The following is a 72,089-nucleotide window of genomic DNA, read 5'->3' on the forward strand; positions in this document are numbered from 1 at the left end:
CGGCGGAGGCTCATCTGGGGATGGCCTCCCAACGTGGGAGGGGTGCCCGTCGTACCATGACCCCCCTGATGTTCCGGATCCTGGCGGTGGCCTACCCGGAGTTGGATGGGCGCTTAAGGACCTCACAGCAGACACACGGGGGTGAGTACAACCTCATTCTGCGGACTTTGCGTGCAGTGGAGGTGTCTGGGTGGGGGAGGTGGGCTGGGGGTGTCCCTAGGCCAGGGCGAGTTAGGTAGGCAAGGCCCCTCCGTAATGTAGGCCATGTGGCACTCTACCCCACCTCAAAAAAGTAGAAAGTTGAGGTATAGTTGCCCCTGTGACATCCATGTGCGCAGATTTCCACCATTGCCATGTAGGCCATATCCATGAAATTGCATGTGCAGAGGGCAGGAGCGCGGTGTTGTGCATGGGGATGCTGCGTCTGTCTTGTCCGCCAACGGTAGCGGTATGGCATGCACTAAAACTCTCTTTCTTCTGTCTCTCTCCCTTTTCCTGCTCTCCCTGTCCTTTTGTACATCAGCATCAACAGGCGGAGGTACAGTGGCACCGGAGCACAAGGGAGCTGCATCCCACATGGCCATGAAGGGCCACACCACAGACTCTGAATGCACCAGTGGGACGGAGGGCGAGGGGAGCTTCACGTCGGCCACCGGATCACCAACCAGCGACACGGACTCGTCCGCCGATGTGAGCTCCCCTGTGGTGACGGCACCATCTGTGTGCCCCACTTCTACAGGTACAGCCTCCACCCCCCCTACCAGCACCGCCCTCCCAGCAGCCCCTCAGCGTTCGCCCTGTGCCCGCTCTCCCAGGAGGGTGGGCATCACCTTCGCCCCAGGCACCTCAGGCCCTGCCCCAGTCACCCCTGCTGCCCTCAGTGAGGAGGCCATTGACCTCCTCAGGTCCCTCACTATTGGGCAGTCTACCATTTGGAATGCCATCCAGGGTGTAGAAAGGCAAATGCATTCCTGGAGGGCATTCATTCCGGCCAGGCGGCCTTTCAGCGAGCTTTTCAGACTCTGGCCTCAGCACCGATGGCAGCTATTATCCCTGTGTCTAGCCTCCCCCCTCCAACTACCTCCACCCAGACCCAATCCCCTCTACCTCAGCCTATCCCAAGCACACCTTCAGACCAGCATGCACACACGTCAACACACAAGGGAAGCTCAGGCAAACATAAGCACCACACATCCCACAGGCACTCACACAAGCATCACACCCATACAGGCACAGCAACATCCACTGTCTCCATTGTGTCCCCCTCCTCCTCTTCTCCCTCCTCCCTCCCAGTCTCGTCTACACACACACCTGCATGCACCACATCTACAGGCACTAGGACTCGCACCAGGACACCCAGCACCACACGCCACTCACCTACACTCATCACCTCCACTGCCATTTACACGTCCCCTGTGTCCTCTCCCAGTGTGTCTGTGACGCCCCCTCCCAAGGTACCCAAAACGCCGGCAATCACTCACCCAATATCCATCCACCTCACGACAGCCTCCAGTACCTGCACCTGCACCCAAAACAGCTAAAGTGACACCTCCTACAACCACCTCCTCTTCCTCCACTCCCAGACCCCCTCCAGCTACCCATCCCAGTGTCCGTCAGAAACTCTCCCTATGTCAAATTGACCTTTTTGCCCCCACCCCCCCTCCAATTCATCAGTCCCGTCGTAGCGCCTCAGCCAAAAAGCCTCCAGTACCAGTGGTGCGTGTTCCAGGTTTTTGGAGTGCACCGTCCACCAGGGCAGGCAGTAGGACCCGGAGCCAAGGCACTGGCAGCCCACCCCCTGTAAAGGCTCTGAAATTGGAGAGTGGACGACGGGACCGTGTCAAGACTCATGGTGGGTCAACAAGTGAAATGGGATCGAAGACGATTGGTGAGTCAGCTGTAACTCCAAAAAAGGTGGGGAAGGTCCAGAGGAAGTCTGCCCAGCCTGTTGTGAGTGTCACGGCGGAGAAGTGCGCCATCATTTCCGGCAGTCCAGACACAACCGCCAGCACCGTCGTCACTGGTCCAGAGACCACCGCCAGAGTCACAGCCCAGGAGGGCCCAAGTATCATCACTGGTCCAGAGACCACCGCCAGAGTCACAGCCCAGGAGGGCCCAAGTATTGTCACAGGTCAGGAGACCACCGCCGGAGTCGAAGCCCAGGAGGGCCCAAGTATCATCACTGGTCAGGAGACCACCGCCGGAGTCACAGCCCAGGAGGGCCCAAGTATCGTCACTGGTCAGGAGACCACCGCCGGAGTCACAGCCCAGGAGGGCCCAAGTATCGTCACTGGTCCGGAGACCACCGCCGGAGTCAAAGCCCAGGAAGGCCCAAGTATCGTCACTGGTCCGGAGACCACCGCCAGAGTCACAGCCCAGGAGGGCCCAAGTATCGTCACTGGTCCAGAGACCACCGCCGGAGTCACAGCCCAGGAGGGCCCAAGTATCGTCACTGGTCAGGAGACCACCGCTGGAGTCACAGCCCAGGAGGGCCCAAGTATCGTCACTGGTCCAGAGACCACCGTCGGAGTCACAGCCCAGGCGGGGCCAGGATGCCACAGCCCCGCTGGGCAATGATGGAACGTCATGCCACACACCAATGTCCAGTATGGAGATCGTCATGCCACACACCAATATCCTGTGTGGAAATCGTCATGCCACACACCAATGTCCAGTATGGAGATCATCATGCCACACACCAATGTCCAGTATGGAGATCGTCATGCCACACACCAATGTCCAGTGTGGAAATCGTCATGCCACACACCAATGTCCAGTATGGAGATCGTCATGCCACACACCAATGTCCAGTATGGAGATCGTCATGCCACACACCAATGTACGTATCAGAACCACCATGCCAAAGCACCGCTGAACAGTCCTGAACCACCATGGCAAAGCACCGCTGAACAGGGCAAAGACTGCCATGGCAAAGCACCGCTGAACAGGGCAAAGACCGCCATGGCAAAGCACTGCTGAACAGGGCAATGCACCGGGTAGGAATGAATGGCCCGCCACTTCAGGCATCCTTATCCCATGTGCAGCTGGGACAGTGACAGGACACTACCTTTCACAGGGAGACTCATCCAGTCTGGGCACCAGTCACCCCCCAATACCAGTAGGGACCTGCATCAACTTGAGAGACTGTGGCTTTGCACTCCCCAGGATTGAACAGTGGGCAAGCCACCCACTGTAGAGACTTGAGAGACTGTGGCTTTGCACTCCCCAGGATTGAACAGTGGGCAAGCCACCCACTGTAGAGACTTGGGAGACTGTGGCTTTGCACTCCCCAGGACTGAACAGTGGGCAAGCCACCCACTGTAGAGACTTGAGAGACTGTGGCTTTGCACTCCCCAGGATTGAACAGTGGGCAACCCACCCACTGTAGAGACTTGAGAGACTGTGGCTTTGCACTCCCCGGGATACATCAATGGGCATGGAGCCCCGTCGTGGATCTGGCTTTGCATTCATCTGGCTGAGGTGCCCCCACTTCCCTTCCCCCTGAGGTGCCTGTAGTGTTTCTATCTGATGCCCCAGCAGTGTTCTCTCCGATTTTGGTCAGGTATCTTTTGTGGGCCTCGCCCATGCATTTTTGGACTGTTTGTGCATTGACATTGTTGTGTACATATCTGCACTACTTCTTGTATTGTATATATAATTCTGAGTGATATAGAGATATATATCTGTAAATTTTTGTATGACATGTATATTGGCACATTACAATGTTTGACCAAAATTCGCATTGTCTTTGCATTCTTCCGGGGGGATTGTGGGTTGTTAATGTGATATTGTTGACAGCATTGGTGTGTATGTTGTATAATGCAAGGGTGGGGGTGTTTGGTGGGTGTCCCCCTAACTTTTGCCTCCTCCCTCCCCTGTGTCGTAGATGCAGTACTCACTGGTATCTTCTGCGCCTACGTCGCTGTTGGTCGTGAAGGAGCAGAAAGACAAGGGCAGGTAGTATTTGGAGTTCCGGGTCCATGGAGTCGTCGTTCCTCGTGGGATGTGTAGAAGGTGTGCGTTTTCCCATAGCTAAAGCTGTTTCCGCCGTGTTTTTATCCACGGTGAATCCACCCCGGAAAAGGTGGCGGATTGGCGGGTTGTAATGGTGTGGGCGGTACATTGTCTTCCGCCTGTCTGTTGGCGTTGACCGCCGCGCTGCTTGTCTGTACCGCCGTGGCGGGTGGTGTGTTAAAGTGGCTGTCTTTGTTGGCGGTTTCCGCCAGGGTCATAATTCCCTTTTTTTGTCCGTCGGACTGTTTGCGGTATTACCGCAGCTTTAACACCGTCCGCCAGGGTTGTAATGACCACCTTAATGTGAAAAAGTACTTAGAAGTAACTAGAGGTCAAAAGGCCGACCGCAATGGACAGTAGGCCAGCTACAGGACCCAGACAGGTCCCAGGAACAAAGTACCTCAGATGAAGCTTTGGTCAATGCCGAAAATCCACTGCATTGCTGTCAAGCCTCGTGAAGGGGGCCTTGCGTCGTTTTCGAACTCCACTGAAGTCAACGCAATGCAGTGTTTTCAAGCCACGCCAAGCTTCGACTCGAGCCACCAAGAGTGTGGATCGGATGTCATTGAGCAGCCTTTCAGTCGGCGTCAAAGGGCAAAGCAGCAACATTTTAGATGTACTCTAGCCGATGCTTCATTTTTTGCAGGAAGCAGCCGCAGAACCCACGTCTGAGGTCCAGGCAGGACACATCAGGCAAGGGTGAAACTCACAGATGAAAAAGTCCAGCAGCACTAGGAGAGTTGCAGGCAGTCTTTGATGTCCTTGAGGCTGCATTAGAACAGGGGGCAAGCCAGCAAACCCTTGGAGTCACTCTAGATCAGCAGGATGGGTCAAGTACTTGTCCTCAGCAAGGCAGAGATCAGCAGGCAGCAGGGCAGCACAGCAAAGCAGAGAAGCAGTTACCTGAAATGGTCAATCCAAGCAAACTGGCAATTCTTACAGCACAGTGGTCATTACTCAAGCAGAGTTGTCCCCAAATACAGAAATGATCTGATTTCAGGTGTCAGAACCCCAGTACTTATACCCAAAAGTGTCTTTGAAGTGGGGGTGATTCCAAAGCAGCTGCTTGAAGTGAACAGGTCCCCCTTCTATCCCAGCCTTGGCTCCAGATTATCTGTTGGGGGTAATCAGCCCTTTGTGAGGGGCTCAGGCCACTACTATTTGAAGAGTAAGTGTGAGCCCTTCCCATCCTCCCTGCTCAGGAAGACCCATCAGTGTGCATGTGAATGCAGTTGCAGTTAAGTGTCTTGTGTTGAGCCTACCTGGAGGGAATGCACAAATGTAGCTGTCACCCAGCCCACTCCAGACATGTATTGGAGACAGGCTGTCAGACACTCAGAGCAGTGAGAGCGGAAAATGCCCACTTTCTAAAATTGGCATTTCTAAAATAGTAACAATAAATTACATTTCACCATTAGTGAGGGTTTAATCATTAACTTTTCAATGATATGAAACATGATGTAGCTACTCCTTTCTGATTGGTAATCACAGCTTAAAATGTATTCCCAATGATGGCCTATGAGAGGAGTAGGCCTCACAGCAATGTAAAATGACTTTGGGAGTTGGCAGTGAAACTGAACACACAGGCTCTGCAATGACAGGCCTGAGACATGTTTAAAGACCTACTTGAGTGGGTGGTACAATCAGTGCTGCAGGACCTCTAGTAGCATTTTATTTGTAGGCCCTGGGTATATGTTATGTCATTTTACAAGGAACTTACAAGTAACTGAATATACCAGTTGTGGATACACCAATGTTATCATGTTTAGGGGAGAAGAACATGCACTCTAGCACTGGTTAGCAGTGATAACGTCCTCAGTGTCATAAGGCCAACAAAATGATACAGCCAAAACAGGAGGTGCAAGGTAAAACATCTAGGATAAGATCCCCTAAGGATACCAGGTCTAACAACTCCCTAAAAGGATACATTTAGAAAGACAATATAGAAAGTGACCACTGATGGACAGGCTGAGGGAATATTTAAACGTTCATAAGAAAGTTCATCATTTGTGGGACTTTCTTTCAAAGGATATTTTTTTAGTAAAGTTGTTACAAAACCTAAAAGCAAAATCAATAATAGAGGGATAGGTATAGTGTTCACCACAATCAATGCCTGCACTTTGAGCGAGGATGTTCAGGCGCTATTATCATCAAGGGACAGTGGGTGCAAAGCAAGAGGTTCATCATAGCTGATAAAAACAAATGTTTCTGTATTTTAGCCCTGTTTCTTGACTGTTCTCTACTGTTTCTTTTCATATCTCCTCAACTAATTGCAGATCAAATAAATTGCATCTCAAGGCATGAGCTAGAAAAAGAATAGCAATCATAGCATAGCTGGATCCACAGGGCCTTCATGAGGTTCTCTAGCAGGTAACTGGTGATGGGTACCAGTGGTATTCAGTTCATCATCAGTGCTAACTCTATCTAGAAAACTCCTAGCCTTCTTTGCTGGAACATCACAGGCATGCAAGATACTAAGAAAATTCCTCCTTGAAATTGTTGACAAATCTGGACAAATTGGTATTGCAAGAAACTCACTTCCTATAGCAGTTTTCTTGCCTGATGTTTTAGTATTTCTGGCTCCTGCCACCAAAGCCATTATGGAAGTCATTATGACCTCGGCGGTAGGTGGCAATGTGACAGTAGTACCGCCAACAGGCTGGCGGTACATACCGCCACATTATGACATTGGCTGCAGCCAACTTGCCAATTTACCATTCCTACCACCATGGCAGTAGCAGGCATGTCCCCTGTGCTGGCCATTGGGGTGGTGGGCATGACTCCTGTCTTTCCTAAGACAGGAGTCATGTTTTTTGTGTGTGTGTGCCAGGAAATGGCACTAGTCTGGTTAGAGGCATTTTTTTGGCCTCTAACCAGGCTAGCATTATTTTTTGACACACAACCCCCTCCTTCCCTACCGCCATCCCCACCCCGCTCATGTCTTCTTTTAAGACGCTAGCCCAAGTTTAGAGATGGCTTGCACCATTCCTTTAATATGGTGCCTGGCTAGCGCTGTGGAATGGCGCAAGCCTGTGCTATACTTTTTGCCACGAAACTGCATTTGAGCAGTTTTGCGGGAAAAAGTATAAATCTGGTCCTGAGAGAGTTGTTATACTTGTTAGTATTTTGCATTTTTTTTCGTTATGATTTACATTTTTCTCTGTGTTTTGTCATTATTATATTGATTGCAATCAAGCAGAAATTGCAATCAGTGTTTTGGGGAATGTTATGGAGACTTGTGAATCAAAATATCACTTTAGTTGCTAACAGAAGCACATCTTTTGCAAACATTTGGTGTGGACTGTATAAATTGTGTGCAACATGGAGCCCCAACATTTCATCTATATTTATGGTGTGATGCCTTTTTGCTTTATGATTTGTGTGACTTCAAAATGTTTGTTAGGATTAGCCGTGACCATATCTGATGAGACCGGTTATTCTTTGAATGTTTCGTTGATGGTAATGGAAATAATCGAAAACTAGCTACCATACATTTTAAGCATAAGTGTTATTGAAGCATTTGACTTTTTATACAAAATAATGTTTATGACGATTCCATGTATATTGCAAACTGTGATATCTATGCTATTATATGGCTTAGCCCAGCCTTACATCACCTGCTTTCAGCTTTGTATTGACAGTATGACCGAGCTTTCTAATTTGAGTCGGTGGCTGCAGCTGAGTCCCCCAGCAATCATTTTTGACGACCAGCACGTATTTTTTCCTGAACAAACTTCGATCCAGATCAGGAAAGAAGTAGAAAGAGACAGGGAGAGACAGCAGAGCTGAACAAGTATTGGCAATGTCAACAGGTCTGGCTTATAAACTAAAGTGACTCCCAGTAACTGATGGGAAAAGAGACACAATAAGTCACGATACAAGCACCCCAACTCATCATTGAACTCATAAATCTATTGATTTTCCCACTGACTCGTTTTTTGCTTTCACCCATTTACACAAATAAAAGAAAACTCAACATCCCGCAGGATAACTTAAAACTATAAATGTTCACAAAAGAAAAAACCCCACTGCCTAAACATGGTGGACATAAACTTGCCGCAACAAATAAAAGTAAGTATAGCGTTGGGATGGTTCCCAGTAATGGTATTGTACATAGTGTTTCGTTGCTTTCATAGGCTAGCATGACTGCCATGTTTAAAGCCAAGGTGTTCATTTTCTCTCTACATTTTAGGACATGTAGACCTTACTTAAAAAGTGACAACATCAAGCAAAACTAGAGGAACTAAAATGCAAAGAATAAAACCATAAAGGATAAGCTACGTATTGCTGACATGGGTCGACACAAGTGCTCTGAAAACCCAGAGCACACCTTGAAAGAATAAGGCCCTAAAGCCACTGATGTCAGCTTTACCTTATGTTATACATAGTATGATACATTCAAACTACAAAAAATCAAACAAAGATTTCCCGTTGTAAATGTTCAAGTCTTACTGTCTTTTGTGGACTGTTAATCCCAGCAATCCAGGATTTGTGGTTTTTATGTCATAAGTGTGAGACTTCAAGTACCTGATCGCGACTATTTTATTAAAACACGCACTGTGCAAATTAGTCATGTCTCTCACTGAACTACTCTAGAATTCTTGCACTGCACTGTCTCATTTGGAACTGTTCGAGGGCCAAATGTGGTATTAACCTTTCCAAGAAAAAGGGGAAAACGCAGTTTTTTACGATATGCTAACTCCAGGAATGGAAACAGGATAGTTTCATGAACAAAGCCGATTACCCGTACTGCCAGAAAACTGCCAATTTACTTTTTGTGGCATTTATTTAAAAGTAACTGCTTCCCTGGTGCATGGTGATATCATGAAGAAGTTTGATGTATCAGTGCCCATCACTGACGAACGAGCCTGTTAAGTAAGACCCCTTAAACCGGTCGACTTTCACTTTATTAACACTTTTCATCCTGCAATTTTTGGGCCACTACATTGAATGTTAGAATAAAATCATGTACTGGAATGCAAAACAAGTAGTTATCACTCATGAGGGGCGGAATCGGGATGTATGGAACCCATGATATCAATCTTCACCCTCTCCAATACCTTACTTTGTGTTGAACGTCTAAAGTGTATCCATTTTTGAAAGATCGAAAGTGGGAGCTTTGTAAGGGAAGAAAGAATGCAAGCATGTACAATGAAGTAATGATGTTTCGGGGCTAAAGTGTTTCCTGCTGCAAATGGAGGTGGCAAATCAGGAGAAACTCTATGGGAAGATGACACTGGCAAACTGTGTGGACACTAAAAACAGGGTTATGTCCTTACCCCCTTAGCCGCTGCCCCCCCCCACCCAAAAGTGCTGAGCCCTTTTTTGGCTAGTTGGGGTAGTTTGCGCTTAGGCTTTCATAACGTTTTGTCCACATAAGCTGTCCATGCCAAATTTGCATCCTTTTTTTCCAACATCCTTGGGATTCTAAAGCCACTTAGAGTTTCTGGGTTCCCCTGGAGGAGACCAAGAAATTATCCAATATACAGCTAAAGTGTTGTTTTTTCTGAAAAATAGGTAAAAAAGGGCTGCAGAAGAAAGCATGTTGTTGTTTCCCTGAAAACAGCATCAACAAAGGGTTTGGGGTGCTAAAATCACCATCTTCCTAGCTTTCAGGAACAGGCAGACTTGAATCAGAAAAAAATTTCCACATAATTTTGGCATTTTACTGGGGCATACCCCATTTTTACTATTTTCGGTTCTTTTAGCCTCCTTCCAGTTAGTGACAGAAATGAGTGTGAAACCAATGCTGGATCCAGGACAGCTAGACATTTCTCAAAGGTAGACAAAATTCTGACTTCAGGAAGGGGTCAGTTGTGTAGATCCTACAAGGTTTTCCTACAGAAAATAACAGCTGAAATAAAAGAAATATTGAAATTGAGGTAAAAAACAGACATTTTTTTCCATGTTTTACTCTGTATCTTTTTCCTGCAATGTCATATTTTCAAAAGTAATATACTGTTACGTCTGCTGGTCTCTTCTGGTTGTGGAGATATATAGGGCTTGCAGGTTCATCAAGAACCCTAGGTACCCAGAGCCAATAAAGGAGCTGCACCTTGCTATGAGTTTTCATTGTATACCGGGTGTACAGCAATTTTTTGGTGAAATATAAAGAGTGAAAAATAGGTATCAAGGAAACCTTTGTATTTCTAAAATGGGCACAAGATAAGATGTCGAGAAGCAGTGGTTATTTTCACATCTCTGAATTCTGGGGTGCCCATACTAGCATGTGAATTATAGGGCATTTTTCAAATAGACGTCTTTTTTACACACTGGATTACATTTGGAAGGAAAAAGTGTAGAGAAAGACAAGGGATAATAACACTTGTTCTGCTATTCTGTGTTCCCCCAAGTCTTCCGATAAAAATTGTACCTCAGTTGCGTGGGTTAGCCTCATGGCTGTGACAGGCAACGCAACATGGACACAACCCATTTTTACATTGAAATCTAAAAAAAATTGGGGAAAGTGCCTCACTGTGGATTTTGGCCTCTAGCTCAGCCGGCACCTAGGGAAACCTACCAAACTTGTGCATGTTTGAAAACTGCAGGATGGGGTGACTTGGGGAGCTCTCGCCAGGTTCTGTTACCCAGAACCCTTAGCAAACCTCAAAATTTGGCAAAAAAACACTTTTCCCTCAGATTTTGGTGCTGCAGAGTTCACAAACTTCCTTCTACCCAGCATTCCTCTAAGTCTCCCAATAAAAATGGTACCTCACTTGTGTCGGTAGGCCTAGTACCCGAGACGGGATAGGCCCTAAAACGCAACATGGACACATCAAATTTTTACATTGAAAACTGATGTGTTTTTTGGAAAGTGCCTAGCTGTAGATTTTGGTCTCTAGCTCAGCCGCTACCTCGGAAAAACTGTGCACAAATTTCCTTCAACCCAGCATTCCCCCAAGTCTCCCGATAAAAATGGTACCTCACTTGTGTGGGTAGGCCTAGTGCCAGCGAAACAGGAATAGATCACACAGCAGTCAATGTTGGTCCTTACAGGAGGGCAATGGTTGACCCTAGGATGATACATTCCTGATGCAGGCCCTAGGTACAGGCACCCAAGTAGGTTAGCATTTTTATCAAGGGTGGTGGGGAAACACTGGGTGGTAGGAATTTTGTGGATCCCAGCATATACCTCTAGTTTGTGTGACAGAAATGCAACAAAAATGAGGTTTTTTTCAACATTTCATCTTGCAGGGTATTCTGGGTCAGAAAACTTTGAGGAATCCACACAAGTCACACCTCTGTGGACTCCCCCGGCTGTCTACTTTCCAGAAATGTCTGGGTTTGGTAGGTTTCCCTATATGGCCACCGAGCCCAGGCCAAAAATGCAGGTGCCTGCCTTACAAAACCAGTTTGTTTTCTGATAGATCATTTTGATGTCTCTACAATAAGATTTGGGCGGTGGAATTTGGAGCTGAACTGGAGAACACTCTCTCTGTACTTGCTGCCACATGCACCTGCGCTCTGGGTTGGGCTAGCCCGCTATTGTCCTGCTGCACACATTGTGCTTGTGAAGGGACAGCAGGACTGTCCTCATCACCTCCCTCATATTAAATGGAAGAGGAGTTATTGGATGGGACTCCTCTGACTGAAAAATCACTCCCAGACTCTGTGCCATTGTCCTATCCCTCAGATGTTGTTTCAATATCTGCTGTTTCAGTCTCTGATCCTACGTCAGAACTGTCCTCTATAACCTGAGTGAGGGCTTGAGCAGCAGTCATCCAATGAGATGCCATGAGATGCCATCTTTGCTACTGGCTAAACTTTTGCTCTAAAACACTAGCCTATGTAGACAGTCACAAAATTGCTGGTGGCTGTGTGTGTGTAATACGTGCAACAGTAGAGGTCACCTAACCTTCGCTTCTTCCCTCAATCAGCACGTTCTTTCAAGAAACTCAAAAAAAGACACACTATTACTTCACCTTGTCACATACCAATCGTCACAGTCTTTTAGCACCTCTAGTGCCCAGTCCAACAATCATTATTGGTGCTCCCACTCCCATGACCTCCTCCTCGGATCTCCTTACTACCACCCAGCAAAAGTGCCCTTCATCTCTCCATAGCCCCCCCGCACATAGATTTCATTTGTATTATAGGGGACGTAATGGCTGACTTTACTAATCTGCTCAGCTATTTACATAAAAATATAGATTTGATCTTTGCAGTAGCCATATAAATCTTCTGCGCTACTTTATGGCATCAAAACTGCCACTAGACAAAAGTCAGATCATTTTGTAGCAGAAACATAATCACAAGACTAACTTGACTTTTTTATTGCTGCCTAAAAGCTACAATTGAAACATGTCAGTTGAAGCATGTGCATTGAAGATGCAAGCTGCAACTGCAAGAGAACTGGTGGCAAATATATATATATATATATATATATATTTATATATATATAGAGAGAGAGAGATAGAAATCACTTTTATATGTGGGTGTGGTTTTCCTGGGGGCCGATCGCAGCCCCGGGAGAAACCACAAACGCGTTGACAAAAATGATCTATATATATATATATATATATATATTATATATATATATATATATATATATATATATATATATATATATATATATATATAATTCATATATATACATATCTATATATAGATATATCTATCTATATAGATAGATATATCTACATAGATAAGTCTATATATAGATCTATATATAAAGGTATGGTTTCCTTAGGGGCCATAGTTAAAAAAACATTATTGCCCCTACAGGGGGTCGCCCTGCTCATAGGCGTCCCCCTGTCAATTTATTTTGTTTTTTTTATATATATATTTTTAAAAGTTTTTTAAACCCCCTGGGGGGCACAATGGCCCCCCCCCCCAGGGGTAAACCTACCTTTAAAATAATATATATGTACCCGGAGGGGGTGCCCATTTTCAAAGGGGGCCGATCCCCAGGGGGGCACAATTGCCCCCCAAAGGGTAAACCTACCTTTTAAAAAAAAGGTATGTACACGGCCGACCCCCCAAAGTAAAATCCATGGTGTCTAGTGGGGGTTTTCTGGGGAAACCTTTCAGGGAGGCTTTGTTTAAAAGGGGAGAGTCGGGAAGGCCGTTTGGGCCTTTTTCCTCACTGGAGCAGGAAGCGGCTGCAAGGTGGAGAAAACAGATAGTGACATCAGCATGTCACAAAGGGGTGGGTGGGGTGCGGGTAGACACAGAAGATCTTCTGTGTCTCCTGAGGTATTTAAAAAAAAAAAAATCTTGAGGTGTGATGCACTCAAGGATTTTTTAACCCCGTTCCTTGTGTCGGCCACTGGTCATGACCCGCACCAGGGAGGTAGAGTGGGCGTTGGCTGCACTGAAGCAGTTAAGGGGAGGAAATCTGGTGGTGTAAAAGAAGTACCCCAGATTTACCTATCAAGTCCACGAGTTTAGACTACTTTTACATGTACACAACAAAGACAACACTGTGCTGGAGATCTTGACACAATACAACAAACCCCCTGAAAAAGATTATACCATAAATGTCTTGCTCTGAGATACATTGCAGTCGTGTCAAACATCTCAGAAATTCAAATGTTCATGAATGTCCTCTTTAGAAGAAAAAAAAAACTGCACACAAATCCCCAGGAAGAGTAGACACAAAAATAATGACTTTCAAGTATCTTCTGAAATGAAATACTGTAACCCCCTGTAATAGGGACGGCATGTACAGAGTACCCTGGTTATACCAGACACCAAGCAGAACTTCAGCTGCAGCAATGAGTACAGGCACAACTACTTGAGAAAGGAAGGTGTGCAGATGTCTGTTTTACCAAGAGCTAGGCACAGCTCCTTCTGCTGAAGCTCGAAAGGCTTGCACACAAGGAGCACAGAATAGCTGGAGCAGGGAAGGTGTGCACAACCCAGTTTTTTTAATTGAGTTTTTATAACATTTATTACATTTAAACATTACAACACTATTGCCGTAAATGCTTTCACAAGGCTTAGTTGTCTTGCCATGTCATATGCGTTGAGACACATTTATACAGAGAGTTCATCGTATTCCAATGTGTCGACCCTCATCACCCACGAGGGTTCCTCAGGAACTGACAATAAATAGGTAGTGATAGAGCTCCAAATGTCTTTTGTCGCAATGACCTGGGACATCCTTCAGCATACTATGGGGGTCATTCCAACCCTGGCGGTCCGAGACCGCCAGGGTTGGGGACCGCGGGAGCACCGCCAACAGGCTGGCGGTGCTCCCTTGGGCATTCTGACCGCGGCGGTACAGCCGCGGTCAGAAACGGAAAACCGGCGGTGTCCCGCCGGTTTTCCGCTGCCCTTGGGAATCCTCCATGGCGGCGCAGCTTGCTGCGCCGCCATGGGGATTCCGACCCCCATACCGCCATCCTGTTCCTGGCGGTCTTGGCCGCCAGGAACAGGATGGCGGTATGGGGTGTCGTGGGGACCCTGGGGGCCCCTGCAGTGCCCATGCCAATGGCATGGGCACTGCAGGGGCCCCCGTAAGAGGGCACCACCATGATTTTCAGTGTCTGCCATGCAGACACTGAAAATCACGACGGGTGCTACTGCACCCGTCGCACCCCTTCCACTCCGCCGGCTCCATTCGGAGCCCGCATTCCCGTGGAAGGGTGTTTCCCGCTGGGCTGGCGGGCGGCCTTCTGGCGGTCGCCCGCCAGCCCAGCGGGAAATCCAGAATACCCGCGGCGGTCTTTTGACCGCGCAGCGGTATTCTGGCGGTTCCCGCAAGGCCGGCGGCATCCGCCGCCGGCCGGGGTCAGAATGACCCCCTATGTCTCCAATTGGTCTCTGGAGTATGTAAAATCACGTAGCAACTGCCTGGTCTTGCGGATTGACTTTATTCCCCAGTTTATGGCCACCCTCCTCTATGCCAACATTAGGGCGACCACCACCAGTTTGTGATTGTCTTACTGCAAAGGTTTTACAAGCCCGAGGAGGCACATCTGGGGAGTGCACAATACCAGCTCCAGTACTGCGTTGTCGGTGTGTTTGTTACGTGTTGCCATTATTTTCTGATCGGGCCACATTTCTATGCTAGGTGGATAAAGTCTGCCTCGCATCATGCCCATCTTGCGGCGTCTCAAAGCCTATCTATAAATATGCTGGCGGGTGTGTCATACATTTTTTGCAAGTATTTAAAGTGTAAAGTGCATAGGTTACAATTTTTCATGAGCATTCCCGTAGTGCACAGCAGAAGTCCCAATCCGCCATGCTCATCGGTGGTTCTAATACAGTGTTCCATCTAGCTTAGTGCATTTTGGGCTACTGATTTGTCTCACTGAGATGTGCTGTAGAGTTTAATAAAGAGGCTCTAGCGATTAGTGCTAGTGAGTATGGCCTGAAGTGATCCTAGCTTTATCACAAAGACCTATATATTCAAAAACAATACTACTCACATGCCAAAGACAGCTGCACTCACCAACACAGTCTTCACAGACACAGCAAGCACCAATGATATCCCACTAGAAAGGGAAAAAAACAAAAATACACAACACAATGCACATTGAGCACAAATCTAATGATAATTTCACACACAATCAAACTGAAGCTAAATATGCTGCTATTATTGCTGCATTTACAATAGCACATTCATGCAGGGCAATGGCGTGCATTTGGAGTAAATAGTATAAAAAACCTTTTATTTCCAAACACATGCAATGCAGATCAACCAGTATTGAAACCACAAGTAGGAGTTGCAGCAAAGGAAAACAAAAACTTTGCACTGCACTAGAAAAAAAGGGAAATAAAACATTACAATCAAAAATGATGACAAGAAATAAAACAGTTAACAGTATAAAATAATATGAAGTCTGCCCATCACCATTCAAATGCCAGCCACAGACATCGTCAGTCAAATGTCAGCCCACCCACTGCCAGTCCATCCACACCTGCCAGTCAAGTGCTAGCACACACATGCAGAGCATTAGCCACACTCCAGATAACATACACATTAGTGGCTTTCTGCCCTCCTAACAAAATGGCCCATCTGCCACCAAGGAGGGCAGAACCAGTCAAAATACTTGCCCCAAACAAGAGGAGCAACCCTTGCCAAAGGGGTGCTCCCCAACATATAAATAAATAAAACCCCTAGTGTCTACTGGATTTCTGTCCCCCGCCCCACTTTCCCCCAATGGGGGCAGATGGGCCTAAAAATATTGCCAATCTGCCCCTGGGGGGATAGAAAAGAGCCAAAACAATTCCTCAATATAGGTATGAAGCACCAATCCCTTTCATCTCGTTGTATTTAACCAGTGCCTAAGCGCGATTGAAAGCTGACTACATTGAAGGGCGGGTTGGATGCAGAAACAAGGTTTGACCCAGTTGGAAGTTGTACCTTCCTACAGATAGCCTGATTTAGAGTTTGGCAGATGGGCTACTCTATCACAAACATCACAGATATATTATCCACTTATGACAAGTGATTTAGAATAGAATACACTTGTAATACATCTCCAAATCAGGCCCCTAATCTCTGAAATGGAAGTCAAAAATTCTCAATGGAGCAAACACAGCAGGCTGTGGCAGAAATGTGCTCCATGAGGCTGGACTATCGTTGGATAAGGCCTCAGTGAAGACACTGACTTTTGGCGGGAATGCTTTGAGTAGGAGAAATTCGAAATATGGGCACAAAGAAGGTCCCTCTGCGTTATCTACTTTTGGCACCTTTGCCCATTGAAGATTTCTAATATTGGACATAGTCATGTTCTTTTAGCTCAGATTACTCTATCAAGGAAAGGCTGTGAGCTGTAGCCAAATGGGGCTCAACAAGACCGCACAACCTCTCCGCTATGTCCTGCTGAAATGGATTTGCTGCAGAAGAAAAACTCAGAGCGGGTACAACCTGAATGTTTGGCCCAGCAGCAATGCGCCTTCGTTGGATTGACTTGGCAGGTTTGTACCGGTCTTCCAGAGGTCATTTGAACCCAAAAATGTCTAAGGCACAGGTTTTTCAGGATGGTAAGAGGAATACATTTCGATGAAGCTAAGCGTCCCAGTAGCTCAGTAACAGCAACTGGAGGCCTAGACTCACTCCAGCAGAAGCCACCAGTTGGTTTCAGGGCAGGTCCAGTTGGAACTCATCAGCAGTACTCTTCAGGAAAAGGACTTGTAGCAGCCTAACATGAGAAGAGCCAATTGACTCTTGGAATCCACTTCTCTGTCCTGTATACAAGTGGAAGCAGGTCAGCTTTTCACGTCTTCTCAGACGTCTCCACAGCAGGTACAGTCCTTCTTTCTTCTACAGGCCCATGACTGTTCTGAAGAGGCTACTCAGGGGCTCCGCATTTTTTTCTGGCACTGGCCTGTGGGTGGGGGTGACTCCTGGTCCCTGCCTAACCAATAGTGAAATTGTTCTTAGGGTTAAGCGTAACCACTTTTGCAATAATTCCTGTGTGCCTCACTGCAAATAATTCCACAATGCCCCTTTGTACCTAAATCTAATATAGCAGAAACAATATTCACCTGTGCAGAGCTCCTGTTCTCACCTTAGAGGTTGGGCCAGCAAAATGAACAACCCCTCCTCCCTAACCACTTAAACGTGGTTTGGGGGGCGGCTCCTCTCCTACTGAGATTGATTCCTGACTGAATAGAAAGACAAAGGAAGGGGAGGGCCCACGTATTAACTACATATGCCTGAGATGAGGTAGGCCTCTTTGGAGTTAATTAAATTTCTGGGCACAGCCCAGATGGTCATCTTACCACAGGAACAGAACACCTCCCTACACCTCAGCTCCTGGACCAAGTTCACACTGTAGTAATGTGCTATTCAGTCCTGGTTGCAGTTGGAAGTTCATTCAAATAGACTTCTACAGCTTTAGACAGCGAAGAGGTGATTTTCTAAACATCCCTTTTCTAAAAGATTTATTACAAATCCACTTTACCAGTGAATTGGGTTAATAATAAATAGTTTCAGAAGACCAAGAATGAATGTATGTGTTTCCTAAACTGAGATAACAATGTTAAATTTAATATTGTATCCCAATTCTTTTCTATGGAACAGCTAACCCTGCAAAAGCGAAAAAAAGCTTTAGGGGTCATGCCTCTGTAAGGACATGTTTAACATTAAAATTTAATGTGCCTTACTTTTAAACAACATGTAGCCTGCATCATGGGCACTGTAACCTACTTAGGGGTGACTTATTATTACTAAAAAGGAGGTTTTAGGCATATCAAACTGGTTATTTTGACAGGATGAATTGAAAGTTTTCAAAGCTGCATAGAGAGGACAGGCTATAGAGGTTGGCCTGCTGTCATATTTGCACTGTCACTGTAGGGGGTGGCACAATGGGTGCTGCGGTCGACTAGTGACATTTACCTTATAGGCCCTGAGTACACTATGCACCATATACTAGGAAGATATAGGTGAGTAAATCATGCAAATTACAAGTGTAGTCTATTTCAGCATGTTTTAGGGGTCAGTGCACATGAACTGGGGTTTGGTTAGCAGAGTGCTAATGTGCAGCATCAAAATGCCAGCAGCATTAGTCCCAAAACATGGGGAGGATCATGCAAAATGGACATTTTCCCACAGTTGTACAGTCTTGAAATCTGGAGACGTATCACATAAAGTGAACACTGGCAGGTGCCATGATTTTGGGCTTATTGGTGTTTTCAGTGGTAGAGTTGCTGGAGGACTGTGATTTTACCACCTTAGAAAGTGGCAAATGATTGCTCATCATAGGGACTAAGGCATATGTTGCATTTGGCTGAAAATGTAATAGGCCTGGGGATAATTCCCATTATGCTGGCATAATCTCAAGTAATTTTGGTTATTTCATGTTACATTTGCTCCGCAAAATTCTTGAAATCATACAGTTACGACATGTCTCCTAATTAAGTGCTTTCCATGGCAACAGTTTAGTGCACGTGTACAGCAACAATGCCAATGACCAGAAAGACAGCAGCTGCTGTTTGCAGAGCTCGGGTTTTTTGGTGCACTTTTAATTTTAACCAATTTTTATTAGCTTTTCACATCAACTTGCATACCCGCATCATATAAAGTTACAGCATATATGAATAGTAGCAATAAACCTGTCATGCCTGCTGTGAATAGGTTGGCAGCTGCAGCTCGGGAAGAGCACAACATGAATAAAAACACTTCCGTCTGACAGGAAATTGCTAGACGTTCAAGTGTTTTGTGCCTGCAGTTTCCTGTCAACGGCTTTACTCACCTTTCCTGCCTACAGGTCACACGCCACTCTCTGCATCTCCTTCATCTCTCTTCGTTGGCTTCACTTTCTGCCTCCTGGTTACTTAGAAGCTGCTCGTGCTATTCTCCTGATTCTGAACCTGAGGAAAGCAATGGATAAGCAAGAACTTTAAAGTATCACTATTGTTGGACTTTTTTGCTTATGCAGGGTCATCCCCAATCTTTTTGTCTCCTGCTTCCTATTTATTCTGACCTGTTGCTGTTGGCTTTTGAACTCTGAACACTTTACCACTGCTAACCATTGCTAAAGTGCATGTGCTCTGTGTGTAAATTGTAATGTTGATTGGTTTATTCATGATTGGCATATTTGATTTACTAGTAAGTCCCTAGTAAGGTGCACTAGATCAAATCAAATCAAATCAAATCATTAACATTTATAAAGCGCGCTACTCACCCGTGCGGGTCTCAAGGCGCTAGGGGGGAAAGGGGGGGTTATCGCTGCTCGAACAGCCAAGTCTTTAGGAGTCTCCGGAAAGCGGAGTGGTCCTGGGTGGTCCTGAGGCTGGTGGGGAGGGAGTTCCAGGTCTTGGCCGCCAGGAAGGAGAAAGATCTCCCACCCGCCGTGGAGCGGCGGGTGCGAGGGACGGCAGCAAGTGCGAGGCCAGCGGAGCGGAGGGGGCGGGTGGGGACGTAGAAGCTGAGGCGTCTGTTGAGGTATTCCGGTCCCTTGTTGTGGAGGGCTTTGTGTGCGTGGGTGAGAAGACGGAAGGTGATCCTTTTGCTGACTGGGAGCCAATGCAGGTGTCTCAGGTGTGCGGAGATGTGGCTGTTGCGGGGTACGTCGAGGATGAGGCGGGCCGAGGCGTTTTGGATGCGTTGCAGGCGGTTTTGGAGTTTGGCGGTGGTCCCGGCGTAGAGGGTGTTGCCGTAGTCCAGGCGACTCGTGACAAGGGCGTGGGTCACGGTTTTTCTGGTGTCGGCGGGGATCCAGCGGAAGATCTTGCGGAGCATGCGGAGAGTGAGGAAGCAGGCGGAGGACACGGCGTTGACTTGCTTGGTCATGGTGAGAAGAGGGTCCAAGATGAAGCCGAGGTTGCGGGCGTGGTCTGCGGGGGTCGGTGCGGTGCCGAGGGCCGTGGGCCACCAGGAGTCATCCCAGGCGGACGGGGTGTTGCCGAGGATGAGGACTTCCGTTTTTTCAGAGTTCAGCTTTAGGCGGCTGAGCCTCATCCAATCTGCGACGTCCTTCATACCCTCTTGTAGGTTGGTCTTGGCGCTGGCGGGGTCCTTGGTGAGGGAGAGTACAAGTTGGGTGTCGTCGGCGTAGGAGGTGATGATGATGTCGTGCTTGCGTACGATGTCGGCGAGGGGGCTCATGTAGACATTGAAGAGTGTCGGGCTGAGCGATGAGCCTTGAGGTAAGCCGCAGATGATCTTGGTGGGTTCTGAGCGAAACGGAGGGAGGTAAACTCTTTGGGAGCGGTTAGCGAGGAAGGAGGCGATCCAGTCCAGGGCCTGGCCTTGGATCCCGGTGGAGCGTAGGCGGGTGATTAGGGTGCGGTGACAGACGGTGTCAAAGGCAGCCGAGAGGTCGAGGAGAATGAGGGCGACTGTTTCACCGTTGTCCATCAGGGTTCTGATGTCGTCTGTGACTGAGATGAGGGCGGTTTCCGTGCTGTGGTTGGTTCGGAATCCGGTTTGTGAAGGGTCGAGCAGGTTGTTGTCTTCCAGGAAGGTGGTCAGCTGTTTGTTGACGGTCTTTTCTATTACCTTGGCTGGGAAAGGTAGAAGAGAGATGGGGCGGAAGTTTTTCAGGTCGCTTGGGTCAGCCGTAGGTTTCTTTAGTAGGGCGTTGACTTCAGCGTGCTTCCAGCATTCGGGGAAGGTAGCAGAAGAAAAAGAAGAGTTGATGACGGTCTGGAGGTGCGGGGCGATGATGTCGTCGGCTTTGTTAAAGATGAAGTGCGGGCAGGGGTCCGAAGGGGCGCCGGAGTGGATAGAGTTCATGATGGATTTGGTTTCTTCCGTGTTGATGTGGGTCCAGTTGTTGAGGGTGATGTCCGGGGAAGCGGGTTCAGTGGTGTATGGTTGGGTCTGGTGTCCGAAGCTGTCGTGGAGGTCGCTGATCTTGCGATGGAAGAAAGTGGCGAGGGATTCGCACAAATCCTGTGAGGGCGTGACGGCGTTGGCGCTGGCGCTGGGGTTGGAGAACTCTTTGACGATGCTGAAGAGTTCTCTGCTGTTGTGGCTGTTTTTGTCTAGTCTGTCGGTGAAAAAGTTCCTTTTGGCAGTGCGGATCAGGTGGTGGTGTTCGCGTGTAGCGTTCTTGAGGGCGGTCATGTTGTCAGCGGTGTGGTCCTTGCGCCAGGCCTTCTCAAGGGCACGACAAGTTTTCTTTGATTCTTTGAGGGTGTCAGAGAACCAGAGAGGTTTTTTGGTGTTGGTCTGTCGATGCGTGCATTTGAGGGGAGCAAGGTTGTCAGCGCAGTTGGAGATCCAGTTTGTGAGGTGCCAAGGCCTGTAAATCAAATGTTACTAGTGGGCCTGCAGCACCGGTTGTGCCACCCACATAAGTTGCTCTGTAATCATGTCTCAGACCTGCCAATGCAGTGTCTGTGTGGGCAATTTTAACTGTAAGTTCGACTTGGCAAGTTTAGCCACTTGCCAGGCCTATACCTTCCCTTTTCTTACATGTAATACACCCCTAAGGTAGGCCCTAGGTAGCCCCAAGGGCAGGGTGCAGTGTATGGTTAAGGTAGGACATATAGTAATGTGTTTTACATGTCCAGACAGTGAAATATTGCTAAATTCGTTTTTCACTGTTGCAAGGCCTGTCTATCTCATAGGTTAACATGGGAGCTACCTTTAAATCTGATTAAAGTGTAGATTCCCTTTGGGAGCGGATGGACATGTGGATTTTCGGGTCTCTGAGCTCACAACATAAAAATACATCTTTTAGTAAAGTTGATTTTAAGATTGTGTGTTTGAAAATGCCACTTTTAGAAAGTAAGCATTTTCTTGCTTATACCATTTCTGTGACTCGGCCTGTTTGTGGATTCCCTGTCTGGGTCAGTTTGATAATTGAGCTGGTTCCTCACACTAGACAATGACACAAAAGGAGCTGGGGTGTAGTCTGCATTTCCTGATGAGCCATCTGTGATAGGAGGGAGGGAAGGAGTGGTCACTTACACCTGAATGGGCTGTGCCTGTCCTCACACAATGCAGTCTCCGACCCCATGGTGAGTGTCTAGGGCCTGGCCTGGACACGACAGGATTTCACATTCAAAAGAGACTTTACTTTGAAGTAGGCCTACTTCAAAGGAGAAATTGGGAATATGAAGGGCACCCAAAACCACAGACTTTAGAACACTTATGGAAACAAGAGGAATCTCTGCCTGGAGAATAGCTGAATAGCTGAGGAGAGGTGCTGCCCTGCCTGTGACTGTGCTTTGTGGAGCTATCCTGCAGTTGCCAGAGTAAGAGGGCAAAGACTGGACTTTGTGTGCCTTCCATCTTGTGAAGAAATCTCCAAGGGCTTGATTTAGAGCTTGCTTCCTCTTGTTTGAAGTCTCAGGGACAGCAAAGACTTCTCTCACCGGACAGGAGGTGCCAGCTACATCCAGTGCCCCCACAGAAGAGGCCCACAGTGATGACAGCAGCTCTGCACCCTGGATCATGATGACCAGCCTGGCCCATAAGGGACCTCTGGACAGTCGGTTTCCCTGCCACAGTCCCAAACCACCACAGAGCCTCCCTCCTCAGAAACACCATCACTGCACCCACCCAGCAGGCCCATGCCACTGTCCCCAGACATGTCAACCAGCAGTGTGTCCACCACTACAGGGACCCCAGGCAACCCCACTAAGCCAGGACGATCAGGGACCTGGGGTCAGTGGCAGTTGGCACATGGTTCAGGGGACAGAGGAACAGGACAACAGGGAAGCTGGGAGGACTGCTGTGCCACAGGGGGAGGACAGGACCAGGGAACCCACTCTCCACGAGCCACTCTCCAACATCTTGGGAGCATACCACCATTCCCTTGAGACTGGCACGGTACTGGCCAAGTTTTAGGAGACCCAGCGGCTGCAGGAGGGACAGTACATGGGGATCAGGGATGACCTCACCAAAATCTACACCATCCAGGTCACCATAGCAGGGGTGATGGCTGATATGGGCAAGACCATGAGGGAGGCAATGGCTCAACAAAGGGCCCCTGACACTAGCCAATCTGAGGAACAGCTGTCCACCTCCGCCAGCGCTAGTGGACAGGAGGCACCGCCACAGGACCAACAGGCCAACAGCACCCCACCCCCTGCAAAAGGAGAACCACCCGCAAACGGTCGCTGTGATCCAGGCAGAAGACAGAGAACATTGCCAGGACCCAGGCCAGGAGATATGAACCTCCTGATTGTCACCTTTCTGTCCCACTATGTTACCCTGTCCACCTTGAACTGCCATTGCTCCCCTTGCTATGCCCCCTTGGACAATGCACCTGTGATACCAAGAGACTGGACTCTACCATGAACATTCCTCCACCATCACCCCAGCCCCTTGCACATACCCCTATACCCATTAGGAGCTAAATAAACACCCTTGAATCAAATACCAATCTGGAGTCAGTCTGATGATTCACAAATGTATTACTACAACATTATTAAAAAAATGCAAGGTGTATGTTCATTTACTCATACCAATGTATGACAGTTGTTGGGCAGCAGTACACATAGCAGAAGGCAGAATGGGGTACACAGATCTGAAAAAAGGAAATCCAAAGGGAACAGTCAGTGTCCATAGACAGAGGTTAAGAGGCTGCCATGTACAATGTCCTTAAGTAAACTGATATGTGAAGAGGGCTAACGGCCTCTTGCCTGTGTGTCACTGGAAGAACCGCAGGATGATGTTTGTTCTGTTGTCAACATCTTCTTCCTCTGCCTCCTCTTCCTCACTGTCCACAGGCTCCACTGCTGCCACAAGACCATCACCAGGCTCATCCTCCAGCAGAAAAGGCACCTGGCGTCTCAATGCCAGGTTGTGCAACATACAGCATGCCACGATGATCTGGCACACCTTTTTGGGTGAGTAGTACAGGGAGCCACCTGTCAGTTGGAGGCACCGGAATCTGGCCTTTAGGATGCCGAATGTCCTCTCAATAGTACGCCTAGTTCGCCCATGTGCCTCATTGTAGCGTTTCTCTGCCCTTGTCCTGGCATTCCTCACTGGGGTCAGTAGCCATGAGAGGTTGGGGTGACCAGAGTCACCTGTAAATTCCGAGGGACACCTGTAGGGACCTTGGGCTCACCTACTAGCCACACCCGGTGCCTCTGGAGTTGGCCCATCACATAAGGGATGCTGCTATTTTTCAAGATATAGGCGTCATGCACAGAGCCAGGAAACTTGGCATTCACATGGGAGATGCACTGGTCCGCCAAACACACCATTTGCACATTCATCGAATGGTATCTTTTTCTATTCCTGTACACTTGTTCCTTTCTGTGGGGAGGGGGACAAATGCCACATGTGTCCCATCAATGGCACCAATGATGTTGGGGATATGTCCCAGGGCATAGAAGTCAGCTTTCACTGTGGCCAAATCCTCCACCTGGGGGAACACGATGTAGCTGGGCATGTGTTTCAGCATGGCAGACAACACCCTGTTCAACACGTTTGAGAACATTGGCCGAGACATCCCTGAAACCATGGCCACTGTAGATTGGAAGGAGCCACTTGCCAGGAAATGGAGCACTGACAGGACTTGCACTAGAGGGGGGATACCTGTGGGCTGGTGGATAGCTGACATCAGGTCTGGCTCCAATTGGGCACACAGTTCTTGGATTGTGACCCAATCAAGTCTGTATGTTATGATAATGTGTCTGTCCTCCATTGTCGCAAGGTCCACCAGGGGTCTGTACACCGGAGGATGTCGACCATCTCATATTCAGCCTCAGCGGTTGGAGCCTATGGAGGAAAACGGTGATCAGAGGGTCACTAATGATGCATTTTTTCCTTTACAGAACCAGTATGTGAATCCAAAAATCAGTTGCTGTGCCAATGTCTTCTGTGACGCAGTTAGGTGCCATGCCTTGTGCCCCCCTGAAATGGCAGCTGCCTGAGCTGTGAGAAGGGACAAGTGGAAATAAGGTAATTCCGCTGGCGTTGTGCGCCGTTGCGGTAGGCGGTCGAAGACTGCCATGCAACTTCGCATTGGTTATCCTTTGGGACTATGGGTTCCAGGAGCCAATGGCGATGTATGCCTGCGGTGACGGTACGCACCGCCGTGGACGTGACTGCCATTTTCTATCTGTTCACTCACTTGCTACCTGACCTTCAAGAGGAGAGGACCTACTCTGCAAGTGCTGCTGTGACCTGTGTCTGGAAGTGATAATGTCTCATGTGTCTGGTGAAAGGGCCCCTGCCTTCACTATGGAGGAGTTGAAGAAACTGGTGGATGGGGTCCTACCCCAGTACACGTTACTCTATGATCCTCCAGACAAACAGGTGAGTACACTGTGAGTATGATGCGTGGGCCATGAATGTATGGATTGCTGTGTTTGTAAGCCACATGTGGGGGGGGGCAGAGGCCTCCTGGCCAGAGTGCTGCATGCATGGTGGTCAATGCATGTGCGTCAGGGGATGGGAGGGATCTGGTGGGCCATGAGTGTGATGGTCCGGACGGTTGACTAATTCCCTTTTCTGCTGTCTTTTCCATGCAGTCAGCGCCCACCAGAAAAAGGGTATTTGGCGTGCCATCACAAGGAGGTGCGGACCCTGGTGGTCTTTGACAGGCGGAGCACCCACTGCTGCAAACGGTGGGAGGACCTGTGCCGCTGGGCAAAGAAGATGGCAGAGGCCCAGCTGGCCTCCCAATGAGGAAGGGGTGCCTGTCGCACCATGACCCCCCTGATGTTCCACATCCTGGCAGGGGCCTATCCAGAGTTAGATGGGCGCTTGAAGGCATCACAGCAGCCACAAGTTACCTGGGTGGGGGATGTGGGCAAAGATGGCAGGGTAGGTCCCTTGTTGGTCAGGCTCTGAAGCACTCCTACCCCAATGGTGTTAGTGGGCATCTTCTACTGGGCAGGGTCCTGTGGGTTTCAGGTGTGCAGCTAATGGCGGTAGGCATTGTACCCCATGGGCTGGTGACTGTCTCAGTAACTGGTAGTGCATGTCCTAGTGCATAGGGCTGCTCCCTGTGTGTTGTGTACGCCAACGGTGGTGGTGTTGCTGGCATTGACCAAGTGTATCCTCTGTCTCTCCCCCCTTTTTGTTTTGTCACCCTGTCCTTGTGTGCATTAGCATCAGAGGCACCGGCGACGGAGGGAGCTGCATCCCACATGGGCCTGACTGTGATGGCACCAGTGGGATGGAGGGTGAGGGGACACCACAGACAACGACTCCTCCTCCGATGGATGCTCTCTGGTGGTAGCGGACACCTCTGTGCCCACCCCAACAACAGGTACAGCCGCCACCCCGCCTTACCAGCACCACCCTCCCAGCAGCCCCTCAGCGTGTTTCCCATGCCTGCTCACCCATGAGGGTGGGCATCTCCTTCGCCCCAAGCACCTCAGGCCCTGCCCCAGTCAGCTCTGCTGCCCTCAGTGAGGTGGCTATCGACCTCCTGAGATCCCTCACTGTTGGGCAGTCAACCATTCTGGATGCCATCCAGGGTATCAAGAGGCATTTGCAACAAACAAATGCATAACTGGAGGGCATTCACTCTGCACCCAAACACAGCAGACAGACACCTCCTACAATCACTCCTTCTTCCTCCACTCCCAAACCCTCTCCCTCTTCCCGCCCCGTGTCTCTAAGGAGCTTTTCATGGCAAACATTGACTTCTTACCCACCCCTCACCTCACCGTCCTTCCCCTCGGGCCAGGGTGTCCACAACCCAGCCCAGCACCTCAGCCACCAATCCAACGTCCGCTGTGGTTCCTGCAGCTAACAGAAGCTCAAAGGGGCACCCATCAGCCCAACCAGTGTGCCACCAACACCTGCCAAGGACAAAGTGGGGGACAGCATGCAGCAAGGGGAAGGAGCACCAACCACGCAGCAAGGCCACCTCAAAGACTCCAGCTGCCAGACCCAACGTGACACCAACATCTGCCAAGGTGAGGAAGGGGCACAAAACACCAGGCAAGGCACTTCAGCCGTCGGAGGCTGCAGGTGAAGGCCTGGTGGCTACCAGTACAACTGCCAGCACCGCCACCTGTACCACGGCCAGCATCGCCAGCAGCCCTGCCGCAAGCACCGCCACCTGCACCGCCACCTGCACCGCCTCCTGCACCCCCTCCTGCACCGCTGTGAGCACCACTACTGTCAGCAGCAGCAGCCCAAGTGGGCAGATGTACGAGGCTGCAGAAGGGCTGGGGCCTCCACCCACCTCTGGCAGCACCGGCACCTGTACCCCGGCCAACACCTGCACTGCCACTAGCACCACCACAGGCACTGCAGCAAGCACCGCCACCTGCACCGCTGACAGTAGCACCACTACCAGCAGCAGCAGCCCCAGTGGGCAGCCGTCTGAGGCTGCAGGAGAAGTGCTGGAGCCTCCCACCACCACTGGCAGCATCCCCACCAGCACCGGCACTACCGCCAGTTTGAAGCCTTAGCCGCCGCAGGATGGAGTCTAGCCCTGCCTCCATGGACTATCATGCAACCTGGTCCCTGCAAATATTGTGCCTCAGACACCCAGGTGAGGGACTGTGAACTGCCACACCCCAAGTGTTGCATCACTGGGCACAAGACCTCCTCCATAACCAGTGGAGATATGCATCCTCTCATCCAATCCTTGGCAGGATGAAGCACACTGGGCACAAACACCCCTCCAGAACCAGTGGAGAAAGGCATCCACTGATCCAATCCTTGGCAGGATGAAGCACACTGGGCACAAAGCCCCCTCCAGAAGCAGTAGAGAAAGGCACCCACTAGAGAGACTGTGACTTTGCACTCCGCAGGACCAAGCAGTGGGCAAACCACCCACTTGAGAGACTTGAAATACTGTGGCTTTGCACTCCCCAGGACCAAGCAGTGGGCAAACCACCCAATTGAGAGACTTGTGAGACCGTGGCTTTGCACTCCCCAGGACCAAGCAATGGGCAAACCACCCACTTGAGAGACTTGAGAGACTGTGGCTTTGCTCTCCCCAGGAGCAAGCAGTGGGCAACCCACCCACTTGAGAGACTTGAGAGACTGTGGCTTTGCACTCCCCAGGACCAAGCAGTGGGCATTGAGCCCCCTCGAGGAGCAGTGACTTTATTCTATCTTCTCCCTGAGGTGCCTGGGTATTTTCGACCTGATGCCCCTGCAGTGTTCTCTCCGTATTGAGGCAGGAGTCAAGTGTTGGCTTGGCCCATGATTTTTGGCCCAATGGCCCATGGACATTTTGAATGGATAATGTACCGCCTTATGTACATATTGTATATTTTGGTAAATACAGTTTTTCTATTTATTACGTATATCTGCCTATTTCTCAAATATCACTGATTTAACTCTATTCCTTTTGTCCTTGCGTTCTTCCAGGGGGTTACGGAGTGTAAATGTAATGTTGATGCATGTGTTTGTGTGTATGGTGTTGTGGGTGGGGGTGTTGCCTGTTGCGTGTTGCATGTGTGTTTCACTCTCTTTTTCCTCCCCTGCGTACTAGGTGCAGTACTCACCGTGGTCGTCGCAGCCGCTTTTCGCATTCTTGGTAGATGAGGAGGTAGACCAGCATGGACAGGACCTGCAGCTCGGGCTCCAGGGCGTCCTGGTTCTTCGTTTGTGTCAAGCGGTGAGTTGTTTCCCTTCCAAGTCCTGTTTCCGCGGTGCTTTTGATGGTGTTGGAACCACCCCAGAAAGGTTGGTGGATAGGCGGGTTGGGATGGGGTGGGTGGTACATTGTCTTCCATCTGTCTGTTGGCGGTTCCCGCTGCGGTGTTTGTTGCTAGTTTTCGGTTGACAGTTTTCGCCGTGGTCGTGATCCCATTTTTTTTACCGCCGGCCTGTTGGCGGTATTACCGCCACTTTAACAATGACCGCCAGGGTTTGTAATGAGGGCCTTAGTGTTTTAAGTTAGTTTCCTAGAGTATGCTATTGCTCTTTCCCATTCTTTATTTGATAACTCATGGCCCAGGTCAGTCTCCCTTTCCCTATGGGTCGCAAGTAGTGATTCCTCTGTGGTGTTCACAAGTGCATGGGTTATCCAGGTTATAAGTTTGCGGCCCGCCTCGAAGGTACAGTGTGTGTATCAGCATGTGGTGATCTGGTTCAGTGTCAGTAATGCCCCGGAGTCTCTCCAGTTCCTTAAGTAAGTGCCCGTATGCCAGGGAATGTCCCACTAGGAATCTGCGGTCCTCTCATAGTTGGTCATAAGGAACAAGTGCGTCTTTCTGAAACAGAGCACATAATGGGGGTCATTACGACCCTGGCGGTCGGTGGTAAAGCGGCGGTAAGACGGCAAACAGGCTGGCGGCAAAAAAAATTGAATTACGACCGCCGCGGTCATCCGCCACTTCACCATTCTGACCGCCATGGCGGTGAAGACCGCTGGGCTGGAGATTGCAGTCTCCAGGCCGACGGTATCAAGACCCTGCATACCGCGATTGATCTCGGGTGGTTGGAAACCGCCATGAGATTCATGGCGGTAGGCACTATCAGTGCCAGGGAATTCCTTCCCTGGCACTGATAGGGGTCTCCCCCACCCCCCACCACCCCCCACAAATCCTCCCCCCACACCTCCCACCCCCCTGCCACCCTCCAAAGGTGGCACAACCCCCCTCCCCACCACCACCCTGTACACGCACATACACACACCCCTACACGCACACACCCCCAACATGCACATATACACACCCCTACACGCACACATACACCCCGACAACACATACCCGCACACATACAAACAGACATGCACACGTCCGACCCGCACACGTTTCCCATACACACAACACCCCCTGCATGCATACACTCACTCACTCACCCCTCTACACTCTCACACGCACACCCCATGCACGCACACAACATACATCCCCCCCACCCCCTTCCCTAACGGACGATCAACTTACCTTGTCCGTTGATCCTCCGGAGAGGGGCCGGGATCCATGGGGGCAGCTCTGCCACCAAAATACCGTCACCAGAACACCGCCACACCGAATCATGGGACGTAATTCAGTGGGCAGTGTTCTGTTGACGTGGCGGTGGAGGTTGAGCAACCTCCACTTTCCCGCCGTCCACCAGTATGGCTGGTGGTGGCTTTCTGTACGAAAAAGGTCGGCAGGCTGCCAGCGGTCATAATACGCGGCGCGGAAGACCACCACCACTGGCGGTCTTCAGCACGGCGGTACCTCAGCGGTCTTGCGAAAAGACCGCAGAGGTCGTATTGACCCCCAATGTGTCTACCCCTGCCACACTCCTAGTGTCCAGTCCAGCTTTGCCCAGCATGACTGTGAAGGAGGATATGGAACTCAGGGTCATACTCACAAAGAATCTGTGCGGGGCAGCACTGTGAAAAGAGAAAAACCTCTAGGGGGGAGACACACCATCAATCTACTACTCATACACACACAAAGAAGCCACAGTTTTGATAAAGGAAACTATGTTAAAAAGATAATTTAATAATTATTCCCATAAAAACTCATAAAAACCCTATACAAGGTATATATAGATATATCGAAAAAGCACCACATAAAAACGTGAGACACAACACAGACAAATTCCATAGTCTATTGTTTTTGTGCTGTCCACAATTTGGTATACACTGTCCCATAGAATATAGTTCCAAATCCTTATAGGGCAGTTCCAATAGGTCCAGCAACTTTGACAGGCGTCGACGTGTTTCGGTGGTATCTAACTCCTTTTGACCACCTTCTTCAGGACAAATTGATATCCTCCCTTCATCATTATCATGGTCATTCACAGTGAGATACTCTGAGGTTATTGTTCTTTTTCCGAGGGCATTGTTTAATCTGCCCTATTCCCAGGTGTGAGTGGTTTCCTTATTCTTCCTGATTTTTCTTGTTACGCTCCAAGTAGCAGAACAATCCCTGGTTTCTTATATTTCGGATCAGTTCCGCGGGCCGGCGGTTCCATCCTCACCTTCAAGTTTTTTTATTATAAGCAGTTGCAGGGCAGCACTGCGCCAAAATTCAGTTGTGAAATGCAGGGATGGGATGCACCGTATTTACAAAAATACGGCGCATCCCTGTGTTTCCCCCTGCGCAGGTGCTAAATTAGCTGCCGAGCGCCAATGCAGTCACCCTTGCTCCATGTGCAAGGATGGCTGTGTAGCAGGTAAGATTGGTTTTGTGCAGGAAAGGACACCTTCCTACACAAAAACAATCTTCAATGGTGATTTGCTCTTTCTATGTGTGCTGCAGGATGCCATCTTGGATAGTGACACTCTTCCTTGTACCATGAGGGGTAAGGTGCTCCAAAACCTTATCTGGGAACGTAGGGATGCAATAGTCTCGGTGAGGTTCACATCCACTAAATCCTTCACTTCATGATAGGCATTTATACGAAGTTATCAGAACACAAGAGCTTCCCACCTCAGCAGATGGGTGTCTAATGTTAAAAACTGCTGGGGAGTGTTCAGACACAATGGAAATAAGTAAGATGTAGCCCAATTGACCCCTACACCTGAAGCAATCCGGAACTCTTGCAGGTTAGTTTGTATGTCTGTAATGCCTTCACAAATGTCTTGTATATAAATTAATACTTTGTGAGCGTATACTGAGACGATGTGCATTTTGTCAAAATTGAGATTTCTCACCTCTGCCCCTGCTGTCGTAGCCTCTGGGCTAAAGGCTCCATTGCTAGAGTAAAGAGTAGGGAGGACAATGTACAACCCTGCTGCGTCGTCCCGGTCACTCAGAATGGAGGGAAAATATTTTGGCCCTCATTATGACTTTGGCGGTCAGCTGACTGCCACACTGGGGTCTTGGTATACTGTTTAGTGGGTGTGGGTGTGGGTGTGGGTGTGGGAGTGTGTCTGGAGCGGGAGGTGGGAGTGGCTGCCATGTGCTCTGTAGTGGGAGGCTTTTTATCAGGGGGAGGGACATTTGCAACCTTAGGGGGGCCATTGGAGGAGTGGGAAATGAAGGGACTGGGCTGGGAGAGCGGGACCTTACATTTCAGGACAACATGGGGTGGGTCAGGAGTAGAGAAGAGGTCAAGGCAGGAAAGAAAACGTTTTTTAGGTACAGTGGGGCGGAGTGAGGGAGGAGGTTTGGGAGCAGAGGTAGAGGGAGTGGTTGTAGGAGGTGTAGATGTGCTGGACTGGGTTGTAGGTGCATGTCAAGTGTGAGTGTGTGAGGTGGATGGCTGTTGACTGTCTGAGTGGGAATGTTTATGTGTTTTGGGATGAGGGTTAGAGGGGGAAGGAAAGGACAAACAGGTCATGTGAATGTATGTTGGGGTGGTGTCTGCAAGTAAGGTGGGTGTCCTGCATGTGGTTGAGATGGTGGTGGTTGTGACTGTGCATGTGGTAAATGGGGTGCTAGTCTGTGTGTCTGCTGTTTTGGTAACTGTGGGAAAGGCTGAACAGGTGAAAGGATCTGGTACTAAGGATGCAGTGCTTGCAGGTGCGAGTGCTGATATAACTGTGAGGGAGGAGGTGGAGGGGAGACAGTGGCGGCAGTGGCTATTGTTGTGTATGCTGGGCCTCTGCGGTCTTCCGGGCCCAGCGTCGCAGGTCCTCCAGTCTCTTTTTGCAGTGGGTGCTCTGCTGGCTATGGAGCTCCAGGGTCCGCACGTCCTTGGCAATAGCACGCCATAATCCTTTCTTCTGATGGGGGCTGACCTGCATAGGAAAAACAGACAGAAGGACACACTACATTAAGTTACAGCAATGGACTACATACTGCATTGATCCCACCTTCATCTTACACATCACTCGTACCTCTGTCTACATATTGAATGCAATTGAATATATGGTCAGAGCAAGGGGGAAGTATTCCTAGACTTCCACGGTAAACAATTGAATAAGCAATTACAAAAATACAATCTATGTAGCATAAATAGTGTTTTACTGCTTTTGTTACTTCATTGCATTTTTATCACGAGAAAGGGTTCTACTTGTGTTGGTCGGTGCTCCTAATTAGAAAAACACAGTGAAAGTGAATGTTGTGAAGGGAAGTGAAGGTGATATAAACAATATGTACAGAAAGTGGTTTAGGAACAATATGGACTTCCAGTGGCTCCGTCAATCCAGGTGACCGTGAAGTCACATAGAATTTCTTTACAATTTTAATCCACATTCAAAATCATGTTGACATTTCGACCCCAAATGTTGAGGTAAATCAATGATGGGTCATCATCAGGACTGGGAATAAAGTCTGGTTGGTAGCACCTAAGGAATCCAGTGAAGGATTAAGAACTTCGGGTCAGGGGCAACTTCAGGCTCAGTAGTGCGTTATGGACTGACGAAACTTGATCTTGGAGTATCAATCCAATTGTGGCAATGTTCTATATGATGTATATAGGGAAGTTCATTCATAATCAGCCATTCAAAAATGTAGGCTGGGCTGAGCACTATAATAACCCTGGTCACATGAGTCAACGCGTGCCGGCATACAGATGATCCCGGTCATACGAGTGGACTTCTTGAAGCATTATTCACGAATACCATGAGCCTCAGCCTACATTTTTGAATGGCTGATTATGAATGAACTTCCCTAAATACATCATATATATATATAGCCAGGCATTTCCTCTTGGCAGGTCTGGTTCAATGATTCTTCACCAGCAGGTTTCTTGTCCAAAAGTGTCTGTGAGTTAGAGTGTCTACCCCAAGAAGTGTCTAAAGTCTGTGGTTTTGGGTCCTCTTCTTATACCCACTTTTGGCCTTTGAAGTAGGCCTACTTCAAAGGAAAGTCTCACTTGTTTGTGAAATCCTGCCTTGCCCAGGCCATGCTTCAGACACACACCAGGAGGTTGGAGTATGCATTGTGTGAGGGCAGGCACAGCCCTTTCAGGAGTGAGTGACCACTCATCCCCTCCCTCCTAGCACTGATGGTTAATCAGAATATGCAGTCTACACCCCACCCCCCTTTGTGTCACTGTCCGGAGAGAGGTGCAAACAGCCCAACTGTCAAACTAACCCAGACAGGTAATCCACAAAGAGGCAGAGTCACAAAAATGGTTCAAGCAAGAAAATGCCCATGTTCTAAAAGTAGCATTTTCAAACACACAATCTCAAAACCAACTTTACTAAAAGATGTATTTTTAAATTGTGAGTTCAGAGGTCCCAAACCCCACATGTCTATCTGCTCCCAAAGGGAATCTACGCTTTAATCATGTTTAAAGGCAGCCCCCAGGTTAACCTATGAGAGACATAGGGCTTGCAGCAGTGAAAACCAAATTTGGCAGGACATATAAAACACATTAGTATATGTCCTACCTTAACCATACACTGCACCCTGCCCATGGGGCTACCTAGGGCCTACCCTAGGGGTGTCTTATATGTAGGAAAGGGGAAGGGTAGGCCTGGCAAATGGGTACACTTACCAAGTTGCATTTTACAGTTTAAAACTGCACACACGGATACTGCTACCTATGTGGGTGGCACAACCAGTGCTGCAGGCCCACTAGTAGCATTTGATTTACAGGCTCTGGGCACCTCTAGTGCACTTTACCAGGGACTTACTAGTAAATCAAATATGCCAATCATGGATAAACCAATCAAAGGTACAATTTACACAGAGAGCATATGCACTTTAGCCCTGGTTAGCAGTGGTAAAGTGCTCAGAGTTCAAAAGCTAACAAAAATAGGTCAGGAAAAATAGGAGGAAGGGGGCAAAAGGTTTGGGGATGATCCTGCAAAAAGGGCCAGTTCCAACAGGAAGGGATAGTACAATAGAGTTGGGAGATGGTGGATGACATTTTCAGTGTAGTGGCCCAGTTAGTTTGTAGCACAGGTCCATTATCCATGGGGCCATGGAACAAAGGAGCAGTGGCAGTCCAAAGTGTTCAAGGTGTCTCATTGGCACACAAGAGAGACATGTTGGTGAGGCTCACTTCCTGGCAGTGGCTTGGGTCTTGGCTACAGTCTCTGGTGGATGTCTGGCATGCAGAGAACGTTTGCGGGGTGGGTCTTCTGCTGCAGAGGGAAGGGTGCTGGTTGTCTGTGACTTCTATGGTAGGTCCTCCTGTCCACTAGCTGCAGCAGATGTGGTAGGCTGGTCAGAACACTGGCTAGTGGAAGGGGCCCGCTGATGTGTTGTGGATTCTTGCATGATGTTAGCAATATCACAGAGCACCCCTGCAATGGAGGCCATGGTGACATTGTGGGCCTGCAACTACTGTATGACCTCCTGGTGGTGTTCTCCCTGCAGCCCCTGGTTCTCCTGCAAGATGGTAAGTACCTGGCCCATTCTGTCCTGGGGTTTCTGGTAGGCCCCCAGGACATGTGACAGTGCCTCCTAGGCAGTTGGTTTCCTGGGTTGGCCCACCCCTTGGCACACAGATGTCCTCACACGGTCCTTGGCCCCCTGTGCCTGTGTCCCCTGAACTGTGTGCTCACTCCCACTGACACCAGGACCTTCTTCATCTTACCTGTGAGGTGTTGACTCAGGTCCCTGTACAGGTGGGCACACTTGATTGATATGTCCTGGGAACAGAGGTTTGGGGACATTGGGTGGCTGCTGTGGTAGATGACTCTGATGTGGGGTGCTCTGGGGTGAACTGGGTGGTGCTGTGGTGTCTGACTGACCAGTGGTACCAGATGGGTCAGGGAGATCTTCCAGATCCAGAATTGGTGTCATCACTGGGGCCTTCTTCTGGTGGAGGACTGGGTTGATGTGGTACATGCTGCCGGCTGACATTGGCTGGGGTACCTGTGGACATGTATGATTATTGTTACTTTCATTCTTAGGTACATATTCAGCATTTGCGGGTTTCCCTATGGGATGGGTGTGATTTTTCCACCTTTGGTTTGTGTATGGTGATGCATTGTGGGATTGGTAGTGCTTCATGCTGTCCATGCATTACTCATGTGTGTGAATGATGACCTTGGAGCGGTGTGCTTGAAGTAGGTAGGGCATGCATGGGAAAATTGTTGAGGGTGGATGGGGGGGTGTTCTCAGTTTGGGATGGAGTGGGTTAAAGGGAGACAGGGTGACGGGGAGATATGCCATGCAGGTGTATGTGGTGGTGGAGAAGTAATGGTGTCTTACCAGTGTCCAGCCCTCCAATGATTCCTGTGAGGTTCTTGGGATGCAGGATAGTCGGGACCTTCTTCTCCCATGTAGTCAACTGTGGGGGAGGAGGTGGGGGTCCGCCTCCAATCTTCATGACGGCAATGTGGTGCCTGGATGCCATTGCATGCACCTTCCCCCGTAGGTTGTTCCACCTCTTTCTTATGTCGTCCCTTGTGCTTGGATAGGTTACCGCAGAGTTCACCTTGTCCACGATTCTCTGCCATAGCTCCATCTTCATGGGAATGGAGATCTGCTGGACCTGTGGCTCCACCCTGACGATTTTGTCTACCATGACCTGCAACTCCTCATCATTGAAACGGGGATTCTTTTATGGGAACATGCCAATTGTGTAGTGGGTGTAGTGTGTGTGTTGTGCAGTGGGTGGAATGTTTGGTGGAGGTGCAGGGTGTGTGAGTATGTGGGATGCTGTGAAGCAGTGATTGAGTGCAGTGTTGTGTGTAATTGGTGTAGAGGTATGATGTGTGGTGGGTGATGCGTGAAGGGTATATAGGTGGCTGTGGTTTGTGTGTGCAGTTCTGGAGATGTGTGAGCTGGCAACGTGTAGCAGAATTTTTGAATTTGCAAAGAATTGTGGGTTGTGTGGGGATGTGTTTTATAGTGCTCTTGGTGGGTGTGTATTGTGTGTGTATGTATGTCTGGTGTGTGTCAGAAAATGAGTGTAACCATTGTAATCTATTAAAATCCAGTACGCAAAAATATACATATATACACTATTAACAAAATATACACCAAGAACAGTAGTCCAGGTAGTGCTCCATTGAAGTCTGTGGAACACTGGGCCCACACGGTATGGGCGAGGCCCACACAAGATCCCCGACCATGACGGAGAGAACACTGCAGAGGCATCAGATAGCAATAAAACAGGCACCTCAGGGGGAGGGAAAGGGGGGGCACCTCAGCCAGTTGAGTGCACGATGCCAAATTCACAAGGGGGCCACATGCCCACTGTTCAATCCTGGGGAGTGCAAAGCCACAGTCTCTTAAGTCTCTACAGTGGGTGAGTTGCCCACTGTTCCATCCTGGGGAGTGCAAAGCCACAGTCTCTCAAGTCTCTACTGTGGGTGGTTTGCCCACTGTTCAATCCTGGGGAGTGCAAAGCCACAGTCTCCCAAGTCTCTACAGTGGGTGGTTTGCTCACTGCTCCATCCTGGGGAGTGCAAAGCCACAGTCTCTCAAGTCACTACAGTGGGTGGTTTGCCCACTGTTCCATCCTGGGGAGTGCCAAGCCACAGTCTCTCAAGTCTCACAAGTGGGTGGGTTGCCCACTGTTCCATCCTGGGGAGTGCAAAGCCACAGTCTCTCACGTCACTACAGTGGGTAGTTTGCCCACTGTTCCATCCTGGGGAGTGCATAGCCACAGCCTCTCAAGTCTCTACAGTGGGTGGTTTGCTCACTGTTCCATCCTGGGGAATGCAAAGCCACAGTCTCTCAAGTCACTACAGTGGGTGGTTTGCCCACTGTTCCATCCTGGAGAGTGCAAAGCCACAGTCTCTCATGTCACTACAGTGGGTGGTTTGCCCACTGTTCCATCCTGGGGAGTGCAAAGCCACAGTCTCTCAAGTCTCACAAGTGGGTGGGTTGCCCACTGCTGTATCCTGGGGAGTGCAAAGCCACAGTCTCTCAAGTCTCTACAGTGGGTGGTTTGCCCACTGTTCAATCCTGGAGAGCGCAAAGCCACAGTCTCTCAAGTCTCACAAGTGGGTGGGTTGCCCACTGCTGTATCCTGGGGAGTGCAAAGCCACAGTCTCTCAAGTGGATGACAGTCTCCACTGGTTCTGGAGGGGGTTTGGTGCCCAAAGTGCTTCATCCTGCCAAGGACCGAGGTAGTGGAGGTCTTTCTCCACTGGTTCTGGAGGGGGCTTTGTGCCCAGAGTGCTTCATCCTGCCAAGGACTGAGGTAGTGGATGTCTTTCTCCACTGGTTCTGGATGGGGCTTTGTGCCCAGAGTGCTTCATCCTGCCAAGGACCGAGGTACTGGATGTAAATCTCCACTGGTTCTGGAGGGGGCTTGGTGCCCAGAGTGCTTCATCCTGCCAAGGACTGAGGTAGTGGATGTAAATATCCACTGGTTCTGGAGGGGGCTTTGTGCCCAGAGTGCTTCATCCTGCCATGGACTGAGGTAGTGGATATCTTTCCCCACTGGTTCTGGCGGGGGCTTGGTGCCCATAGTGCTTCATCCTGCCAAGGACTGAGGTATTCGATGTAAATCTCCACTGGTTCTGGAGGGGGCTTGGTGCCCAGAGTGCTTCATCATGCTCGTGACTGACTCAGTAGCGTCAGTGCCCTTGGCGCTCATGGGCCAGAGGTGCATGTGGCGCAGGTGCCCTGTTCAGCGGTGCTTGTAGTGGCGGTGCATGTGGTGGCGGCGCCCTGTTCAGCGGTGCTTCTGGCGGCGGTGCCCTGTTCAGCGGTGCTTGTAGCGGCAGTGCCCTGTTCAGCGGTGCATGTGGTGGCGGTGCCCTGTTCAACGGTAGGTGCCCTGTTCAGCGGTGCTTGTAGCGACAGTGCCCTGTTCAGCGGTGCATGTGGTGGCGGTGTCCTGTTCAGTGGTGCTTGTGGCGGCCCAGCCCTGTTCAGCGGTGCTTGTGGGGTTGGTGCCCTGTTCAGCAGTGCATGTGGCGGCGGCGCCCTGTTCAGTGGTGCTTGTGGCGGCGGTGCCCTGTTCAGCGGTGCTTGTAGCGGCGGTGCCCTGTTCAGTGGTGCATGTGGCGGCGGTGCCCTGTTCAGCGTTGCTTGTGGCGGCGGTGCCCTGTTCAGCGGTGCTTGTGGAGGCGGGGTCCTTTGAAGTGACTCAGCTGCTGCGGTCCTTCATGGCCCAGTGGGGCTGGTGCTGGCGGTCGTCTCTGGCCCAGCGGAGCTGGTGCTGGCGGTCATCTCTGGCCCAGTGGGGCTGGTGCTGGCGGTCGTCTCTGGCCCAGCGGGGCTGGAGCTGGTGGTCCTCTCTGGCCCAGCAGGGCTGGTGCTGGCAGTCCTCTCTGGCCCAGCGGGGCTGGTGCTGGCGGTCGTCTCTGGCCCAGCGGGGCTGGTACTGGCGGTCTTCTCTGGCCCAGCGGGGCTAGTGCTGGCGGTCCTCTCTGGCCCAGCGGGGCTGGTGCTGGTGGTTGTCTCTGGCCCAGCAGGGCTGGTGGCGGTGGCATCTGGCCCAGCGGGGCTGGTGGCGGTGGCCTCTTGAGCAGCAGGGCAGGTGCTGGCAGTGGCCTCCTGGGCAGTGGGGATGATGGCGGTGGCCTCCTGGGCAGCGGGGATGATGGTGGTAGCCTCTTGGGCAGCAGGGGTGCTGGGGGTGGCCTCTTGGGCAGCGGGGATGATGGCGGTGGCCTCCTGGGCAGCAGGGAAGATGGCTGTAGCCTCTTGGGCAGCTGGGAGCTGGCGGTGGCCTCCTGGGTAGCTGGGATGATGGCGGTAGCCTCTTGGGTAGCAGGGGTGCTGGCGGTGGCCTCCTGGGCAGCGGGGATGATGGCGGTCTTCTCCGCCGTGCTGCTCTTCCCAGACCTGCTGACTTTCTTGTGGCCCTTCCCCATCGTGGAAGGTGTCGCAGCTGACTCCACACTCCCACCTGGACCCCTGGGAGCGGCTTTGGTGGCTGGAGTCTTCCCCCTCTCCCGCCGGGCACTGGTCAACTTTTGATGCTTCACAGGTGGGGGACTGTCCGTGCTGTGGCTCTGTGCCACACTGGCTGCCCTGGAGGCCGGTGCACTCCAGATTCTGGTGACTACAGGCACCACTGGTCCCGGAGATGTTGTGGCTGAGGTGCTAGTTTGGGACCTGGAGAGTCGGGCCCTAGGAGACGGACGGGATGGGGGAGGTGTGAGAAAGAGGTCAAGGTCGGACAGGAAAAGTTTTTGGGAGACACTGGGACGGGTAGCTGGAGGGGTTTAGAAGTGGAGGAAGAGATTGTGGTTGTAGGAGGTGTTCGTTTGGTGACTTTGGGTGAAGGTACATGCGCTGGAGGCTGTCGTGAGGTGGATGGCTGTTGGATGGGTGTGTGCCTGCGTTTGTGTATCTTGGGAGGTGACATCACAGGGACACTGGGAGAGGACACGGCGGACGTGTGAATGGCAGTGGGGGTGGTGACTGCACGTGAGCGGGGTGTGCTGGTATGTGTGCTGGTGATGGCAGTAGTGGCTGTAGATGTAGTGCATGCAGGTGTGAGTGTAGACGAGTCTGGGAGGGAGGAGGGAGACGAGGAGGAGGGAGACACAGTGGAGGCAGTGGATGTTGGTGTGTCTGCATGTGTGTGATGCTTGCGTGAGTGCTTGCGGGATGTGTGGTGCTTATGTTTGCCTGAGCTTCCCTTGTGTGTTGACGTGTGTGCATGCTGGTCTGAAGGTGTGCTTGGGACAGGCTGAGGTAGAGGGGATTAGGTCTGGGTGGAGGTAGTTGGAGGGGGGAGGCTAGACACAGGGATAATAGCTGCCATCAGTGCTGAGGCCAGAGTCTGAAAAGCTCGCTGAAGGGCCGCCTGGCCGGAATGAATGCCCTCCAGGAATGCATTTGTTTGTTGCAACTGCTTTTCTACACCCTGGATGGCATTCCAAATGGTAAACTGCCCAATAGTGAGGGACCTGGGGAGGTCAATGGCCTCCTCACTGAGGGCAGCAGGGGTGACTGGGGCAGGGCCTGAGGTGCCTGGGGCGAAGGTGATGCCCACCCTCCTGGGTGAGCGGGCACGGGGCAAAGGCTGAGGGGCTTCTGGGAGGGCGGTGCTGGTAGGGGGGGGTGGCGGCTGTACCTGCAGAGGCGGGGGGCACAGATGTTGCTGCCACCACAAGGGAGCTCCCATCAGAGGATGAGTCCGTGACACTTGTGTCAGATCCTGTCCCCGCCGTGGAGCTCCCCTCGCCCGCCATCCCACTGGTGAACTCCGAGTCCATTGTCTCGCCCTCCAGGGCCATGTGGGATGCAGCTCCCTCCTGCTCTGGTGCCACTGCTCCTCCGCCTGATGATGCTAATGCACACAAGAACCGGGAGACCACAAAAAGGGGGGGGGGGAGACAGAAGAAAAACATGTTGAGTGCATGCATTACTGCAACCGTTGGCGGACACGACAGACACAGAAACCCCCTGCACTACGCCGCACACTTGGGCTCCACTGTTCAATCCCTGGGATATGGCCTACAAAGCTATGGACGACATCTACACACATGGATGACACAGGAGCATGACTAGGTGTACTTGGCACTGTACACAGGTGGGGTGGGGTGCCACATGGCCTGCCTTACGGAGGGACCTTGCCTACTATACTCGCCCTGGCCTAGGGAAACCCACAGCCCACCTCCCCCACTCAGACACCTCCACTGCGTGCTAAATCAGCAGAATGAGAGTGTACCCACCCCCTTGTGGCTGCTGTGATGCCCTCAAGCGCCCATCCAACTCCGGGTATGCCACCACCAGGATCCTGAACATCAGGGGGGTCATGGTGCGACGGGCTCCCCTCCCACGTTGGGAGGCCATGCCCAGCTGGGCCTCCGCCGTCTTCTTGATCCAGCAGCGAATGTCCTCCCATCTCTTACGGCAGTGGGTGCTCCGTCTGTGGTAGACCCCCAGGGTCCGGAAGTCCTTGGCGATGTCACGCCAAATATCTTTTTTCTGGTGGGGGCTGACCTACATGAATTGTACAGGGTGAAAAGAAAAGTTATTACCAAATGCACCGTCACAGTCATTGGCCCCCATACCTACCCTTGCCATGTGCCACCTGCACTCATCGTCGTTTCATGCATGCCTCAATCTCCCCCCCCCCATCTTTCATCCACCCCACTCCACACAGGCATAGCCCATACAGCATGCTCCCAGTGTACTTACCTGTTTGTCTGGAGGACCGTAGAGTAGCGTGTACTGGGGGAGGACCCCATCCACGAGTTTCTCCAACTCCTCCGATTTGAAGGCAGGGGCCCTTTCCCCAGACACTCTAGCCATTGTCTCTTCCAGAACGAGGTCACAGCAGCACTTGCAGTGTAGGTCCTCTCCTGTCGAAGATCAGGTATCGAGTGATTGAGCAAATAGAAAATGGTGGTCACGTCTGCAGTGGTGCGTACCGTCACCTCTGGCGTACATCGTCATTGGCTCCTGGGACCCATAGTGTCCAATGTTAACCAACGCAGCATTGCGCCGCGGTCTTCGACCGCCTACCGCAACGGTGTACAACGCCAGCGCAGTTACCTCACATCCCATTGTCACACTTTAGAGGTCAGACAGCCGCCATTTCAGGGGCCCACATGGCTTAATTTTTAACTGCGTCACACATACCTAGGCCTAGCCTCAACACACATACAGGCCACTTTTCGGATTATGAATCGTGTTCTGTGTAAGCTGTGGGTACGTACCTCTGAGTTGGTTGACTCTGTGCTTGCTGTTGTCCTTCATAGGCACCGTCCGCTGGGACATGTGAGGAGATGGCGGCATCCTCCGGTATACAGACCGCTGGTGGACCTGTCGGCAATGGAGGAAAGACATGTGATCATCACCTACAGGCTTGACCGTGGCACAATCCAGGAACTGTGTACCCAGCTGGAGCTAGACCTGATGTCAGCTATCCACCATCCCACAGGAATTCCCCCCTCAAGTGCAGGTTCTGTCAGTACTCCATTTCCTTGCAAGTGGGTCATTTCAAACAACAGTGGCCATAGCATCAAGGATGTCCTAGCCTATGTTTTCCAACGTGTTGTCCAGAGTGTTGTCTGCCCTGCTGAAACACATGCGGAGCTACATCGTTTTCCCTCAGGTGGAGGATTTGCCTACAGTGAAAGGAGAATTCTATGCCCTGGGACATATCCCCAACATCATAGGTGCCATTGATGGGACCCATGTGGCTTTGGTACCCCCCCCGCATGAGTGAACAGGTGTACAGAAACCAGAGGAGTTATCATTCCATGAATGTGCAGATGGTGTGTTTGGCAGACCAGTACATCTCCTGTGTTAATGCCAAGTTCCCTGGCTCAGTGCATGACGCCTACGTCCTGCGGAATAGCAGCATCCCTTATGTGATGGGTCATCTCCAGAGGCACCGTGTGTGGCTATTAGGTGAGCACCTGGAAGCAAGTCAGTGGGAATGTTTGTGTGGGTCTGGGGATATCCCTACAGGTTAGTGTGTGTCTAACAGTTGTCTCTCGCCATTTGCAGGTGACTCTGGTTACCCCAACCTGTCATGGCTACTGACCCCAGTGAGGAATCCCAGGACAAGGGCAGAGGAACACTACAATGAGGCCCATGGGTGAACTCGGCGGATTATAGAGCGGACCTTCGGCCTCCTGAAGGCCAGGTTCCGGTGCCTCCATATGACAGGTGGATCCCTATTCTACTCACCAAAGAAGGTGTGCCAGATCATCGTGGCCTGCTGTATGCTTCAAAACTTAGCTTTGCGACGACAGGTGCCTTTTCTGCAGGAGGATGGTCCAGATGGCGGTGTTGTTGCTGCTGTGGAGCCTGTGGACAGTGAAGACGAGGAAGCAGAAGAAGGGGACATGGACAACAGGAACTCGGTGATCCTGCAATATTTCCAGTGAGACACAGGTAAGAATACAGACCTGCCTACTACATGTACTTTAACACTACTACCTCTGTACTGTCTGTTGTTTTCACCCAGTGTATGGTCACTGAGTTGTCACTTTCCCTTTCGATTTAACAGATGTGGGTCCCACTGTGTGACATCTGCTTTGTTTCCTCATGGACTAGAGCTGTGTGACATAGGTATGTTTACATTACAATTGAAAGAGCATTTTGTCACTCTAATTGCTAGTACACTATTTCAAAATCACAGACTGACTCCAAATTGTTCTGTGCTTCAAGGGTGTTAATTTAAGTGCTCAACATTGGAGGGGGTTGTAAAATGGTGAGGGGTGATGGAATGTCCATGGCAGAGTCCAGTCTATTAGTCTCACAGGTGCGTTGTCCAAATGGGCATAGGAAGTGGAGCTGGGGCAGTTTGAGGATGGACAGGGTGACAAAGTGGGACAGAAAGATGACATTCAGGGTGGTCTCATTTCTTGGCGGGGGTCTTGGCATCTTTCTCTGTCTTTGTTCTGGATCTCAGGGACTGTTTGCAGGGTGGTTCTCCCTCTGCAGGGGGTGGGGTGCTGGTGTGGTGGTCCTGTGGCGGTGCCTACTGTCCACTAGTGCCAGCGGAGGTGGTGGGCAGTTCATCGTCCATGCTAGTGTCAGGGGCCCCTTGTTGTGCCACAGTGTCCCTCCTGGTGTTGAGTACTTCCTTCAGCACCCCTACGATGGTGCCCACGGTGGAATTGATGGTTCTGAGTTCCTCCCTGAAGCCCAAATACTGTTCCTTCTGCAGGCGCTGGGTCTCCTGAAACTTGGCCAGTACAGTTGCCATCGTCTCCTGGGAGTGGTGGTAGCTCCCATGGTGGAGGAAAGGGCCTCGTGGAGAGTGGGTTCCCTTGGCCTGTCCTCTCCCTGTCGCACAGCAGCCCTCCCAGTTCCCCTCTGTTCCTGGGCCTCCGTCCCCTGGACCATGTGCCCACTACCACTCCCCCCAGGTCCCTGTTGTTGTTGGGTTGGTGGGTTAGCCTGGGTTCCCTGTAGTGGTGGACACACTGCTGATTGATGTGTCCTGGGGACAAAGGTATGGGCCCGCTGGGTGGGTGCTGTGCTGGTGTTTCCTGAGGGGGGAAGGTCTGTAGTGGCCTGTGACTGTGTGAGGGGAACCGACTGTCCCGAGTTCCCCGATGGGCCGGGCTGGTCATCTAGATCCAGTTGGACAGAGCTTCTGTCATCACTGTGGGCCTCTTCTGTTGGTGGTGTGGACATGTGTGGACCTTCCTGTCCAGTGACGTTGGGTAGGGGTCCTGCAGGGGTATCAAAGGTTGTTTATTACATCTGTGTGTGCCATGGTGTGCAATAGGTGGGTGACCGTGTACCCCAGTGCTTGCATTCCTGTGTGGGACCGTGTGTGATGGTGGTTTAGGGGGGTGTATGGGTATTTGCAGTGGCCATGCTTTGGTGATGGGTGTCCATGCTCTGTTGTTGCATGTAGGGCTTGGTGTTGGGATGGGTGGGTTGTGATAGTGGGACATTTGTGACGAGTAGAAGTGATGGGGGTGAGGGTGAGGGTGGGGGAATGTGATGGCATGCAGGTAGGGTGGGGGATGTAATAGTAAAGCTTTGACTTACCAGAGTCCATTCCTCCATCTACTCCTGCGAGGCCATCATGATGCAGAATCGCCAAGACTTGCTCCTCTCATGTTGTTAGTTGTGGGGGAGGAGGCGAGGGTCTGCCGCCAGTCCACTGAACCGCAAGGTGGTGTCTTGAGACCACGGAATGCACCTTCCCCCCGTAGGTCGTTCCACCTCTTCCTGATGTCATCCCGGTTTCTTGGTGCTGTCCCACTGAGTTGACCCTGGCCACTATTCTTCACCATAGCTCCATCTTCCTAGCTATGGAGGTGTGCTGTACCTGTGATCCGAATAGCTGTGGCTCTACCCGGTCGCTTCCCTCCACCATGACCCTGAGCTCCTCCTCAGAGAACCTGGGGTGTCTTTGCCGTGCCATGGGGTGGTGTGGGTGATGTGTGGGGTGGTGTGTGTAGTGATAAGTGTGGTGATATTTAGTGGTGTGTTGTGTAAGGTGCGTGGAAGTTCTGTGGGTGATGGTATTGTGTGCCTGTGGATGCTTGGTAGTTGTTTGTGGTGTCTCTCTTTGGCCTTCTCTCTGTAATTGTGATTGTAGGGGTTTGTGGGTGATGTGGGTGTGTATTTTATATTGTATTGGGTGTGTGGGAGTGATGTGTGTATGTGTATCAGGTGTGTGTATTTGGAATTGTCCAATGTGGCTGTGTTTTGTAAGAGTGTGTGTATTTTGAGCGCGGCGGTGTGGACCGCCAATGGAATACCGCGGTTGAGAGACCACCGCGTGGATTCGTGTGTCGTGATAGTGTGGGTGTATTTCTGTTGGCGTGACGGTGGAGGATTTGTTTTCACCAGTTTATCACTGACCTTTGGTGTGGCGGACTTGTGTGGGTGTCTGAATTTTGGCGGATTCTGTGCTGTGGGTCATAAATGCTGTGGCGGAATTCCGCGTCTGCGGCAGTGTGTTGGCGGTCTTCTGCACGGCGGTAAGCGGCTTTTACCGACAATGTTGTAATGAGGACCTATGTCTCTAACCTGTGCCATGGTGCGCCGTATGTTTAATACAGTGCACACATGGTGGCATTAGAGGGGCACTGATGGGCGCAAGAAAAGTGGCACTGCATTTTTCTTAAAATTTTGGAGTGAGGGCTGTATGAGAGACTATTGCAAACAGAAATATTATGTGACATAAATATTGTGTCCAAATTATAGTTTAAAAAAACTGTCTTACTTTGTATAGCTTTATTATTATTCAGTTCAATGGAATGCATTTTACCGATGACGTTCAGGAGACTTTATTTAAGCTAGACGATATTAAAATAACGATATTCTAGTACCATGCTTTGGGAGCATTTGTAATTCAGATTATGTGTGTTTGTTCCACAAATGCTGAATGGGAAGCCACCTGTAGTTATGTATGCAGTATTTAGGATTATTGTAGCCCTGACTTTAGGCACTCTGCACAATATCAAGAACGCCCTTTGCATCAATTTGATTGCCATGGTCATCAGTTACCGAATGAGTTACGCATCCATGAATGCCCATCGATCTTAACTCGAAATGACAAGGCCCCATTGGAGCCCGCACCGTGGACCGGGAGCTCCTAATGCTCGGAGCTGCCAACCCAGTTTCTTAAACCGACTATAAACTGTCACTGCGAATCTCGTACAACGCAGTGAGCGCTCGGGTAAACTAGAATGATCACAGCAAACAAATGCGACACACTAGACCATGGAGTGTCACGACTGAATGGCGTGTCGCGTAAAATGGCTTCTGGGGGACGCTTAGGCCAGTGGGAGGAGGAACCTGCAGCTGCATAGCTTGGCTCTGAGTCACCAGGAGACGTCAGCGCGCGGTACATTTAGGACGACATCACAGATTCACAGATTTTTGGAACGAAAAGCCCCTCCTAATTAGTTTATTCTAAGAAAGAAAGTGTTTATGTAGTTCACGTGTTCCATTTACACATTCTTGCCTCTGAGAATGGGGCCTAGAATAAGCACGGTCTTCTGCCTGGTATCTAGTGACGATCAACGTTCAGTGTTTACACTAAATTGTTACTTCGTTCCACATTTGAAGGCTACAGGTTGGGTTACGCCCCGGTACTGTAAAATGTTTGGCCTGCTGGACGCCCTCTTCCTTTTTTCCGAATAAAATCATGCTGGAAGAAATGTATTCCGTTCTAATGAACGCCCGTTCTTCAATTGAAGAAGGCTTCTACACTGGCAGCGTGTAATATACAGTTTTCCCCGGAATGGTGAATGACATGCAAATAAGGAAATACTGGATCCCAATTTCTGCATTTTTAAGCCCTTCTTGGGGACACAACAGCCCCAATTCTTCAGACATTTAACACACACCTTACAGAAGAGGGTAAATGCTCTGGGTGGCAGCAGTAAAGAAATTATTATTTTTCTTCACCTTAAAAGGGCTTTTTTTTAACCCTCCTCAAGTTGAAATATTGCGGCTGGCAGTTGTAGCGCGCACAGCTCTGCTGATGGTTCCAGGTCCACTGTGTCTGGCCCGTTATTATTGGGTCTAGGCTTTGGGAACCCAATACTTAAGTTCGATACCGAGACAATACGACATTTATTGTTCCAAGTGGCGGCTGGTGGTCTTAAGTGATGGGCGTAAACCTGTGAGGAGTTCATTCCATTTGTTTAAAAAATTGCCTCACTCATACTCCCTCCCACTCACTGTTGCTAGCACACACACATAGTTACTGGTACTCATTCTCACACACATAATTATACTCACCCTTTAACACTCACTCGTTCAAGGCCCTGGTACAACTACATCTGCTGCACTATTGGTAACTATACCCCTTACTCACTTCACCTTCCCTCTCACAACCTCCAGTCACTCACTTCTAACACACTCACACTCCTTTACTCACTACTTCGTACTCACTTTAACTTACCCCCCTGACAAGGAGCAGCGCCTGCGGATTACAGTATCTTCTTAATGTCACTGACTTTGTGTTTGTGCAAAGATAAGGCTTGATAGAGCCGTGGGTGTGATGGGTCATGCTTGGAATGGGTGACCAATGCATGCTTTAAAATGCATTAACAGTGAGGGCGAGAGGTTCTAAGTCCTCGGAGATGTTGAAATGTAAACTTCTTTCATCTTGACTTGGTGGAGGAGGCTGTCAGTAGTATGGCGCTTATGAACTATTAGACTAGGTCTTAAAAACAGACCTCGAGTTTGAGGTATTTTCATTAATCTTTTCAATGGAAATGGCAAACAATGATGTGATACGTGCAAAACAGGGATCTGATTCGATTTGTGTAATGTGCTCTAATTTATCCTTAAACCTTACTTCATGCGCAGGTCTCCTTGGTTGTTGCATTTGATTGATTTGTCATCTCTGTAGACGTCTTTCCGTGTTTGTGGCCCAATGTGCTTTCTTTCAACACCTAAAAGTATGCAGGCAATGAAGTCTGGTACACCACCTGCAGAATGTTTTAAAAGTTGCCACAAGACAACACTGAATACATACTTTTCTCCCCATTTGTGTTCACGTTGGCATTCCAATCTTGATAGGAAGGCGTGAGTAACTGCAATCTTTGCAGAGATTAACATAATACACTTTTCTTTTTTGTTTGGGCTAGTTTTGTTGAGTGCGTTTTCTTTGTAGTTTGTTTTGTGTTGGGTGTATTCTGAGAATGGGTCTGTCTCTGTGCAAGAGAAATCTGTCTTGCACTTTTATACACAGGATCGGAAAGTCCAAATAGACATTAAATAAAGCGCCGCAGTCAAGCTCAGACCAGAGCCTACAGTCTGTACCAACCTGGCTCTGTAATTTTGGAAGGCATATGGGGAGAAAAACCGTGCCTCACACTTTAAGCCCCAGGCAAGCAGATCTGCTCAGCAAGTTGAATGTCCCATTGTTCCTGATTCTACACTTACCTGAATACTGTCAGGCCTCAGAGGATCATGAGAATGCAGCAAACTGGCCACCACGGTCGCAAGAAGTACTATCACGTCACCATAAAAAACAAGCATGTGCAATGCCACAGTCTCATATTTGCTCGAGTTATAGCTATTAGCGTTGTAAGCTCCTAACTGGACTTTTCTTGCCACATAAATTGAAAACTAAAAGTAAAATAGTTTACATAAGCGAGACGATGCACACCGCCATGGCCGCCATGAGCATCAGCTTGAAGAGACACACACAAAAGGAAAAAGAAGTTTGCTCCCAGTCAAACTTATTGGCAAAAGTGCAATTAGCCCTGTAACAGGGGCGATGGCCAAGGAGTTAACAAAACATCCCCAAGGAGGGACAAACGTTAGTCCTTTACCAAATCAAAGGATGTTTGAAGGGCAAGCCCACAAACAAGTAGTAGTGATGGGCGTGATGTGGGCATTCTTAAAAGCCCAGTGTTAGAAATGGGGTCTATGGTTTGCAGTCAGGTTACCCCCGTCCAAGCAAGGACCCGAACTCTAGTCAGGGTAAGTCACACACAATCCAAATTATCCTGTGCCCACCCTCTGGTAGCTTGGCACTGAGCAGTCAGGCTTAACTTAGAAGACAATTGTTGGACCTGGCTTTTTGACAGGGACATCCCCAAACTTTTTGCCTCCTTCCTCCTATTTTTTCTGACCTGTTGTTGTTGGCTTTTGACCTCTGAGCACTTTACCACTGCTAACCAGTGCTAAAGTGCATATGCTCTCTGTGTAAATTGTACTATTGATTGGTTTATCCATGATTGACTATTTAATTTACCTGTAAGTCCCTATTAGAGTGCACTACATGTGCCTAGGGCATGTAGATTAAATGCTACTAGTGGGCCTGCAGCACTGGTTGTGCCACCCACCTCAGTAGCCCCTTAACCTTGTCTCAGGCCTGCCATTGCAAGGCCTGTGTGTGCAGTTTCACTGCCACTTCGACTTGGCATTTAAAAGTACTTGCCAAGCCTAGAACTCCCCTTTTTCTACATATAAGTCATCCCTAATGTGTGCCCTAGGTAACCCCTAGAGCAGGGTGCTGTGTAGGTAAAAGGCAGGACATGTACCTGTGTAGTTATATGTCCTGGTAGTGTAAAACTCCTAAATTCGTTTTTACACTACTGTGAGGCCTGCTCCCTTCATAGGCTAACATTGGGGCTGCCCTCATACACTGTTGAAGTGGCAGCTGCTGATCTGAAAGGAGCAGGAAGGTCATATTTAGTATGGCCAGAATGGTAATCTAAAATCCTGCTGACTGGTGAAGTCGGATTTAATATTACTATTCTAGAAATGCCACTTTTAGAAAGTGAGCATTTCTTTGCACTAAAAACTTGTTGTGCCCTTCAATCCACGTCTGGCTAGGTTTAGTTGACAGCTCCTTGTGCATTCACTCAGACACACCCCAAACACAGGGTACTCAGCCTCACTTGCATACATCTGCATTTTGAATGGGTCTTCCTGGGCTGGGAGGGTGGAGGGCCTGCCCTCACACAAAGGACTGCCACACCCCCTACTGGGACTCTGGCAGACAGGATTGAGCTGAAAGGGAACTTGGTGCATTTCTTAGAGACTCTTTGAAATCACCCCCACTTCAAAGGCACAACTTAGTATAAAACAGGGCCTCTGCCCTACCTCATCAGACACTTGCTGGAGAAGAAACCTGAACCAGAAACTACATCCTGCCAAGAAGAACTGCCTGGCTGCTCAAAGGACTCACCTGTCTGCTTTCTCCAAAGGACTGCTGTCTTGCTGTTGCCCTGCTGCCTTGCTGAACTCTTGTCTGGCTGTGAAAGTGCTCTCCAAGGGCTTGGATAGAGCTTGCCTCCTGTTCCTTGAAGTCTCAGGACCAAAAAGACTTCTTCCTTTCACGTGGACGCTCCGTGCGCCGAAAATTTCGACGCACAGCTTGTTTCGCGGCGAGAAAAACGCCGCACACTGACGCTGATCAACGCGACGCCCTCGGGACGATCGAGACTTCGACGCACAACCTCGCAAGGACAAAGCCGCCCGACTTCCAAGGAGAAATCGACGCGACGCCTACCGTGAGTGCGAAACTTTGACGCACGGCCTCGCAAGGACAACGGCGCCCGACTTCCAAGGAGAAATCGACGCGACGCCTGCCGTGAGACCAAAATTTCGACGCACGGCCTCGCAAGGACAACGCCGCCCGACTTCCAAGGAGAACTCGACGCGACGCCTACCGTGAGATCGAAACTTCGACGCGCAGCCCCGCAGAACGACGCGCAGCCGGAAAATAAGCAGGAGAATCCACGCACAGACCCGGGACATCTGGTAATCCTCGCGATCCACAAAAAGAGACTGTCTGCGCGCCGGAAAACGACGCCCGACTTCCCCGCGTGGAAAAGAACGACGCAAGTCTGTGTGTGCTGAGCGGAAAGCGACGCACACACCCCTTTTTCCACGCATCTCTTCTCCTGTGGCCCTCTGAGGAGATTTCCCACCAGAAACCAGGTACTCTGTGCTTGAAAGACACTTTATTGCTTTTTAAAGACTTCAAGACTCTTAATATCACTTTTCAGTGATATCTTTACAAATTCGTATTGCATCTTTGATCGTTTTGACCTACAATTATCCTGATAAATATTATATATTTTTCTAAACACTGTGTGGTGTAGTTTTGTGGTGCTATATGGTGGTATTGTATGATTTATTGCACAAATACTTTACACATTGCCTTCTAAGTTAAGCCTGACTGCTCGTGCCAAGCTACCAGAGGGTGGGCACAGGATAATCTTGGATAGTGTGTGACTTACCCTGACTAGAGTGAGGGCTTTTGCTTGGACAGGAGGTAACCTGACTGCCAACCAAAAACCCCATTTCTAACATTGGTGATCAGCGGTGAGGATAGGACTTGTGTTTGTGCAGTGACATACAGTAGCTAAGTATTTCACTACCTACCCACAGTTGAAGGTCAACTTGATTTTTTATCTCTTTTTTGACTTTTGGTCTCTGATGTCCTCCTGGATATACTATTGATATTTTGGACTTTGGACTTTGGTTTTTGCTGGTAAGATCCTATCAGAATGGGATCGCTTACCTACTTATTCTTTTTGCCTACTGACCACCTCACTAAGGCTGACCTAAGGAAGCTTTGCAGAGAATGTGGCCTTCCTGTAGCAAAGAGATCTACTAAAGCAGAGATGCTACATGCCTACATAGTCTGGGAGGAAGACAGATGGGCAGAGAGAGAGGCAGCAAGAAACCAAATGACTAAGTACCCCTCAGAGGAGGAGGAGGACGACTCAGATGAGGAAAGAGACCCAGTGAAAAAAGAATGGCTCATGGCTCTAGAGCGGTGTTTTGAAGAGCTAGATGAGCAGCTTGAAAGGGCTGAGGCAGCAAGTCTCTTAGCCCTGGAAGAAGAAAAGATTGCAGCTCAAGAGCTGAGCTGTAAAGAGCTGAAACTGGAGGCCGGAAGGGCTGAGTCCAGTTCAGATGGTGGCAGCAAAAATCTTGCATCTAGTACTGCTGAAGAAGGGCACAAGCCCAGAGATGTGGTACCCAACTTGAAGAAGAGAGTTGACACACCCCAGGCGGTTCAAGGGTATGAGGTAGTTCCCGTTATGCACAGGGTCCCTGAGAAGGATTGGGGAACTGGCACAGGGAGTCATATTCCTACTGGGGGGAGGGACACTTTACTGACTCTAGCAGAGAGTGACAGAGAAAAGGGTTCCCCCCTGGTGGACGTCCTGGATATAGAGTGTCGAGACATCCCAGAAGAGTTTGGGTTGAGTGTCAGGGACAGACAGAAACTGTCTCACCAGTCTCAAGAGGGTGATATAGAGTGCTTTTCCAAGGCTGAGTTACTAGGTGGTTGGGTGAAGGGTACTGTGGTTAATACATGTGAAGGGCAGAGTGATGTAATTGCTGGAGAGCATATGTCTGGTCCTTATTTTCCAGAGCTACGCCAACACCAGGTGGAGTGTGAGTTCTCTGACCCCAGGGAACTTACAGTGGAGGCAGACTTTTGGGTGAGTACCAGAGAGTCTGAAGAGGCATTTGGGGGTGCTCCTGAAGGGAGTGGTCTAGGTGATTCCCGACCAAGTGAGGTGGGAGAGGATTGTAGTGTCCCAGGTAGGTCTCAGAGCCTAACCTGTACCGTAGGGCCACCTTTTGAGGGAAGCCCCGCAGTGTCAGAAGAACTTGGGGGGATGACTGTAGACAGCATCCCAACAGTTCTGGTGTCTGGCAGTACCACTCCTAGTGGGGGGGTGCAGAAGTCCAGACATAGGGTTGAGAGGGGGTGGCAGACCCCAGTGGAGGATCTTGAAAGTCAGGGGTCAGCTCTGAGAGCAGAGCCCCCCAGGAATGACCCAGGTGAGACCGTTTCTGGTTTGGGGGAAACCCAGACTCTGCCGGATGGGCAGAGGTCGGGAGACCTGCGCCAACCAGACTCTTGTGTGGCCCTTGGGGACGGCGTGTCCCTTGTGGGGGGTGAGAGTGCCCCCCAGGAAGTCCTGGCATGCCAGGCAAAGATTCAACCTCAGGGTGGTGACTCTGGGTTGGATAACCGGGTTCAGAGGTTAAACTTTGACCTGGTGGGGGGTAGATGTGCCCCCCAGAAAGTCCTGGGATGCCAGGCAATGGCTCAACCTCAGGGTGGTGACTCTGGGTTGGCTTACCAGGTGAAGAGGTCAAACTCTGACCTGGTGGGGGGTAGGTGTGCCCCCCAGAAAGTCCTGGCGTGCCAGGCAGTTGTCCAACCTCAGGGTGTCGACTCTGGGTTGGATGGCCAGGTTCAGAGGTTAAACTCTGACCTGGTGGGAGGTAGGTGTGCCTCCCAGAAAGTCCTGGGGTGCCAGGCAATTGCCCAACCTCAGGGTGGTGACTCTGGGTTGGCTAACCCGGTTCAGAGGTCAAACTCTGACCTGGTGGGGGGTAGGTGTGCCCCCCAGAAAGTCCTGGTATACCAGGCAATGGTTCAACCTCAGGGTGGTGACCCTGGGTTGGAGAACCAGGCTCAGAGGTTAAACTCTGACCTGGTGGGAGGTAGGTGTGCCTCCCTGAAAGTCCTGGCCTGCCAGGCAATGGTTCAACCTCAGGGTGGTGACTCTGGGTTGGATATCCAGGTTCAGAGGTTAACCTCTGACCTGGTGGGGGGTAGGTGTGCCCCCCAGAAAGCCCTGGTGTGCCAGGCAGTTGTCCAACCTCAGGATGGTGACCCTAGGTTGGAGAACCAGGTTCCGAGGTTAAACTCTGACCTGGTGGAGGGTCAGTGTGCCCTCCAGGAAGTCCTGGCGTGCCAGGCGATTGTTCTACTTCAGGGTGGTAACTCTGAGTTGAATGGCCCAGTTCAGAGGTTAAACTCTGACCTGGTGGAGGGTCAGTGTGCCCTCCAGAAAGTCCTGGCGTGCCAGGCAATTGTTCAACCTCAGAGTGCTGACTCTGGGTTGGATACCCAGGTTCAGAGGTTAAACTCTGACCTGGTGGGAGGTAGGTGTGCCTCCCAAGAAGCCCTGCTGTGCCAGGCAATTGTCCAACCTCAGGGTGTTGACTCTGGGTTGGATGACCAGGTTCAGAGGTTAAACTCTGACCTGGTGAGGGGTAGGTGTGCCCCCCAGAAAGTCCTGGCGTGCCAGGCAATTGCCCAACCTCAGGGTGGTGACCCTGGGTTGGGGAACCAGGCGCAGAGGTTAAACTCTGACCTGGTGAGGGGTAGGTGTGCCCCCCAGAAAGTCCTGGCGTGCCAGGCAATTGCCCAACCTCAGGGTGGTGACCCTGGGTTGGGGAACCAGGCGCAGAGGTTAAACTCTGACCTGGTGGGAGGTAGGTGTGCCTCCCAGAAAGTCCTGGTGCGCCAGGCAATTGTTCAACTTCAGGGTGGTGACTCTGAGTTGAATGGTCAGGTGCAGAGGTTAAACTCTGACCTGGTGGAGGGTCAGTGTGCCCTCCAGGAAGTCCTGGTGTGCCAGGCAATTGTTCAACTTCAGGGTGGTGACTCTGAGTTGAACGGTCAGGTGCAGAGGCTAAGCTCTGACCTGGTGGAGGGTCAGTGTGCCCTCCAGGAAGTCCTGGCGTGCCAGGCAATTGTTCAACTTCAGGGTGGTGACTCTGAGTTGAATGGGCAGGTGCAGAGGTTAAACTCTGACCTGGTGGGGGGTAGGTGTGCCTCCCAGGAAGTCCTGGTTTGCCAGGCAGTGATCCAGTCTGAGGGTACAGACCCTGGGCTGGAAGACCAGGTTCAGGGTGTCCCCCCGGACCTGGAGGGAGGGGCTACTGACAACAGTGCCCCTACCATGTTGTCTTCTGAGGAGGCCACTCCTAGTTGGAGGGTGCTGGACCCCAGAAGGGAGGGCAGGGGGAGGGAAGCCTCACCCCGGGCCCTAGTCCAACCTGAAGGTACAGACCCCAGGTTGGAGGGCCAGTGGCAGGTTAACAGCCCTGCACTGGTGGAGGAATGGGACAGGGCGACTTCTGTAAGCCCCCTGGCCATGTTGGACTCTGGGGGTACCGCTCCAGGAGGGAGGGTACAAAGCCCCAGAGGGGAGGACCAGGTTCAGGCTGTCATCCCTGACCTGGTGGAAGGGAGAGTGGTTAAAGGGTGCCCAGCACCTGGGGCTACCGCCCCCCACTCTCCACAGCCACAGTGGTTGGAGAGCTTTGAGAGGCCTGGGGCCTGGCTCTCATCCCTGGCAGCTGTCAGTAATCACTGTGGCTTGCTGTCCGGGTGGACAGAGTTATCCCTGGGGAGGGGACAAGTGTCACACCCCAGGGGTAGAGTGGGCAACACCACTATGTTGGTCATGGGGGTACTATCCTGCTCCTGGGATACATCTGTGAGCAAAGTAAGGTTAGGTGCTGCACAGATGGGATCCGCAGGAAAGGAGAAAGGTTCCCCATGGATGGGCTTAGTGGGCCCTGAGAGTATGGACAGAGGGATCCAATGGGAGTCAGGAAGGCGAAGAACTGGAGCATGCCCCTGCTGTTGTGGGCCTGGGTCCTTGTTCTGTCGCCTCAAACAGGGAAGTACATCAGGATAGTGATTGTTCTCCCCTGGCTTTAGGCTGGTGGGGGGTCATGTTGGACCTGGCTTTTTGACAGGGACATCCCCAAACTTTTTGCCTCCTTCCTCCTATTTTTTCTGACCTGTTGTTGTTGGCTTTTGACCTCTGAGCACTTTACCACTGCTAACCAGTGCTAAAGTGCATATGCTCTCTGTGTAAATTGTACTATTGATTGGTTTATCCATGATTGACTATTTAATTTACCTGTAAGTCCCTATTAGAGTGCACTACATGTGCCTAGGGCATGTAGATTAAATGCTACTAGTGGGCCTGCAGCACTGGTTGTGCCACCCACCTCAGTAGCCCCTTAACCTTGTCTCAGGCCTGCCATTGCAAGGCCTGTGTGTGCAGTTTCACTGCCACTTCGACTTGGCATTTAAAAGTACTTGCCAAGCCTAGAACTCCCCTTTTTCTACATATAAGTCATCCCTAATGTGTGCCCTAGGTAACCCCTAGAGCAGGGTGCTGTGTAGGTAAAAGGCAGGACATGTACCTGTGTAGTTATATGTCCTGGTAGTGTAAAACTCCTAAATTCGTTTTTACACTACTGTGAGGCCTGCTCCCTTCATAGGCTAACATTGGGGCTGCCCTCATACACTGTTGAAGTGGCAGCTGCTGATCTGAAAGGAGCAGGAAGGTCATATTTAGTATGGCCAGAATGGTAATCTAAAATCCTGCTGACTGGTGAAGTCGGATTTAATATTACTATTCTAGAAATGCCACTTTTAGAAAGTGAGCATTTCTTTGCACTAAAAACTTGTTGTGCCCTTCAATCCACGTCTGGCTAGGTTTAGTTGACAGCTCCTTGTGCATTCACTCAGACACACCCCAAACACAGGGTACTCAGCCTCACTTGCATACATCTGCATTTTGAATGGGTCTTCCTGGGCTGGGAGGGTGGAGGGCCTGCCCTCACACAAAGGACTGCCACACCCCCTACTGGGACTCTGGCAGACAGGATTGAGCTGAAAGGGAACTTGGTGCATTTCTTAGAGACTCTTTGAAATCACCCCCACTTCAAAGGCACAACTTAGTATAAAACAGGGCCTCTGCCCTACCTCATCAGACACTTGCTGGAGAAGAAACCTGAACCAGAAACTACATCCTGCCAAGAAGAACTGCCTGGCTGCTCAAAGGACTCACCTGTCTGCTTTCTCCAAAGGACTGCTGTCTTGCTGTTGCCCTGCTGCCTTGCTGAACTCTTGTCTGGCTGTGAAAGTGCTCTCCAAGGGCTTGGATAGAGCTTGCCTCCTGTTCCTTGAAGTCTCAGGACCAAAAAGACTTCTTCCTTTCACGTGGACGCTCCGTGCGCCGAAAATTTCGACGCACAGCTTGTTTCGCGGCGAGAAAAACGCCGCACACTGACGCTGATCAACGCGACGCCCTCGGGACGATCGAGACTTCGACGCACAACCTCGGAAGGACAAAGCCGCCCGACTTCCAAGGAGAAATCGACGCGACGCCTACCGTGAGTGCGAAACTTTGACGCACGGCCTCGCAAGGACAACGCCGCCCGACTTCCAAGGAGAAATCGACGCGACGCCTGCCGTGAGACCAAAATTTCGACGCACGGCCTCGCAAGGACAACGCCGCCCGACTTCCAAGGAGAACTCGACGCGACGCCTACCGTGAGATCGAAACTTCGACGCGCAGCCCCGCAGAACGACGCGCAGCCGGAAAATAAGCAGGAGAATCCACGCACAGACCCGGGACATCTGGTAATCCTCGCGATCCACAAAAAGAGACTGTCTGCGCGCCGGAAAACGACGCCCGACTTCCCCACGTGGAAAAGAACGACGCAAGTCTGTGTGTGCTGAGCGGAAAGCGACGCACACACCCCTTTTTCCACGCATCTCTTCTCCTGTGGCCCTCTGAGGAGATTTCCCACCAGAAACCAGGTACTCTGTGCTTGAAAGACACTTTATTGCTTTTTAAAGACTTCAAGACTCTTAATATCACTTTTCAGTGATATCTTTACAAATTCGTATTGCATCTTTGATCGTTTTGACCTACAATTATCCTGATAAATATTATATATTTTTCTAAACACTGTGTGGTGTAGTTTTGTGGTGCTATATGGTGGTATTGTATGATTTATTGCACAAATACTTTACACATTGCCTTCTAAGTTAAGCCTGACTGCTCGTGCCAAGCTACCAGAGGATGGGCACAGGATAATCTTGGATAGTGTGTGACTTACCCTGACTAGAGTGAGGGCTTTTGCTTGGACAGGAGGTAACCTGACTGCCAACCAAAAACCCCATTTCTAACAACAATGTGTAAAGTATTTGTGCAATAAATTATACAATACCACAATGTAACACCACAAAAATACACCACACAGTGTTTAGAAAAATATATAATATTTATCTGGATAAATGCAGGTCAAAATGATTAAAGATGAAATAAGCAATTGCAGGGATATCACTGAAAGTGATATCAAGTGTCTTAGAGTTGAAATATTTCTGTAAAAGCAATAAAAAGTGTCTTAAGTTCTCCTAGAAACAACAAGTGTCTCTTGCAGATAAAAGTACCTGGTTTGTGTTGAAAAATCCTTACAAGGGACTTGCAGAGGAGGAGATGCATAGAAAACGGGGAGTGTGCGTCGGTTTCGCCCCTTTGCACACGGACTTGTGTCATTATTTTCCACGGGGGGAAGACGTTGCATCGATTTCCGCCACATGGACTTGCATCCTTTTGGGTTGCGTGGTTTTCAGATGACCCAGGGATGATGCGTGGAATCCTGGGCTTGCGGAGCGAAGTCACAGGGGCTGTGTCGATTCCGGTAGGCGATGCGTGGAATTTTCTTCCGCACAGCAGGCGTTGCGTCGATTCCTCTCAGGAAGTCGGGCGTCGTCGTTCTGAGTCGGCTTGCTTCGATCCAGTAGGGCCGTGCGATGAAGTTCCGGTTGCTTCGCTGACGCTGCATCGATCTTCTGTCACGAAGTCGGGCTGCATCGTTCCGGACTCGCCGTGCGGTGAATTTTTCACTGCAAGCAGGCTGTGTGTTGTTCTTGGCAGACGGTGCATTGAATTTTCGCCGCATGGGGATTTCAGCTGCAGAAGAGAAGTCTTTTTGGTCCTGAGACTTCAGGGAACAGGAGGCAAGCTCTATCCAAGCCCTGGGAGAGCACTTCTGCAGCAAAGCAAGAGAGCAGCAAGACAGCAGGGCAACAGTAAGGCAGTAGTCCTCATTCAGAAAGCTGTCAAGTGAGTCCTTTGGGCAGCCAGGCAGTTCTTATTGTCAGGGTGCAGGTTCTGGTTCAGGTATCTTCTCCAGGAAGTGTCTGAGGTGGTAGGGCAGATGCCCTGTTTTTATACCCAAATGTGCATTTGAAGTGGGGGAGATTTCAAAGAGTGGCTTAGAAGTGCACCAGGTCCCTTTTCAGTTCAATCCTGTCTGCCAGGGTCCCAGTTGTGGGTGTGGCAGTCCTTTGTGTGTGAGAAGGCCCTCCACCCTCCCAGCCCATGAAGACCCATTCAAAATGCAGATTTATGCAAGTGAGACTGGGTATCCTGTGTTTGGGGTGTGTCTGAGTGAATGCACAAGGAGCTGTCAACTAAACCAAGCCAGACGTGGATTGTAAGGCACAGAAAGACTTAAGTGCAGAGATATGCTCACTTTCTAAAAGTGGCATTTCTAAAAAAGTAATATTAAATCCAACTTCACCAGTCAGCAGGATTTTGTAATACCATTCTGCCCATACTAAATATGACCTTCCTACTCCTTTCAGATCAGCAGCTACCACTCAAACAATGTATGAGGGTAGCCCCAATGATAGCCTATGAAGAGAGCAGGCCTCACAGTAGTGTAAAAACGAGTTTAGGAGTTTTACACTACCATGACATGTAAACTACACAGGAATATGTCCTGCCTTTGACCTACACAGCACCCTGCTCTAGGAGTTACCTAGGGGACACCTTAGGGGTGTCTTATATGTAGAAAAATGAAGTTTTAGGCTTGGCATGTACTTATAAATGCCAAGTCGAATTGGCAGTAAAACTGCACACATAGGCCTTGCAATGGCAGGGACCAAGTTTACGTAAATCAGTAGAAGGCCAGCAAAAAGTGCGATCTAGCCCAAATCGTTGGAGAATGCATACTATGCATGGGAGCATAAATAAGTCAATAGCCTTCATTCACCTTCGTGGGTGTGCTGGAGTCCGTCATCCCTACAGGCTCTGAACCACGGCCGAGTATAATTTTCCCACTTAATAACGCCCCCTGAAAGAACAGTCTCATTATGGATCCAAATGCTGTATCCCAGTTCAGGAAAGCAAAGATTGCAGGAGCCCAAGCAATTAAACTTAGCTTTTAAAAGAGCTCTTTCAGCAGCTCTAACACAGACTACTAGGTAGAAAGGCAGTAAGAATTACAAAATGAAAAGACAAACTGAGCAGACCCATCCCGAGGGCAATTTAACCGAATACGCGGTCATTACATCTCTTAGCTGTATGATAGAGCAAGTTCAGGGCTCGCTTGGTGTTCAGCCGTATTATGCAAATGATCAACCTACGAGAAACAGAGTAGTACAAAACTCTAAATGGAGCCAGTGGGGAAAAAACTGTTCCAAGAACATAGAGGAATTAAAGTGAAATCTATGAAATTAACAAGCAGAGATTCTGAGCACCAATGGAGAACCCGAACGTGGATCTACTAGTGAGCTTTAAGTGCTATTCTACGATTCGTGATGAATATTCTTAACCCATAGTCCCCCTGATGTAAGTAGAAGTGGTGCTGAGTCCCTGTAGACATCTTCCAAAAAGTCCTGGCCGAAACGCTACACAAAAGGAACTCACTTTGCAGAACAAAAAACCTGAAAGGGCCGGACTTTCGTTTTCAAAATCAAATAATTATTACTAACTAGAGCTGCAAAAAATAGCATTTACGTTTCAAGTGTGATTTTGCGTACAGAATACTGATCAGAAAAGATGCACACACAATCACTGTGCAGAGGAAGGTGATACAGAAGATCATTATGTTCTCCGTGTTGTGAAAGTGAGAATGGAGATTTAGGCAAAACATGATGGTAACAGAAAATACTTATATCGTTCTTCATTTCTATTCAGCAGAACTGGCGAGGATTCATGAGGGTTTTGGGGTTTCGTTGCCACAGGAATGAAATTCGCCTTGATGATGTTGACGGTAAAATCTACTTGGACGACAAGACGGAGAGAGGGTATTGCAGGGAAACAAGCTGCTCTCATGTCCACAGAGGCTGATATAATGCTCAGGATCAAAGGAGTGCTTGAGGTTTCTTGAAAGACTGGCTACGTTGTAGGATAGATACATTTTTGCAGATGCATTAATATAAAAAAATCGAGCATTTGAGCAGGGATCTGTGTTAGACCTAGAGTCAGAATGTTAAGGGAAAATAGCTGACGTGACGAGGTCACCTTGCGATGTACACTTGTGAATCACAGGGATGAGCAAGCTTTGGAAAGCCAATAGGTCTGGCATTATCTGCAAGCCTGTTGACAACTCTTGTTTTGTTTTGTCATGGGTTTTGTAAATCTTTATTATTTGGAAAGCTGCTAGGTGTTAGTCAACCTAAAACAATGATTAAAGTCAAAATGTTTTTTGGTTTAAAAAAAGCACACATTACTAATGTACCACCTGACACAGAAGGGAACTACTTTTTGTGTATATGTGCTCATTGTGAAAGGGCAGGATGTCTTAACTCATGTCAGTGTATGAAGCTGGCCTGGTGTGTAGTGGGTACCTATGGTACTTACACCTTATACGAGGTCCAGTTATCCCTTAATAGTGTAGTGTAGGCAGTGTCTAGAAACCAGGCTCTCTAGAGGTAGCTGTGGATGAGCAACCAAGGCTCATCTAGGAGACATGCAATGCTCAGGCAATACCACTGTAGTCACACTTAGTACTTACACATAAGAAAGAAAACGCTCAGTGTTACAAAAATAAAGGTACTTTATTTTGGTGACACAAATACCATAAATACCATAGAGACTATACTCCCTTAGGTGGCAAGTAATGCACAAATAATATACACTAGTATGCAGAAATATGCATAAAAACAGTTAGAAAACAGTGCAATTAGTGAAAATCACAATATTTAGAAATGGGCCTAGGGGAAGCACAAACCATATACTAAGAAAATGGAATGCAAAAGTTGGTTGCTGATCTAGACAAGTGTAGTGTGAAGAGAAGAGATGGGAGTACTACGAAAGGCCAAAGGTAAGTACCCCAACCCACTCCAACGACCAGGAAAGCAGGAGTAAATCACAGTAAGATTCCCATTATGCACACAGAGAAGTAAAGAAGAATATTGCAAAACCCAGAAGAGACTGTAAAACATCAACAGTGGATTCCTGGACAAGAAGACCTGTGGAAGAAGGGACCAAGTCTAAGAAGCACAGAAGAGTCCAGAAAGGGCAGGAGCCCCTATCAACCCAGAAGAAGGTGCAAAAGTGAACAACCTGTGAAGAAAAGTCAGCACTGTTTGCATCGTCGGAATCCACCAACAAACCTTGGCACACGCAAAGCATGCGGTTAGCAGAAAATAGCGCTGCTGCAGATCAGGAAGCACCAGGTGGACTCTACCGATGGGGGGGGAGTTAAAGGGGACCCTCAGCAATGCAGAAAGCCCACAGAATACCAGACAGCACACACAGGAGTCCCACAGGACGGGGACACAAAAGTTGCAGAAGAGGCCCATGCAGCACTACAAGAAAGACTCCCACGCCACCGGAGAATCACTCAGGGAGCTGTTTGTCACAGGATAGAGTGCTGGGGACCGGAGATTCAAGATGCATGATGATCTTGGTGGAAGAATGCCAACAAGCCTTGGCAGCTGCAAAAGACACAGTGAAGGGGGTACTGTCTTGCGTGGGGAGGCAAGGTCTTACCTCCACCAAAATTAGACAGTGGGAAGAGAGGACCGTCAGAACCACTTCAGTCTACCACCCGTGATGCAGAATCCATGCAGCTTAGCAGGTGAGGGGATTCACACAGCCAGTTATCATCGCAGTTGGTGCCTACAGAAGCAGGGGAGTGACTCTTTCACTCCAAAGGAGATTCCTTCTTTCTCCTGACGCAGGCTGAAGATGGTCTGTCCTCAGAGGATGCATGACCGTGGAAATGTTGCAGTTGCTGGAAGGAGCCAGAGATACAATGTTACAGAAGGTGTCTTGGTTCTTTGTTGCAGCTTGTAGGGTCCTGAAGAGTCCAGATGCAGTTTCTTCAGTCAGAAATCAAAGTGGTGGAGGGTGCAGAGGATTCCTGCAGTAGTCTTTCACTCTGAATCTGAGGAACCACCCAAAAGAGAGAGACCCTAAATAGCTCCGAATGGGGAGTTGCTCACCTAGGTGGGTGATCACCTATCAGGAGGGGCTTCTGACATCACCTGCTGGCACTGGCCACTCAGATGCTCCCAGAGTTCCCTGCCAACCCGGAATGCAAGATGGCAAAACCCAGGGACCCTCTGGAGGAACTCTGAGAACCACCCCTAGTGTGGTGATGGACAGGGGAGTGGTCACTCCCCTTTCCTTTGTCCAGCTTTGTGCCAGAGCAGGGACTTGGGGTCCCTGAACTGGTGTAGACTGATTTATGCAAGGAGGGCACCAAATGTGCCCTTCAAAGCATTTCCAGTCGGTTGGGAAGGCTACCACTCCCAAGTGTGTAACACCTATTTCCAAAGGGAGAGGGTGTAATCCTTTCTTCTGCCTTCCTGGTCTTGAACTCTGCAACCAACAGGAGGGGAGAAACCTGTCTGTGAGGTGGCAGAAGCTTGGGCTGCCTGGATACATCAGAAGGCTGTAATGGTAATACTGGGGGTCCTCGAAGGAGCCCCCAGAGCGCATGGAATCATGCAACCAATGCTTGCAAAAGTCTTGGGGTATGATTCCAACATGTTTGATACCAAGAATGCCTATGTTCAGAGTTACCATTATGTAGCTGGACATAGGTAGTGACCTATGTCCAGTACACTCATAAAATGGCATCCCTGCACTCACGAAGTCTGTGAAACTGGGCCTGGAGTTCATGGGGATACCTCTGCTAGTGCAGGGGTGCCCTCACACACAGGAACTTTGCACCCTGCCCTCTGAGCTAGAAGGCCTACCATAGGGGTGAGTTTTAAGTGACCTGGTGTAGTGAAAAATGGCAGTGAAAGGGTGATTGCATCTTTTCATGCAGGCTGCAATGTCAGTCCTGCAGAAGCCTTTGCATAGGCTCCCTATGGGGAGCAAAATATATGCTTCAGCACATAGGGATCACCTGGAAGCCCAATGCCCTGGGTACACAGTTACCATACACTATGGACTTATAATGGGGCACCAGTGTGCCAATTGTGGATGAACTACAGAGTTTTGGGGAGAGAAAGCATAATCACTGGGTCCTGGTAAGCAGGATCCCAGTGAACACAGTCAAGCACACTGACATCAGGCAGAAATGGCTGAAGCTGGCTGGCACTTTGCCCCTTGATTCATGTTTGAGTGGGTTGGACAAAACTATGAATGACACAATGCAACCACAGACAAACAGATGAAGTGTGACTAAAAACCTCTACAGGTAACCACATCATACACATAATTTTAATAAAGTCAAATGGTCTTGGGTAACAGCGACCAAAAAAGCCAGTAATTCTGTCATTGGCTTCTAGCCCCTTGCCTTTGAAAAAGAAAGAAAGAAAAAAAGTATTACAAGTGCTGCAAATTAAACATGATAACAGCTGCTTTTAACCCTGGCAGTGTTTATTAAAGAACCATTGGCAATACTAAGTCCATAATAAATATCTTCTGAAGAATTGTCTCCTTATTGACCCACATGTGTAATATTGAAGCTTTTAGTTTGTGTACTGTGTGGGAGAAGGCCTCTTTTTGACATGGTTAGGCCCCACAATTGTCCTGGTAAATGATGTAGCCTAGAAGTTGTTAGCGTCCATGGGCCCTGCAAACAAAGTTCCCTGGTTCATAGCTTTTTCCCTAAACTGTTGTGATGTATTGACTCAATTGACAATATGCCTCAACTGTGTCCTTGCCAAACCTTTGACATAGTGAGTGAACAGAGCAGCCATCCTAATGCATGTGCTGGACACTGTTCAAAACAAGTTTTACAGCTACATGATGGCCACTCAGAACCTCGGGTTGTAGGGAATCAAACAACTCAGAATGATAAATCGAAACTGGTACCAGTATTGGATTTATTACCAAATATACCCAGAGGTCCCCTTAGAGGTGGCCCTTGCAAAAGCTAACTAGTCTAGCACGGATGCTTACTGGTCCTGACCAGCCTGCCACCGCCAGACACAAATCTGCATCCCTGGGGTGAGAAATCCTTCTCTCTGGAATGCAGAACAAAGCCCTTTATGGGTGGAGGTGCTAACTCCCCCTCCTTCAGGAATGTGCACTCTCCTATAGGTAAACTTGACCTCCAGGCCTGCTGCTAGCATCAGATGGCTGTCCCTGTTGCAAACCCCCAGTTTTGGTGGGCACAATGATGGGAAGACTAAATGAAGGACCGGAGGAGTGGCCCCAACTGGCATGCACCACCCCCAAGGTGTTGCATGCGAGCTGACCTCTCCATTTCATTGTCCTCCATCTTGGATGGAAGGAAAATAATCAATCAGGTATACGGAAGTGACTCCTGTCCACAGGATGTGGTCACTTAGTGGGTTTAGCCACCCTAAGGTAGATGACCCATTGGTCACTACCAGGTTCTCCCAAAAATGACCACTAAGTACAGTATTCAGTGGGCATCCCTAGACCAAGAAACCTGATTTGATGGACATAAGAAGACCAGCACCAAGAAGATCCAAAGCACAAGAACTGTGGACCTGCTGCATCAATAAAAGGCACCAAGCCCTGCCTACTGCCCCCAGGACCTGACAATTGCTGCTGAGGAGCTGATGGAAAAACTCTAAAGAACCCCAGAGGACTTCCAGGCATCGCCAATTGCCAGAGAACTCCCTCCAGAGTGGAGGTACCACCCTAAGTCCACAAGGAACCAGCAAGCCAGTGAGGTCCACTTCACTGACTGGATGCTAACTATGGAACCAGACAACACAGATGGGCCAAATATCACACCATCAACTGTGAGGACAAACTCTGCCAGTGTGCCAAGTTTGGTGGCAATTCATCCTCCAGTGGCTGAACTGTGCCAATACCCCGGGTAGTGGTCACCTAGTTTTGGCCATCCTGAAAAACGGTACACCAGGAGTGTAAAATGACCAGGAGGAAGCCCCAGTCAAGGCACTTCATAAACAACCCAGACCTCCCACCAGAGTGCCCCCGTTGTCCTGCAATTGACCCTTGCACCGACTTACCTTCTTTTTCTTAGGGCATGCTTGCGCACAGCTCCTGGCTCACCAACTTGCTCTGCACCCGGCTGCCCTTTGCCCTGCACTGAGTATCTATCTGTGTTCTAAGGGTCACCCACCCCTTGCAATCTCGACACTCCAAGGGGATCCCCAGGATTCACCTTTAAACTTATCTGTGCAGTGCTTTTCCAAGTGGTCCCCCGCAGTGGCCCTGCACCAGCTCCAGAAACCTTTTCCCGCTGCTCCTGCCAAAACCGGGAGCCACTCAAATTTCTCCAGCTGGTACAGTATGCCCAACGATGGCCTTGACGAATCTGCAAAAGAAGAACTTGGTAAACCTTCTGTATGATTTTATATGCATTTTAAAGTTTATCCTCCATTGATTCCTATGGTGCGCAGTTATGCACCAAAAGACTGTTAAACTTCAAAATTCATACCTCAAAAAGTACTTAACCAAGTTTATGATCTTGGTCTCAAAATTTGTATAAAAATCTAAAGAAGTTTTTTTAAATGGGTCTTGAGTTATTCCTTTAAGTGTGTGAGTTGCAGGATTGATGCTGTGAGTACAACAATTGCTTTGCACTTCTCCAAGACTGGCCTAACTGTTCAACCAAGCTACCTTAAAAAATAGATCATTAGGTGATCTAGCTTTTACCCCTGCAAACTAAAGTGTGGTTGCCTGGACCATCTGCACAGTGTGCTCAGCTTTGCACACTGCATAGAGGACCAGCCTCCTACCTACTGCATGGATGAAAAAAGACAATAACTTAATAAGGAACATTTTCAAATGGACACAGTCTGTTATGCTATGAAATACCAGTAATCAGATAAAGGACACTTCAAATTAAGTTGCAACAGGATTAGAGGGAGACAGGAACTGATAAAGTGTTAAATATGGCCAGTGCTTTTATCCCCTAGAAAGGTTCTACTTTCTCCTCAGGCTCTAAACATAAAAGCCACATCAAAGTAAGGTAAAGTAAAAAAAAAAAAAAAAACTACCACTGGAGGGAACAACCTTTTGCACGGATGTGCTCTTTGGAAAAGAGCAAAATGAAGTCACTCAAAGTGAAGTTGACCAGTGGCTGAAGTAGGCTGACCCATTGCCTCTTGTATGCTGTAGTGGGTGAAATCAATACATGAATGGCATAATAACAGACCAATGGATGTGGAGAAGTTTCTGAAGCTGTTTTAAGTAAGTATATTGTGTATGCAATTTTAGTAAAATCAAAAGGTCTTTGCTAAATTCAGGCCTAAAAAAAAATCTAAGGCGTCGCTGTATGGTAGTTGTCCATATTCCCTGTGGGATGAGGGACAAAAATGAGGAAAAGAAACAGAAGGTAAAACAAAAGCAGAAAGGAAACTAGGAGAAAGGAAAACAAGACAGGTTGTAGACATATATAGGATAAGTAATAAAACATCAAATATGTGATTCTCTTTCTCTAAGTATTTTCCTTCTCCAGAATGCATTAGTAGATGATCATATATAAAAGGCAACCATTCTTTGTTAAACATTAGCGAGCTTCACAAGTAAAAGAATAATAGACACAGGAACTCACTTTAAAATATGTATTTTGAAGTCACAGCAACAAAATGAAACATTATCAGCTTCATATGATTCAAACCTGTTGCCCAACACAAGGAGCACTTTTTCAGCGTTTTTATTCTACTTCAAGTTTCACAATACTTCATGATTCAAAAACACTCAAAAAATTCTCCCTTACGTCCAATTGTTATTATCATAAACTGCATCTCATTTATCATTATTAACTTTAGATATCAAAAGCTCATAGAAAAACACTCTTCCTTAAAATAACTCTTTCCTGCGAACTGACTTCAATGAAACCAGAAGCTGTGAAATCCTGAGGTTATAGATTTAACTGTTAGCAGCCACACTAAACACTTTTCAACATTTGGGGGTTTCTGTGCAGAATGTGTTCGGGGGCCTCTGAGATCCTCATATCTCACAAATATTCATAGACCTTGGCTGAATAGGGACCCCATGAACTATGACCCTGCCCTGCACTGCAAGGGCTGCAGGGGTTTGTGTTTGGCTCCTGATATAACACATGATGAAAGTAACATAATATACTGGAACATCAGTGTAAGAAATGGGTTTGTTGATTTACTGAGGTGTGAACCCAAGTCAAGCTGTAACCACAATCTTTGTCAGGATAACACACAAGTAATCCCCAAATTAACCTGTTTTCAACTGCTTGTAGCTAGGCAGAGAGCAGTTAGACTTAACTTGGAGGCAATGTGTGAAGTATTTGTTCAAAAATTCAAACAGCAATCAAAATGTCAAAAATCCAAGTAGTATAATCGGAGATATTGAATTTTAAAGTTTTAAGTAAAAATGGCGCCAAGAAGCAAGAAGAGCTATTGGTAATATAAGGTTGCGCTAGACCAGAACAAAGTCACAAATTCAGGCTGACTGTGTTGGAGCGCTGGCTGGCTACAGGGACCCAGTTAGGCCCACTGAACAAAGTCCCTTAAATTCTGGTTGCAGAGAGATGCCTGGACCTGCGTAGAAGATGTGTCACTTAGCCAAAGTGATGCTTTGGTTCCGAGATGCAGCAGAGCGGCAGGGCAAGGTCCTGTTGCGTCAACATCAAGAAATCTCATAATTAGGGTTTGCGATGCAAAGGCCGGTGTTGTGAATGTGGTGTGCAGTCGAGACAACGCTTCAGATTAGATGAGTGGTAAAGAAAAAGTTACTTGCCTTCGGTAATGAATTATCTGGTAGAGACATATTCTAGTTGGAGATTCCTTACCTTAGAATTTCCCCCAAGCATCAGACTGGATCAGGAGATTTTTATTTGAGCTGTGCCCTTGCGTACAGTCAGGTGGCATCGGTGAACTTAACGTCCATGGTTGGCATTGTGGTCGCCGTAATGATATTGTGGTCGTACATAGGCGCCTCCCCAGCACACCTGACGTCAGTTTCTTTTCATGACTTTTCACGCCAGTAGTGTGGAACCATTAGGAACACTGAGAATGGTGCACCAGAACTAGAACCCTGGAAATGGAATCTCTATCTTCAGAAATCAGTTTGGAGTGCTGGGAGGATGAGCTGGTCAGTAAGGAATCTGCAACTAGAATATGTCCCTACCAGATAATTTGTTACCAAAGGTAATTAACTTGTTCATCTAATAGGGACTTCTATTTGCAGATCCCTTACGTTTGAATAGATACCCAAGCAATACCATCCTCGGCAATGCGCTGCAAATCAAGAGCATACTAATAAGTCCAGCAGGACCGAACGGCCAAAGCAGCCATTTCTGCAGACCTGACTGCCCAGGAAGTAATGTTTTGTGAACGTGTGCCCACGTTGCTGCCTGGCAGATGTCCAGGACAGGAACTCCGCGTGCTATTCACTGTGATGGCAGCAGTTGCTATGGTGGAATGAGCACACAAGCCCTTAGGGGGTTGCTTCTTCAAAGCATAACACATCTTGATGCAGAGCACCATCCATCACAAGATGGTCTGCTTCTACACCACCCATCCTTTCTTCACACCTACATATCCTACAGAAAGTCGATCATCCACCTGGAAATCTTTGGTACAATTGAGGTACAAAGCCAATGCACTTTTTGGAGCCAAAGGATGGAGTCTCTCTTCTTCATGAGAAGTATGTGGAGGTGCACAAAAAGTAGGTAAGGTGATGGACTGGCCTACATGAAAAGGTGTAACCACCTTAGGAAGGAAGTCGGCCCTGGTACGAAGCACCACTTTGTCAGGATGGACAGATACAAATGGTGACTTCGAAGAAAGAGCTTGAAGCTCACTCACTCTGCGATCAGAGGTGATGACAAAGAAGATAGCAGTTTTTAGTGTAAGGACAATTATGTAGTGGCTAAAAAGAGGCAACCATTAGATAGGCAAAAAACAGGTTCAAATCCCACTGGGGCATTATGAATGAGGTAGGTGGGAACAAAAGGGTGAGTCCCTTCAGCAACCTTCCATTAATGGGACACTTGAACAAGGAAAGGTGATCTGGCAGTCTGAGAAAGGCTGAGGTGGCAGATAGGTAGCCTTTAAGGGTGCCCAAAGCAAAGCCCTGCTGGGCAAGAGAGAGGTCAAACAGTAGGACCTCAGTCAGAGGTGCAGAAAGGGGATCAACCGACTTGTTGGTACACCATGCCACAAATTTGCGCCAATAACAGGCGTATACCATTTTGGTGGAGGGACGCATAGCTGCCAAGATTACATTGCATACTTCGAGCAGAAGGTCAAAAGCTGCAACTGCTCCCACTCAATCTCCACACAAGAAGGCAGAGACTAGGCAGGTTCGGGTGGAGGATCATCCCCTGCTGATCTGACAGAAGATCCTCCCGAAGGGGCAGTCTGATCGGAGGATCGGTGGCCTGGCTCAGGAGCTTAGGATATCATACTTTCCGTCCCCTGTCCAGAGCCACATGCATTACTTGGGCCCTGTTCTTGAGAACTCTGGGTAGAAGTGATATTGCCTGGAAGATGTAAAGGAGGCCTGAGTTCCACCCGAGAAGAAAAGCATTGCAAAGCGAGTGCCGCCTTGGAAACTCCAGCGCGCAAAACAGCTGACATTGCACGTTCTCTGCGGACATGAGGAGATCTAACCAAGGCTCTCTCCACTTCTTGAAGACACCTTGTGCCACCTCTGGATGGAGATACCATTTGTGATTGACTATGCATCAATGGCTGAGTTTGTCTGCGCTGGTGTTCAGAAAAACCACCAGATGTTGAACCACCAGGGATAAGCCCTAGTGTTCCAGCCATGTCCAGAGGTGCAGAACCTCTTGACAAAGGGTCCACAGCCCCACTCCACCCTGCTTGTTGCAGTACCACATGACAGTGGTGTTGTCTGTGAACACCTGCTCCATTTTCCCTTTGGGAGAGGGAAGAACTGCTTTCATTGCAACCCTGATCACCCGGAGCCCCACAAATTTGATGTGGCCCGAATTCCACTGAAGACCAACAACCTCTGATCTCCACTTCTCCCATGTGGCCGCCCCATCCCAGAAGTGACACATCTGTCACCACTGTTACGTCTGGTTGGGGAAGGGAGAGGGACCTGCCGTTGACCCAATCTCGATTCCAAAGCCACCACTTCAGATCTTGCACAGTTCCCTCCATGATCTGGACCATGTCCGAGATGTTTCCCTGATGCTGCACCCACTGGAACTTCAGGTCCCACTGCAGAGCCCGCATATGCAACTGGCATTTGTGACTAGCAGGATGCAGGAGGCCATGAGGCCCAGCAGTCTCTGAGTCATTCCAACAAAATCCTGGATAGAGGCTGAAATTGGTATCATAGCCTGAATATCCTGGATTCGCTTTTCGGGAGGATCAGCCCAAAACTCCACTGTATCCAGAACAGCTCAGATGAAAGGGAGAATCTGAAAGGGAGTCAAGTGTGACTTTGGCATTTTTATAGTGAACCCAA

The sequence above is a fragment of the Pleurodeles waltl genome, chromosome 6, assembly GCF_031143425.1.
Source record: "Pleurodeles waltl isolate 20211129_DDA chromosome 6, aPleWal1.hap1.20221129, whole genome shotgun sequence".
NCBI lineage: Eukaryota > Metazoa > Chordata > Amphibia > Caudata > Salamandridae > Pleurodeles > Pleurodeles waltl.